Below are 72,089 nucleotides of genomic sequence, written 5' to 3'. Positions count from 1 at the left end.
TGAATTTTTTGTTAATTGATTCGCAAGAGATCCGGCCTTTTGAACCCGGTCTTTCCATAACTGACGATTGATTGAGATAGCTGCTGGACTTATTGCCTGGTCCGTAATTTTCTGGGCCTTTTAAGACTGAACATATGCTCCTGCATAGCTTCGTCTAGTCTGTTCTTAAAGGCGTTCATACTCGGAGCGTCAACGATGCTATCAGGTAGGCTGTTCCACATGTCGGTGACTCGAAGCGAGTAAATACTGTAATAACTCATTAAATAACTCATTTGTGCCCTAGTAGCGTTATGGTGAACAGTTCATTTGTGCACTAGTAGCGTTATGGTGAATAGTTCATTTGTGCACTAGTAGCGTTATGGTGAATAGTTCATTTGTGCACTAGTAGCGTTATGGTGAACAGTTCATTTAATGTTTTTGACAGACTGAATCGTAAGGAATGTCATTCGGTGGTACGACTTAGATTTTCGTTATGAAATCCACTAAGACTAATAGGATTATTTAAATCACCCTAGTCATTATAGGATGGTGTAGGAACTCAATACTTTTTTTCCATTTTTCTTCTTAAATTTTTTGCAACCTAGAAAATACTAATAGTTTTTACATTCAAATTTTCTGTTGCATGCTTTTAGATCCGTTAATGTGCAATATATTCACTCGGCTTTGTAATCAAAAAACGGACACTCGTTAATTAACTTTAATTATGCGCTGGACTTGTCTGGCGCTGAAATTTGGCTTAAATTTGTTACTTTTCACCACATTAAAATAAATTGAATCTCTATTAACAATAATTTTGATCCCTATCTTGTAGATGTTGAATAAAGATAGGCATTAACGCTTTACATTCGAAATTTTTTAGGCACATTCATTATAATTTCGAATGCCTGTAGTAGACTAAGTGAGCCCATTAATCAAGCATGCGCTCGTCGTGATAGCAAACCGCTCACCATTCTCACTGCCACTAGCACAGTCTAATTTAATCAAGTATTGCTCTCTTTCCGTCCGTAAGGCGGAAAGTAAAGCCAGTATCTCACAGCGTGTGCATTGGACATGATCAATGATCACATAACTCGCTCAGGGTCTCGCTGCAGCTTCCAGCTATTTGTATTATTTAACTATTTTCAATGCATGTCTTAGATTTCAATGAATAAGAGAACTTAATGCCGCAGTGTTAAACGATGTTATTTTTACCATCTTCGCCATACGTGTATAACATCAGAATTTCCTGCCCTCGAACACAAAGGTTTAGCCGCAGTACAAGGTTGATGTAGCAGAGTTGAAATGTGGGAGCACATCTTCGCCGGCAGTTTAATATTTCGCGTGCATTAGGGTAGACCATTTATCATGACTGGGTGCTCACTGCAAGCGCTTCTGTTCACTGGCATCGCTGATATTAATGACTGGGTCGCTTCTGCTCCGATGATTCCATCGAGCCGCTGAGTTACGAGCCGCCGAGTCCCGGCTCTGGTCCAGAATTCTTCAGAAAATATCGTAGTTTCTTGCTCGTCTTCTTGCTCTCTCCGATGATTCCATCGAGCCGCTGAGTTACGAGCCGCCGAGTCCCGGCTCTGGTCCAGAATTCTTCAGAAAGTACCGCAGTTTCTTCTTCGTTTTCTTGCTATCAGAATTACTGGCGATGGAGGCAGGTTCTGTGATGAACTCTTCTCTTGGGAATGACATAAAATTCTTTATGTCATCTTGCCCTTGGTATTTGTAGAGAAGTTTCGCTACGAGTTTAAGGTTAGGTAATTAAAGAAAGAATAATTTAATTAGTCATGAGTCAAGTAACTCCTCGGCTTTCTGGTATCACTGTCACTATTGGCAGGGCCATGGTTTGTTATGAACTATACTGTAGAATATAATATACACCTCCTCATTTTCTTGTAACTAATATCACTTTATCTATTTTTCTTGGCGACCAATGAGTAAACTTAGAAGTCAATGTATTTATCGCCTTTATACTTGCCTTTTGTATCACCGAAGCATTGACTGAGGTCCTAGTAACTAATTATAGGTGCAGCAATATCATGAAATTATTGTACTGAGCTTCAGAGGAAGAATATAGTGGAAGAATAGTGGAAGAATAGTGGAAGAATAGTGGAAGAATAGTGGAAGAATAGTGGAAGAATAGTGGAAGAATAGTGGAAGAATAGTGGAAGGATAGTGGAAGAATATCCAATGAATATCATGAAATTATTGTACTGAGCTTCAGAGGACATAACGCTATTGGCACATTCATTTAGTTGACTTTGTTTTCTGAAACTTACCTGATGTCTCAACCGAGGGCTCTAAAATCTCGAGTGGAAAATTGTTGTTATGTAACGTAAAGAACTTATTGGTTTTTATTCTAGGTAGGATACGTGTAATATTTCATTTAGTGTTTTCAATTACTTATGACGTGACCTCGTGGAGACATGTTATTTACTTATACATTGTTCATATATCTAACAGAGGTACGTGTTGAGTATTCGGTCTTTTTATTTCATATCTCCTTAGTGGATTGGTGAGGTTTTTGTATATAATCATGAATATTTTTATTATATAAGTCTTTTATTTATTTGTAAAGTTTTGCGTAGTAAACTGCTTATTTAGGGTTAGGTTTATAAAAGTTCTTGATTCGTGTTTATTCATGTATTTCTGAAAGGCTCAAATGCTTGATTCAGAAGTTAGGACATGAGCTTACGAAACACGGTTTATAGGCTTCTGTATTATTCGGATCTGAATTTTGATCATTATTATAGTCATTCATTAACCATTTTATTCATCCTTCATATGCCACTATACTCACGACAGCGTAATTCCAAATTACGAGGCTTGGACCTATTTCGTTATAAGGACGATAGTGATGAGATAGTGCACGAATTAAGGAGAGTCGAAGATATACACATGAGAGCAAATGGGAACGTTAGTGAAGAGAGTGAGGCATGAGAGAGAGGAAGAAGAATGGGAACTTTAGTGAAGAGAGTGAGGCATGAGAGAGAGGAAGAAGAATGGGAACTTTAGTGAAGAGAATGAGGCATGAGAGAGAGGAAGAAGAATAGGAACGTTAGTGAAGAGAAAGTGAGGCATGAGAGAGAGGAAGAAGAATGGGAACTTTAGTGAAGAGAGTGAGGCATGAGAGAGAGGAAGAAGAATGGGAACTTTAGTGAAGAGAATGAGGCATGAGAGAGAGGAAGAAGAATAGGAACGTTAGTGAAGAGAATGAGGCATGAGAGAGAGGAAGAAGAGGGGGAACGTTATGAGAATGAGGCATGAAAGAGAGGAAGAAGAATAGGAACGTTGATGAAGAGAATGAGGCATGAGAGAGAGGAAGAAGAGTGGCTGGCACTGAGGCGTGATTGAGCGTTGTCATGGCGACATGAGAGCGGTGAGTGCTGCGAGCACGGCCTGCTACCTCCGCTGGTGATTCATCTAAAGCATTATAATATTCAATAATATTAAAGTCTTTAATATTAAATAATATTAAAGTAAATAATATTAATATTAAATAACATATGCTGTAACAACAGTCAATAAAAAATGTCATGTTAGCGTCGCGTGTTTTAAAAAAAGGGCTAAAATTTTCATGTCAATAATTACAGTATTGGAAAGGTTGTAGAAAACAGCTGTCAAACAAAATAGCTCGGTGGTCACTAAATCTTCAATTTTTCAGCCAGCGTTTGTTCAAAATAAATGAATGGAATAACTACCTCGATACCATATGCCTTGCGTTATACTCGTATACCCCCTCCATAAACTCACTCGCTGACGTATTTGTATTGACAAATATTATGTATCTGTATTGACAAATATTACGTATATCTGTTTTGACTAATGTTACGTATCTGTATTACAAATATTACATATTACGTATCTGTATTACAGCAAATGGATGCAAACGTCAACAATGACCAGTTATATTATTGGGAACTAGACATTGAGCAAGCAGGCATATTTGCTTCCTTAAACAATAAGTGCAATAGCATTGCCATAATTCAATATTTCTGGTGAAAAATAACCACAACGTGTAAAACCACACTGTTAGAAAAAACGGTGAAAAAACGGTCCCACCGGCATTCTAGTGGCCGGTCGCCCCGTGAAAATAAACTGTTTCGCCTTTTTTATCAGATGTTTTACGGATTTCTAGTGTTAAATTAGAATAAAAACGGCGACACGGTGTTTCTTTTCACGTGCCGACCGGCCACTGAAACGCCGGTAATAGCGTTAACGGTAGTTTTTCTACCAGTGCATAACAACTAAAACAAAATTGGTACAATATACGTATATCAACATAGAACATAGTGCGTCCGGAAAATCGTCAGCATGTGCAGAATTTGATATATTCATGGCCCACGGTGCCGCCCCTCTCGGGCTCAGTTCGCGCGAAAATGAAACAAGCTCTTTAATTTGCGAGGTTTTTTAATGCCGACGCTCTTTGATGTCTCACTTGAGAACGCGGCTCGCGAGGCTCCACAATAAATTCTACCGCTTTATTGCATGTATAAAACTCATAGCGTCGTGCGACGTGCACAGTCCTGCCTTTGTGTCCTTAATTCTGTCACAGACACAGACAAATGATATATGACTTGAGGTTCTTATTTTTTTGCTGGAGACTTTTATCATCTTTATTTTGTTTCTGTAACGGACAAATGACGCGAGCTTTTTGCATTTTTACTGTGTCTTGTGAAATAATGTATTATATGAAATTAGGACTTCATTATTTTATGGAAAAGAAATGAGACATTTTTTGTCCTTTATGAGCGGGTTCGTTTCATATCAGTAATGCTTGAGTATGCATGTGCTTTGCATCTGCCCATTTATGAGCGAAATTTTTCACGGAAAAAATTCACATTTTGGTTTAATGAATAGTTCAAGTTGAATCATTAAAATGGACTTTAAAATGGTCGTTAAGACGATACCACTGGAAGAAAATAGAATTTGACACGTGTGCTAAAAAAATACAATATTTTTACCGTATACCGGACTATATCCCGTATACTCTTACAAAAATTTAATATTTTATGGTGCTAAAGTGGGAGCACAAGATGAAATAAGCTTTGATTTTGTCTCAATCAAAGTGGAAGGCATATAACATGGAGTTCACCAAGAAATTTACCAAGTTACCTTCAGTTATTAATTATCCTTAAATTTAGTATAACGTTCGCGTTATCTATAACGTTGATGATAACGTTCTCGTTATCTATTACGTTGATGATAACGTTCGCGTTTGAAGTGCGAAACTGTGAGTATCTCTGTGAAACTGTGAAGTGTGAAACTGTGAGAACTTATCTCTGACAAAATGTAATAATTCTGCACTTTTGATTGGCTACAATTTGTCTGTTCTTGTTATCTTTATTGATATTCTCTGTATATTTTCTGGAGCAGAACGGATCGGAAGCAGCTAAAAGCTTTCCATTGCTGCACATTCTGGACCGTTCAGACAGATGAAGCTCCTAATGGACTACCATCTGCGTAACGTATATGCCGAGGTCTCCCTTTTCCCTATCCTCATTGACAGCAATTTTGACTGCTCATACTTTCAATAGAAAATTTTCAAATCTTATATGACTTTGTTATTTAACTACCGAATTCATTCATTTTATTGCTACCCATGCATACTACTGAATTTCTTATTCCAGTCGAATGGGTGTTGGAAGTCTATACATCTCATTTGCTCCGAATGATATTTTAAATCAACGAGTAGTTATAAGCGAGGTGTAATCACTATTAAAAATTAATCTAGCTCTTATAAAAAGGTTTAATAAATTATTTTCGAATTTGCATTAACAAATTTACCGAAAAATAATTTTTCTCTGTAGACCAAGTGTAGTTTAGGAATTGTGATCATTCTTTCATCTGAGCACAACCCTTTCTTTCAATAATAAATTCTGACATCAGTACATTCGACATTATCGTATGACGACAGATTGTGTATTGAAAATCGTTGGAAACATTCATTTGAATTTGACTTCCAGATTTTCTAGTCCGTAGACAGATGGAACCAGAAATGAATAAAGTAAAAATTCTACTGACTATTCTCATATTTCGGTGAGGAGGTTTACGACCTTTAAAGCTTTGTTAAGTTCATCGTATGAATAAATTTTATCCTGTTTGATCCTTAGTTTGCCGTCTAAATTCCAGGAGAAAGAAGTTCAGTTCACCAGTTTTTTCATTCAATTCTCTATGTTCACTTGAGACGCAAATTTTGTTGAGTGAAATTCCCATCAAACACGCTTCATCAATTTCACTGACTTTTCTTGTTTGCGTTCATAGCTCTCATAAATTCCCAGAACAAAATTTCCTCAACATTAAAGTTTCAGAGCGCCGAAATATTTCTGCTAGGCTGGGCTGCTGCGCTATCGAGTTCTATTGGATTTTTCCGGACGAGTTGAGTTTTTTACGAAGCGGAATTGTGAGATATTCTCGTGGGCCTACGTGGGAACATGAGTTGTACAGAGACACTTAAGATTATGCTCACATAGTTACATGCAAGTGTTCCCTTGAATTTACGTTATTGGTACTGTGCAATTTTTACCCGAACAATAATGTTTACTTTACCCAGAAAAATAATGTTATTAATTGCCTATACGCAAGTTATACCTTCTTTTCTGGCCAACATGCACGATATTTATTTGCTCTCTGATCCTTACAAGGCTTAAAACTTGATACTTCCTCGTGCTTGACGAACATAGTCATCGATTTTTATTCATTAACTGCATCGTTTTTTAATGCTAAAATTATGAATGATTTATTAGAATTTAACTTTACATTACATGCTGTTTAGTATCTTTCATACTCCAGATTTCATTCACCGCTTTATATAATTTTCCATTGCTTCAGATTAAACATATCTTCTAATTTCAATCAGAGTTTCGTTTGAATGTCCTGTTTCATCCACCTGATGTGTAGTTTTGCCGATCCTTTCAGTGAGCGTTCGCCAGCGGCCTGTGAATTCATATGAACTCGCTAGCGACGACGGCATTAAAGCTCTCTCGTCCGACCATTCGTTTGAATGGCTCAACGAATGCGTTAGCTGGCCAAATAAAAATATGCTATGGAGGATGCAAGAGGGGAAGTTGCTTTATAGCCTTGCAAAATTCACCGAATCTCTTCAATGTAGACGAGGGTGACCAAAGTCCGGCTATTCTCAGTGTGGAATATGGACTTTGTAGAACTGCATTGCCCATGTTAGTCTCATGCTTTCAACGAGCTTTTTGAACTGCAACGAGGAATGTCCAGTAAATTGCAGGAATGTGCACCTTCGAAGGTTATTTATTTATAGAAGAAAAGTGGTTACCCCGATGACTCGTTAAAAAGCTCCACATTGAATTAAAAAAATTATATATACGATCATACATGCATATTCATACATATACAATATACATACACACACACATACATTGGCACATACAGTATATGAGATAAAGGCACATATATGAGATAAGGACTGATGATCATTGGATATTTTATTTTGCTTAAGTTTCGTCAATGGGTTTGTTTTGTTTGATCGATTTCTTCAATGTTCAAACTTTTAATTGAATTATGTAAGCTCATTGTAGATTGAAGCAACCAAGCTCTTAATGTAAATATATAGAACATTGATTCTGTTTATTAGCACTGATATGCGTGATTATATGAATTTTCGAAATGATCAATGATTTCAAAAAATTATCGAACGGAATAACGTGCTTTTTAGACTGAAAATTCCTCCTTTGAGACAAATTTAACAATGTCGTTGTGATGCGTAAGAAAATGCTGGTTCAATATAGAGAATTAATGGAAGATATACTCAAACACAAGACGAGAGAGTTTTTTTATGAGAACTCAGAGTGCATGTGTAATAGGTGGAAGATTAACAAAAATATATGAATATACCAGTGAGAGATACAAGACATAAAGCCTGTTTAGTTGGAGCAACTGAGAGTGTACCCGTGATAGGTGCTAAATACAAAGGCTGTTTAGTGGGAGCAAGTGACAGTGTACATGATATCGGTGGACGATACCAAGATTAAATCTGCTAAAAACAGTAGTGAGTGTGTGTGAAAGAGGTTGAAGAGTTGATGACCCTGCCAAGTATGAGAAATTGAGAGTTGACGCATTAGAGGCGTAATATAAAACGAGACAGTCGAGTATATGGGAGGAACTGAGGACGGACGTGGGGAACATAGACGATCTGACCATGGCGTTTATTCCGAACAATAAAGATGAAATGAGAGAGATGAAAGTTTAGATTAGACGTCTGCTGATAATAGTAGAAAGTAGATAGGAATACACGAGAAGAGGAAGTAAAGAAAAGGCGTTCTAGTGAGAAGCAAAAAACGGTCGGAGAGCTTGTTGAACCCATGCCGGAAATTCGGATATGAGCGAACGAGAGAGAAAGGATGACGATTCCAGAACCAAAATGTTCTAAAGAGAATGGCTGGCAATGGGGAAGGGAAAGATAACAAGAGGCGTTGGGGCTTGGGAGAGAGCGGAAAATAGACCGGGAGGGGCAGGGAGAGGGATTGAACTTCAGAGTCGGGGATTGCGAGCGACCCAAAGCCTAATGAAAGCAATCAGTTAAGATTGTGAGGGGATTGAGATGAAGGGGAGATAAACAGGCAGAGGGAGGAGTCTTCACCGCTCGATGCTCAACAAAGCTTATCTTGTTTTGGTAGAGCGCTTTGTCTTCATGCGCTGCGTTGCTGTCTGCTGCTGAAAAGCCTATGACCCTCGCTTGTCTTCATTCTGGGGATCTGTGCTTGGGACCCTGTTAGAGTGTCCATGATTATCATCAGAATTTATCGTTAAGTGTTGGTGTGAATGACCTCATTTTAGATTAGTCTATTCAGGCTGTCTCTTTAGTATTACCGTATCATTGGTTATTTTCATGGAACTCGATGCTGATTTTGGTTTGTAGTCGTGTTTTTACAGTGAATAATGTATAATGCAGGACTCGGAATATAATTTTGTACATGATTTTTTCATTTGAAAATTTGATCAAACCTTTATCAAATATGAACCTTGTTGTTGTTTGTTAATCTTCAACCCTATTTTTATGTTTGAAACCACATTTATGGCCTTCAGCTGTTATCTCCATTGATCCCCTCATTCCACCTGCATCAACCCTGTTCAGTTTTTTCAACAAAGAGTAATTAATTTTGCAAAAAGTTTTCCACCTAAAACTGTGCTCTATACCAGCATGTGCTATCATGTAATTTTATTATGTTTCAGAGGATACTTTATTTTTGGCACCTTAGTCACGTAAAAATGTATTTTTTGCAGAAACATTTGACTGAAATTTTTGCAAAATGTCGGAATTTTCTTACGACGCCTTGCGCTCAAGCAGAGAAGTCGTCTCAGGTCGCGATGTACGTAGCGCAAATATCGCAACACGTTTGCATGATTCCTAACAGTTTAAAACAAACAAACTAGCTAGAGGATTCGAATAAGATTTATCCGAGAAAGTTCGCGTATTTCTGAAGCGCAATAGCCATTTCTCGGTGCCGTCTCCTAGCTGTCTCATCGATCATGTTGGGGCTTCAAAGTCCGGCCGTTTTATCCTCTCGTCGGCTGAGCTGCAGAGTTACAACCTCGGTAGGACGACGCTCCTTCGCCAAGATTACAGCTTCTCTGTCGAGCTGTTCAAGCTGCTGCCTCGATCATTCGACGCTCGTATATTCCACGATTTATTGAAAATTTCGATTGTCCAAGCTTCCTACGTCAATCTATCAAGCTTCAGCCATTGCAACTTCAATCGGTCGAGGCTCGTATACTACGATTGCCGCGAGTTTGACGAGCTGGAGAGTTTGCAACTTCGACGAGTCACCGTTCGGACACAGCGATTGCGGCGTCTGAACTTGCGGGATTTGTTGCCCGCTCGACACAACTTTTGCACATCGCTCGGCCATCATTGCTTAGGCTATGCGGTAACTTCTGCTGATGCTCTCTCTGTCCAAGGGATCATGGGCGCAAGCTAGAGAGCTCGCAAGATGTGGGCCGATCTAGCAACGTATCGACACGATGTCTCGGGTACGAAATAGCATATCTGTTTAAACAGCGTTATCTGAGACGGAGCACCGTTGAACAAAAGTGGCAGATGGTTGGTCGCCGAGTATCATGTTTGATTGTAATATGATATTCCATATTCATATGTTACCTTGCTAGCAGGGTTACAACGCGATAAAGTTTCCGTGATAGTATCTCTTTCAGTTGGGGAAAAGCTGTTCTGATCGATACAGCTGCGTTTTCATTACGTAAATGCAAACATTCTACGTCTCAATTTTTTTTTATGTACACCAAACATCATGTTTGATGTACATAAAAAAGGTCTCTCATTTTCTATATAGAAACGAAGGTGTGCGTTTGTTATAAAGAATAAACTCCTAAAAATACGAACTAATTTGGACTTAACATCCTTATCCGTTATGCGTTATATTCTCATGCACCTGCAGCAGCTCCCCTCATCCACCGCTGCTTGCCAAACATAGTAAATGTTAGCGCAGCAGAAACGAGCGCTTGACCAGCAGCCAGGCGAACGCAGAATGGTCGGTATATAGCAATACGAATACAGGCAATAAATTAGATTTATTCGCGTTCACGCGTCCCGAGTTTTATAGGCTTTTTGTTTGGCTTGCATCCAGCGGCGAGCGACTCCCGTGGAGTTAAATGGAAACAGGGATACTGCATCCGGTGAACTGTAGTCACAATTATTCCTATGCATGAATAACAAAATTCGCTTCTGCGGCCTCTAGCAGCTGCAATTTGATGAAGTTGAATTAAATTGTGCAATGGAATTTATTGCTTTGTCAATGAGTGAGATAAAAAAGTTATTTCTTGAATAATATATGTTGTTTGAATCGCTTCTTCTATTCCCGGTTGCTGCTAGAAAGTCTGCGGTTGATTTTTCTGGTTGTTATTTTAGCTTTTTTATATTAACTTGATCGAGATTGGGTTAAAGTATATCAATATTCAAGTGATTAATTTATAACATTACTATATGACGTTGACATAAAATCTCCGAATATGCTTCCAATGTGTAAATAAATGATCAAAAAATAATATTAGGAGCGCCTTCGATCCGCGGCGCATATCTCTGCAAGCTTGATGAAGCATTTGGTTTTCTGGCAGACGATATTCACGAACACAATCGTTATTTCTCCCCCTCCAATAGGCTCCAATTTGTATGTTTTATTTGTGTGTATACCGCATGAAAAATATACGTGTATACATACTGTGCGTGGGTGTATCTACGTTAAATAAATTCCACCTAAAAATTTATGTGCGTGGAGTTTTTACGTCAGTGTGTAAAGTTAATCTCCACATTCCGTTTTCTATATTGAGAGGATAATTTTCTACGTATTATCGTGGGTAGCTGCGATAAAAACTTTAGTTCTCGCGACTGACGTTAACTCTCAGTTTTGAATAGGCTATAAACAAATATTAAACAGACGCAAAAAACAACTTGACCATGTACAATAAATTAACTAATCTTTATTAGAATTTGGCCTTCAACGAGGAAATTATTTTGTTTTTAATCTTCATTTCCTCGTGGTATGTACGTAGCCAAGCGCCAGGCCGCTAGCCGGCATTCACTTAATAATAAAAAATAATAAAAGCGGTTTCAGCATTTGTTAGGCCTTAGGCTTGTTGCCGATTCTTAACATCGCAGAACATTCACAGCTTGTTGGGTCTCGAACTCGCAACTCACTGCTCCCATTCCACATGTCACAGAAATCTCTGAAATCTTTCCGAAACTACATTTTCTCTCCATGTTTTGTCCTGATTAATCTTTCTGCTCCCTTTTCTGTTTCATGAGAAGATTTTACTTTTGCGTCTAGCTATTAGTAAACAATGCTGTAGAAACCGCGAAGGCAATAATAATAAATTCTCCAGTATCATAGTAAAACCGGCGTATATTATTTTTTATTAACATGTTAGCGAATAATTTATGATTGAGATTTCTTAATGGAGCACTATAACTTTCCGAAAAAAATGCCGTGTTAAATTCTGACCAAATGACGTCAAACTTCCTTAACCAATTGGCCGACTTTTATAAAGAAAACAGATATAAATATAATGTATATATCCGTTGCGAAACTTAAAACTGAGAATATCTCCGGAGATTCTCATCGCCTCCGTACTTTAGGTATTGGCCGGATAAGCAATTTTTCGATGGTCTTGCCAGCAGCTCATTTATCTTGGGGACATTACCGCGACCTCGTGCCTTGTGCACCAGAGGCGACGCTATTGGATCACACTTTCCAAGGTGAATTTCATGCTAAATAATCAGAAGCATTTTTTAGGGAGCGGTGTTCTTCGAGATTATTATCTATCAATTCAATCATTCCATCTGTTCCTATCATTCCTTCTATCCTATTATTCCTTATGTCCTGTCACAATATCTGTCCTATGATTACTATCACAGTATCTGTCCTATCAGTACATCTATCCTACCACAAAATCTGTCCTATCACAACATCTGTCCTATCATTACATCTGTCTTATCATTACATCTGTCTTAACAGTCCCCTGCGTCGTTCATCAGTCCACGCGATAGTCCATCAGTCCACGCGATGGTCCATCAGTCCACGCGATGGTCCATCAGTCCACGCGATGGTCCATCAGTCCACGCGATGGTCCATCGGTCCACGCGATGGTCCATCAGTCCACGCGATGGTCCATAGTCCCCCACCGAGCGTCCTTCAGTGCCCGCCGAGCATCCATCAGTCCTCGCAGTCCCCATTGCTCGTCCATCAGTCCATGCGATGGTCAACGCGGCGCGGACACACAAAACACAGCAGCGCCAGCGCCGTAAATCTCCGCCGCAGCGGCGCCTGATCTGCGCCGGCGATTCCCGGATTTACGGCCGCCGCTCCCCGCACTGCTCGTCTCTTCCTCTCTCCTTGCCTCTAGACTTTGTCTTATTAAGTGTATGGCATTTTTAGCGCATTTTCTCATTTATGGAAAAAAGGCGCAATTGTGCTCGCCATGTATGTATGTCTGTCTGTCTGTCTGTCCGTCTGTCCGTCCGTGACTTAACTTTTTCGTCGACGAGAAAATGCGCTCTCTTTCACTCACTGCAGTGATTACTGAGTTATATTTTTTACATTACTGTGCATTTCAGCCCCAAGAATGTTCGGCTTTACCTCCCAACTCATTTCTAACTTTGGGCATTTTGAACTCTAATGAACTAGGTTTACTGACACCATAGTCATGGTGCTTTTTACATAATCAATTCTATTGAATTCAGCTTTCTTACAAGTTAAGGAATCATTGTTCTGCGTTGAGACTTACTGCACATTTTCTAGTTATTTTCAACGGGAGCTGCCATTGCCTCTAGCGTAATCGCTATCACCATTTGATACTTATTATCAGAGATTGTGCTACAATTTTAATGACTTCACTGAATTGCAAATTGAGTTTTTTTCTTCATCCACGTTTTAACTACTGTTCTAGATTACTTTACTACGTAAATTTTACTAGAACTACGTAAAAAGATTTACTAGTGAATGAAAATTAACTAGTACGTAAATTTTTATTTTTCCATTAACATGTATTAACAACTTGAGTTTCTTCTTGACGCACAGAATGTTGTCAGGGAATTAATTTTTCCGTTAGCTGCGTTTGATTTAATTTAGCCTCGTGGAAATTCGTTGCAACTGCAGTAAAATTAAAAGCTCATTTAATATAATCACACTACGTAGAGCGGTTACGGAAGATCCAGTCTTTTTTTAATATTAGATGGAGTTCTGGTCATATATTAAGTAAGTGTTCCATCAAATTCAGTTTTCTCTCTTGGGGAGCGAATACTGTGTGTTTATTACTCCACTTTGCTGCCAAATGTTCCATTAAGCTTATACTTTATTCCGCAAAGTAACTTCCCGTGTGTGACCCTGTCTTAACTATGCACTGAAGATGTCCCGTTAAGTTGCGCTATTCGTTACCATTAATCTACGGCAACATTACGCTAGATTTAGTTGCCCACTAGGAGCATCGTTAGGTTGGCTTCGCTTCTTATGACCGTCGTGGTCTCAGTGATGGGCAAGACGACGCTCGGGGGTCTTCACTTTACTGCTGGATATGAGGGATGAATGCGTCGTAAGGAATCTCATTTGGTGGCTGTAATTATTTTGCAGTATTTGGGATCACGAGCCACTTCCATTTGCATGAAAGTAGCGAGATCATGTGCCAACTCATCTAGAATGAAGACAGACGCCGAAAAATTTGGATGGTTTGTGCAGAATTTGGGATCACGAGCCACTTCCATTTGCATGAAAGTAGCGAGATCATGTGACAAGTCATCTAGAATGAAGACAGACAAATTTGGATGGTTAGTTTAATTATAGTTAGTCAAGAGCGCAGCTCCGGTAGATAATGTCACAACAGAGATTTCATCAGTAAGTTCACGACCCGCCTGCTGCTTCGAGACCTTCTTAATGGCCTCGTAAAGCTTGCGACAAGAGCTCAGCTTTTGTGCCTGATTGAAGCACTTCGTCCGGTCAGAAATTGCTTAGCTTGCCCGATTTCTGCCTACTTACTTTCATGGCGCTGCGATATTGGTCTATTTTCCCCCCTGGGACCTGCCGTTATTCTTGCGCAACTTCTAACTCGGCAACGCAGCTGCTGCAGAATTGAGATTTCGGCATAGCAAAATTCAACTATTATTAAAGTTGAGAAATTATTTCAACTATTCAAAAATTATTTATTATTGTTATTTAAACTATTATAAAAGTTGTCTAATTTTGTTGTTGAGATTCACGTCATGCAGTAATAAATGCTTTGAGGGTTTATTGATCATGCAAGTGCAGTGTTGTATTCATGCAAGCCTACTATAGTTATGATTACGAACAGCAAGGGCGTGATTATTTTTTATAATAAATTGTAATAAATGGTCATGCCTCTAACAATATTTTCCTCATATATGCATTTTTGCTATCTGAAATTTTTGGGTTCGCTATTCGTTGAATTATTGATATCGCCGCGATATAAATTTATTTGATCTGTTTAATGAAAGTTGAATTACTATTGTTCTCGTATTATTTTTCTGCACAAACCGAGAATTAAAGAAGGCCTTACGTGTCATGGGCATTTTTTCCAGCAAATCTTTCGTCGTGTTATTAAAAACTTTGACTGCAGCTTTTATTTGCTACTCCTCTATTCCAAAGAGGCTGTAAAAGAAATTTAGTGGTATAGGGAATCTTCCTACTATTTTATATAGTTTTGAAATATCTGTTATCAGTCTCGTCTCTTATCAGGAATCGTATCCAATCACATAACGAGCTATGATTGACAACGACGTCGATCTCCGGCACCATTCAAGTTACAGTTTTAGTTTATATTTTTTAATGGGCTCACTTAAACTAGAATTAAATTCTAAGACACGATCGTAACTTCTATTCGAGACGTGAAGTTTTATTTTCCGTGCCGTCGCGTCGCGTGCAGTCCTCCATAAACGCACAGGATGTCAGGCAGCAAATTACCAGCGAGGATCGCAGCCCGAGCGCCCCACGTCGCACCGCCGGGCTGCTGCTATATACGAGGGTCGGGACGAAGAGCCCCCGGACGCTGTTTGCTCAGCGACGCGGCAAACAAGCCGACCAGCTCCTGCAGAAAATAAAACCTGCCTTCTGGACCTGCCACTCTTCTTCCTCACCGTATTGAGCTGCTGTTTGTGTTGTTTTAGTTCTCGTTTAATGCTGCTTTTGTTTGTTCTGATGTATCTGTTCGTTATTTTCAGCTGCTTTTAATGTTTGTTATACTATCCTGCTATTTCGATCGTTCCCTCTGTTGCTGTTTCTTTTCGCTTGGCTGCGGCTCCTGTTTGTTCTGTTCCTGTTCGTTCGCTTTGCTACAGTTTTTTCCATTAAACTCGGCTGTTGTTTCTGTTCGTTTTGCCCAGCTGCTGTTACTGTTTGTTATTTACTGGCGTTTCTCACTCATAGAAAAAGAAAATGGAATATTTCTCCACGAATTTCAATCAGTTGCAGCCCTTCTTGCAGTTAGACTTTGCATGATCCTAACAATAGGGATAGTTACCACTAAACATTTGTTTTTAAGACTGTTTCAGCTGTTGCTGTATTTGCTCTGATGTTCCTAATAAAGTAATTAGGTGTCTCATTGAAAATTTTTTCACGTTCGAAATCTGGTGGTAGGAATCATGGTCGAAATAACCTACTGGCTAACGAGTCCATTTTTCTAAGAGGTCACCCACACCATGGCTCAAAATAGCGATACAAAATTGCAACTCACAGAACCAGTTGACTCCCTTTATTTCTTTGAAACAATCTGCTGTATGTTTTGCTGGCAACATCGGTTTGTTTTCTTACCAAAGTTCTTGATAGGAATTAAAATCAGTCATTGATCGAATATCGATCTGCATCATTGATCGAATGTCGATGCAGAAATCTATCATTTTCAATCGAATTTCTAAACGATTGCGGATCACTAACATTTCTCAACATTTGCTACTATAAAAGCAAATAAGCAAGTATTTGAATTTTTTTTAAAGGTTTCTTACTCTAAAATCACAGTTGACAGCTCATCTGAACTCGTTCTTCACGAGCTACAAAGAAAAAATCCACCATATTTGCTTAAAATTGCAACTAGAAACTTTTCATTTTACTTGTGTAACCGCATATTTGTATAGACAATTCAAAAGTTCACTGTCGATGGAGCGAGCTGTTGTACCACAAAAAAAAATCCAAGAAGGGCTGAGGAATCTCTTGAAATTATCACATGCTTGGAATTTTCCATTAATTTTAGCATTTAATATAAAATTAGGATCTCGTTAACTGAAAATTGGAGGTCTTAATCTTTAATGGTCAGGGCACCATAAGGGTTTTTCTTGTCCGGATAGATAATCTCTATTATTCGTGCAAATTTGCGTTCTTTGCCCGAAATAATTTGTAATATGTTATTTAATTGATGGTGCTGAGGTTCATTCAATAAATAAAATTACAAAATTTTCCGTCTATCCACATATTAATACGCTGATCGCAAGGATGAATGAAATTTTTGAATATTACTACGATAATTAACGAACTATAAATACAAAATATAAATGAACTGTGCGTTTCCTTAGCTCATGTCTTAACTTCGGACTCAAGATTAATTGGAGCCTTAAAGGAAAATGCATAAACGAACTAATTGCGGTTTTTATTTAACTAACAGAAGAGGATACGACACAGAGCATAACAAAAATATACAATACACGAATAAAAATAAAATTCACAGCCTTATATAACAAAAAAGCACCAATGAATGGACACATAATTACTAAAAAATAATCTGACTAAATACTATCGCGTCTCTCCGTGGTGCATCAAAAAACTCATGGAAATGCATGTCTCCACGAGGTCACGTCAGAGGTGAGTTAATTAAAACCAAAATCTTAAATACTTAACATATAATAAACTATTTTGCATTGCGTTCTCTAACTATTTCATGCCCGCGCACACCAAACCGTATAAATTTTCATTGGATAAGTTAAAAATATGTGTGACACGACTCAAGACAGATCATTCAAAAAGACAGCACGGTGACTTGCGATGGAGTAGAGCGTCTGTATACCCGGCAGACCGCTTGTGCAACAGACAGTGCTAAATGTAGCGGTAGTAGTAGATGGTCTATACGCCCGGCAGACCTCCTGTGCAACAGACAGTATTAAATGTTTAGGTAGGAGTAAAGCGTCTATACGCCTGGCAGACCGTCTGTGCAACAGACAGTGCTAAATGTTGCGGTAGGAGAAGAGCGTCTGTATTATGCCCGGCAGACCGCCTGTGCAACAGACAGTGCTAAATGTAGCGGTAGGAGTAGATCGTCTATAGGCCCGGCAGACCGCCTGTGCAATAGACAGTGCTAAATGTTGCAGTAGGAGAAGAGCGTCTGTATTATGCCCGGCAGACCGCCTGTGTAACTCACAGTGCCAAGGGCCGGTGCAGCGTATCTGTGGCAAAACTGCCTGGCTGCCCCAAGGCTGTCTGGCGCCGCTCACCAGACAAGTTCTGGCGCCGTGGCTGCTGGCGGCGGCGGTGGTGGCATCCGTGGCATGGCAGTTATGTATATGGCATGGCAGGTAGGCAGGTATAGGCTGGAGGATCGTGCTTCTCCCCGCCTTACCGGCATCAGCGATGGTTTTTTTTTTTCAAGCCACCAAAGCACCTCGGTCTTTATGGAGCGTTGGACTTTATGACTACTACGATCTAGAGAACTAGGAACTGCTAGATCAAACAATTATATTTATTACTGAGATGAAAGATTCGTTGTGTATTTCGTAGATAAACTGAGTGATGTCAAAATGAAAGAGGTTAACAATTGCTGTTACATTTTTGTTGCGCGGTGCATAAAGATGCAACAAACGTCGATCCCTTACGTGTCTGATCCTTCAGAGAAACATTTAATAGTTATAGCCAACCAAGTTTTAGAGTGAAGAAGAAATTATGCAAATCGCCTTGTTCGAATACCTGCTCTACATTTCTTTTAATAAAACATTTAAATACAACATTCCTGTTTTAGAGATTTAAATATGATAATGTACGTCATCAAAGGTGAGAAAGTATGCCATGTATACTTTCTCTTGCTAGTCCTTGAAATAAGCATTTCACTGTGAGGCATGCGAAACCGTAGCCATGTTCTCAGCTGCCTCACTTACCTGCTCTCTGGGCCAGCGTCTGCCAGTGCTCGCTCAGAAGTGACCAAGCCAAGTAGAAATGTTGTGTTCACTGCCACTGTACTCACTGTACTCACTGCCGGCTGCTACAAACAGACGCGCGTACACTCACTATTCCGGGTGCTACCTAGTGACACTCTAAAATAAAAGTTAATGTTTTATCAATTGTGAAACAGAACAAGAAAAGTACGTACAAGAATCGGCAACAGGTCATGGGTCTATTTCTTCAGAGCCGACACTTCTATTCTATTCTATTCTATTCTATTCTATTCTATTCTATTCTATTCTATTCTATTCTATTCTATTCTATTCTATTCTATTCTATTCTATTCTATTCTACTCTATTCTATTCTACTCTATTCTATTCTACTCTAGATGTTTACACTCACTATTCCGGCCGCTACCAAGTGACAAACTAACATGGAATGTTTACACTCACTATATACCGGTCGCAACCTAGTGACATATTAAGTCACAAACATGATCTCCCTTGGGGTGGCGCTCTACTGCGTGAGCTAACTTTTGGATCTTTATCACTTGGTTCTTTATAGGAATTGAAAATTATTTACTCTGGTTGATACGCATAAAATGATACGATATGGCGAAATAGAAACGCAGGGAAGTGGATGTTGTGACCTAAGATACTTTGAGGAAAACCTCGCGTCATCGTGGGGTTCTCCCGAAGACATCGCTTACCCGCGTCATCGTTGTTAATGTCTGAAATTATGTAACATTTATAACTATAATCAAAATATTGTTTGCTGTGAAAATATAACTCTCTGATATCATGAAGTGTGGTGCATTAGTAATTCGTTGGCGTAGTTCATATGGGGAGCTATGATTCGAAGATTTCCAGCTCCTATTTTTAGTTATTTTTTGAAATAATTATAAATATTGGGATGACATGAAAATTGTCAGCTATTACAGTTAACTAGAAGAGAAAAGCGAAGCAATCAAAAGTAAAAAAATGATGATGTTGCAATTTTTGCAGTGTTTTGTGATCCGATTATAGGAATCTTATTGATGAATGACTCTAATGCCATGTTTATGTCATGATTACAAGGGAAAATTTTACACGTTTGTTTTCGAATTGTTTCAATTTATTTGGATTGTCTCGTGTTGTGCCCTAATGCGCGATGGATGACAAACTTCAGCAAGAAGTCATCATTGAACGGAAAGGTGCCATCAGTCTATCTCTTTCACCGTACTGGCTTCCAGAATAGAATGGAATTAAATATTGATGCATAAAATTAAAATATTTATCATTTAATTTTACATTTCATAGTGAATTTCATTTGAAACCATGCGAATTATACACGTGGTATTTGTTTTTCTCGGGCAGTAAAGGTTAAGTTGGATTACTCGATCTCAATCTGGCCTCAATGTTTTAATCGGATCTCGTATACATGCAATGTATTTGCGTAGGGTTTGGGCAGCCATTCGAATGACAATATAGCTGTAGCATTAAATTGATGCCGCCTTGCAGTAGCTCTGACAGTGCGTAGATTGCGACCATGTTTGCTCAAGTGTGTCGCGCACACCGCCTCAAACGAACTGAGATTTGGCGCCTATTGCGTCTCGACTGAGCGAGTTTTTTTACTATATCGCAGTAGCTCGTTCACTCACTTCACTGCGACACACTATATATGCGCTGTGGTATCTGAATCAGACCAAACTTGACTATACCAGGTCACCGCCCGGTCCGGTAACTTGCTACGACATAGGTACAGTAGTTGACTTGCTTGTGAGTTGTGACGCACCGGGTGTATGTTGACGACGACATTCCAGTTTGAACAACGACCTTTCAGTTTGGTGGGATTTTGAAAATCATTGACACTGATCATTGACACTGATGAAAAATCACTATCTCGATCATTTATCATTGTTTGGTTAAAGCTAAGGATTAAAATAGGGCATTTTCAACTGAACATATATATACGAGGTTGGCTTAGTTTAAATTTTTGTATCTGTTCGAATATATGCGTTTGAATGTAGTTTATAAAGCTAACTTGCCGCAATGAAAGATACTTAACATTACGTACGATAAATGAATCGGCTAAACTCCATATATATATTTTTATTTACTATATATGGTTCTTTTATTAATTTGCCATTCACTCAGGTGAATCTTGAGTTATTTTTGTGATAAAGTTTTTGGAGTGGCTATGAATCACATGAAAAGTGTCTCTACACAAAGAATGGACACATTTTTTTGGCATATTATCGGAGAACACCAGCAACGGAGCGATATTAAATGGTGTGTATGAAACATTTTTCAATAACGACCAACTATTGCGTGATTCACCTGTCAAAAAATTCTATTCCTGGACATTGCATCTTTGCGAAGGAACAATGACAGTTGATGTCATTATCAAGAGGTAGCGCAGGCCGTCACAGAGCAATGGCTGGAAGAATGCGTTTCTATAGTAATTTGAGCTCCGACAAAAGACGCAGTGAAGCCTTTGAGGCTAACGGAAGAGCGCGATCGCTTTGCTGCTGCTCGGGGACTTGTTGCAATGGTCGCTTCTTTCTTCGCCTAACCCTGTGTCACCTGATCAAAGAGAAGCTATTTAGCGCGTCTTTCAGCCTTGACATTATAAAGAAAACCCGATATTTCTTTTGTGAAGAACGGCAGCAGCAAAGTTGCTTTGATGCTGCGGGAGTTGACAGCGAACGTCATGAAGAGTTGAGGCAAGACGAAGTGCTAGGGCTTCAACTGTAGCCTGCAAATGAGCTCTCTTCTTACTGAGTTGTAAATCTTACTTTTGAGAGTAAATGAACGCCGATGAATGTCCACCGTTAACGGACCATATGATATACTAATGGGGAACGAGATGGAATTAATAAACTATAATATTTGTTAGTAGGTGACTTTGAAATTGTGAAGTAACATTCTAAAGTTTGGCTAAGAAACTGAAGGGTACCATCGAATAGACTTTCTTGTGCTGCAACGTAAAAAATACGTAGACGTTATTGGGGGCAAAAGATGGCAACGTGTGCCCAATCGTCTCAAGACGGTACAATTGGTGTTTTCGTTGTCTTTCATATCGTACGTCTAAATTTAACGTAATGTACGCGTATATACGAACATTTAAATCAACGCACTTTTTTACAGAGTATTTTTCGCCACTCAAAAATTGTGACGGCAGTCGAATGCAGTTTCGGTGCCCAATTTAAGCTGACTTTTTTGTATGAAAACGTGAATAAATAGAGGAAAAGTGGTGTTCTTGATGTTCTTGCACTTCCTTACCCATGAAATTTAACTGCGCACACATGCACTCTGTTGTTGAAGGTTGAACATCTTTTAATTGAGAAAACATTCACGTGAACACGCTAGAATCTGAAACAATATATAAACAACCTACATTTTTTTCCTGACGATGGAAACTTGCAGCGGCCTTGACGGCAGCATAGCTTCATGCCAGACATGACTTGTGGCGGGCAAAGGTGCTGACACAAATGACACGGCATGTTTTGCCTGACCATTAAAGGAACGTCAGGGACATGACACCATTAAACGCTAACATTTCCCATTCATATGCGACCTCTGACTTTCATTTTAAAAGAGGGGTATATATACCTTGATAATTTGTGGTGTTCATTGAGTTTTCCAAGATATTTCCAACAGAGGAGCAAGTAAATTAAAAATATTCGCTCACAAAACTTCACTTTGTTGGCGAACAGATTATTAAAATTATAGATAATTTTAATTAAATATTAGTTTTGGACTCTTGCTTGCGTAATTCACTGATTTGACGAGTTCAAAGTCCTAATAATTTCTGCCCAAGAACCCCGAATGTGAATCCAATGCCTAACTGACGACTTTTTTTTTACAGAGAATAATTTAAAGAATTTCAGGAAGCTCTAGTAAATTCTCATATGATTTGCTTCAATGTTTTCCATATAATAGATATCTACTCTTAAAGAGCCTCTTGCTCTGTTTATTAACTGAGACTATGCTTTGTCCATATATTGTCGACGGTCAAACCCTCAAAGAACAACACGTATCTGCGCTTCAGACTCAAGCGCTGCTTGCATTTCATGCCAAACATCCTCGTGCCCGGGACCACTCTCTCTCCCTTCATCGGAACAATTTACTGGTCGCCCTCCATCATAACTTCAAACGAATGATCTGCTTTGCTCGCACGCGTATTCCCGAGTACAGAAAACGAGCACTACGAGTAGAACCCACTGAAAAAAACCAGTCCGAGTTTTCCACTTTTGACAGACAGTTGCCCACCCAAAATATGCCTCCTTTTTCAGCCAATAACAAACAATTCTCCCCAATCAGTAAGTCCTCGTTACCCGCCAACAACAAACCATCTCCCCTAAAGTCCCCTTCTTCTATCGACAACACCCGACTGTCACGGGGCAGTAAGTCTCACACCCCGCGGTCTGACAGCCCCATCAGGGTCCTCAGTCCCCTAAGGTCTCCTCGGAGTCCCGCTCTGCGCTCGTCCAATTCAGCGACCTCTTCAGATGCTTATAAGAATGAGGCACTCCGGTGAGATATTTTAATAATTTATATATGTCTACTTTTATTATTCGTAGTATTGATTTTATTAAGCCATGCTGAAAAATTTCATGTTTAAAATTTTAATTAAAAACAATTTAGAATTTATGTTATTATTTCCTCAAGCGAAAATCCCATGCTTAATAATTAAAATATTATTCAAAGTATACTTTTTAGCCGCGGTCATTTTTTAATGGCATCGCGTTGTTGATTACCTATGGGCTAGCAGATCTCCATAGAGGTCAACGGGAACGCCAATAGGATGCTCTCCCATCCCCGCCTATTTTGTAGCTTATTATGTATTCGATAATCGTGGACATAATTAACATAATTTTCATTTTATCCTAATTTTTTTAATGCCTGACATATTTTTTCCATCATCGTACCCCCAACATGCTATTTTTTTTTGTTTTCCTCTTGGGTACTTGAAAATTAAAAGCAATCGCTCGCATGCATTTGCGTTCCAAAAGCGAACTTTAAGGCTTTTCGTTAGCTCAAAATCAATTTTAGAATTATTTATGTATAATGTATATAAATCATTTATGTATAATGTGTATAAATTTATTAATGCATAAAAAATTATTTATGTAGATGTATAATTACCTAGAGTAATTGTACTTATACTTGAGATATCAAGAGGTGAGACTCCTCAAGCTATTTTGAACGCCTCGCCCAGGCATGTCGAGTAGCACAGACTTCTTTCGAGAAGACCATTTCTCATGCGAACTTTACTGGGTTAAGACTTCTTCAAGGAGTTGCTTCAGTCTCTGTCTTGTTTAGAGGCTACATTGAGTTTTTTGCTGCACAGCTTCCACAGACGCGAGGCTTGGCGCCAGAAAAGCTCTCTCTTTCGGAGCTTGTCCGTTCTCCCGGACACAATAATATAGCACCGCGGCTATTGCGTCTTACATGTGATTATAATGAGAGAAAAATTAATTACTATTTATACAGAGCTAATTAATCATGGGAGAAAAGGCTAATTACTCTTTAATATTGAAATAGCAATTAATCGTATTAGGCATAATCTATCATGGCGTATAACAGAAGAATTAAGGAAAGAACCATCAGAACGTGTACTGTCCCTGACGAACGAGTTGACGTGTAAAGGTCGACGAAAATTCTGTGCAAGAATTTTCTTGTAGGTTTTTCGTCCCAAAATGTTCAATTGTTTTATTTTTCAAATTAATTTCAGTTATCAAGCGGTGCAATAAGAAATTTTCTTTTAGAAATTAGGATTGGCTTTACACTGAGATGAATTTAAATCTGTGGAATGTATCAATTGAATAAAAAATGAATCTGTTGGATGAAAAATCAAATATTCATTTACGATTATGAATTGAAAATTTTACCGGTACGAACTATTGTAAACCTGAATTAATTACCCATCCAAATTATCCAAATTGTTCTCGCGTCGTTTTGTCTTGTGTTCCTGTATACTCGTTCTTTCTTATTTACGATAAAATCACGATAGTGTTTTATAAGAACAATATTCAAGATACACATCGAAAGATACGAGTAATGTTTTAGGCATCGGCCTCTTTACTTTTACTGTATATTGCAGCATACATCTACCAGTTATTACTTTAAACTTCCAATTCGCAATTTTACGAACAATAATTAATCGATCTAAATTAAAAAAATCAGGTTTAAGAGTTATACCTCATGGCGAGCGTTGTGGGTAGCGCACGTCTACGCAGTGAACTGACCTCGACCTGATTGCTGGTATAGCCTCCTGCACACAACTGCGTATAGCCTCCTGCACACAACTGCGTATAGCCTCCTGCACACAACTGCGTATAGCCTCCTGCACACAATATAGGCCTGTACTCAAATTCAACGATTGTAGCGTGAAGAAATTTAGCCCGCAGATTTTTTACTGTACATCTAACTTTTAGCACATCCTGATTGAAAGAATATACACTTTTATTTGTATATTAATGATATCGGATATATATTCTTTATACGATCAATAATTGTAGTCTTAAAAAGAAAATAATTCTAAGTTTGTGCTCATAATTTTACATGTACCGCAAAAAAACAAATGAATATTCAAAATTTATTCAATACACCAAGCAAAAGCCTCGCCTGCAGGCGACATGTAAGGCATGGTCTGCAGGCAAAATGTGGGGCATCGTCTGCAGGCGGCTTGTAAGGTATCGTCTGCAGGCAAAATGCCGAGGCATCGCCTGCAGGCGGCTTGTAAGGCATTGTCTACAGGCGACTTGCAAGTTGCAAGACATCGCCTGCAGACGACAGACAAAGCATATCGCCTGAGCAGCGCTGTTGCAGCGTCACAGTCGTCGCACAAATCCCGAGGTTTGGCTTCAGAAGCGCGGGCCTCGAGGCGCTTTGCTCACAATGCCGAGGGATTTGCTTTAATTTCCTGGATTCGCTGCGTTTAGAAAACCAAACAAAGACGCTCTGTTATTGCTGCTCTCCTGACGACGCCTTCTGTCGCCTCCGACTTTACTGTTTCTATCGCCTCCGACTTTACTGTTCCCATGGAACTTATTGCGAAGATGTCGGCTGGACAATGGTTACCCGCCATTAATTAGTCTTCGCTTAATTTTAAAAATATAATGGTTGTTACCACGTAACTTATTGCGATGTCGGCTGGTTATACCCACCATTGGTCCACCTTTAATTTTATGAATATAATGGTAATTATTAGCAGCTTTATGAGACGAAAAATCCGTTAATATACCACCGTCTGTCTGGAGTTGCTTCTGACTTAAATAAATTAATTTGAACAAGCAGCTGACCACGTAACTTATATTGTGAAGATGTCGGCTGGACAATGGTTATACCTGCCATTAGTCTTCCCTTAATTTTAAAAATATAGTAGTAATTATTAGCAACTTCATGAGACGAAACATCCGTTTAAGTACCACCGTCTGGAGTTGCTTCTGACTTAGATACTTTAATTTGAACAAGCAGCTGAACTGTGATGATTTACACTTTAACAGTAAATGAGTCATGCGTGATGTGCCGAAATTAATATGTATATATCATAGTGTATTTAAATGCACCTGAGGCCATAATTCGTCTAAATTGGTTCCAACACGAACAATAATGCTGCCATAGAAGCACGAGCCATTGGAGGAAAAATTAAGCCAAAATTTTGCAAAATTTTTCATATCTCTTCGTAGGCTCAACGCCTAATTTTACATCAGCTGCATATCTCAGTTTTCTGCTTAAAATTCCTCGTATTCACGTCATTTTAGTAAACTTTTCTAATAATACCCACCTAGAGCGCGATATTTTTTGAAGGAACATCTATTTTTATACCTTTTGTAAGGCAAATTTTTTAATCCCCTTAAATTGTTGCAATTTTTTGATACTCGCAGTCTTGTTACTTAAACAGCTTGACAATAAGTCAGATAACACGGATGATAAATATAGTGTGTCAGAAGCGTTCTGGCATTTTTTTAGAATTTTCATGTGACATTTTTACTGGCATTTAATGGCTGATTTATAGAATAATGCTCTCATTGCTGTACTTTAAAATAAAAATAAAATACATTATAGTTGAAAGAAAGTAAAGTTCCTGCTTGTTGTGCTACTGGAATTCCTTCTTAATAGAAAATTTCTTTTTGCGTTAATTAGGATTAGCTGAGAATGAAAATATGGCTTTAAAGATGATTTAATTCATTGAGTAAACTTTAAAATCAAAATATATAGAAGCGACAATGAACACATGAATAAATTGAGTGATAATTGAGCAGCAAACGATCAGAGTCTGGAGGCTGCTTAGCTTAATTACTCCCTGCGGCTCCTGGAGGCTGCTTAGTTACTCCCTGCGGCTTCTGGAGGCTGCTTAGTTACTCCCTGCGGCTCCTGGAGGCTGCTTAGTTACTCCTTATGGCTCCTGGAGGCTGCTTAGTTACTCCCTAGTCCCTATGGCTCCTGGAGTCTGCTTAGTTACTTTCTGCGGCTCAAGGAGGCTGCTTAGTTGCTCCCTGCGACTCCTGGAGGCTGCTTAGTTACTTCCTGTGGCTCCTGGAGGCTGCTTAGTTACTTCCTGCGGCTCCTGGAGGCTGCTTAGTTACTCCCTGCGGCTCCTGGAGGCTGCTTAGTTACTTCCTGTGGCTCCTGGAGGCTGCTTAGTTACTTCCTGTGGCTCCTGGAGGCTGCTTAGTTACTTCCTGCGGCTCCTGGAGGCTGCTTAGTTACTTCCTGCGGCTCCTGGAGGCTGCTTAGTTACTCCCTGCGGCTTTTGGAGGCTGCTTAGTTACTCCCTGCGGCTCCTGGAGGCTGCTTAGTTACTCCCTGCGGCTCCTGGAGGCTGCTTAGTTACTCCCTATATGGCTCCTGGAGGCTGCTTAGTTACTCCCTATGGCTCCTGCAGGCTGCTTAGTTACTCCCTACGGCTCCTGGAGGCTGCTTAGTTACTCCCTATGGCTCCTGGAGGCTGCTTAGTTACACCTCATGGCTCCTAACATCCCGCTTTATGACGACGCGCGGTTACATCTCACACGCCGACGCCACTGCCTTTTATTACTCAAATTAACGCTTCATGGCTGACCCTAATCCTTTAATGCTCATGCGAATGAATTTGTCTTCATATTCACGAGGTTTTTCTTGCCTTAGTTGCGCGTTCACCTTTTATCGCCCCTGCAGTGCATCATGGTCTCCCGATTGACAATGCTCATTTTGCCTTAGAATAGAATAGAATAGAAGTGTCGACACTGAAGAAATAGGCCCATAGCCTGTTGTCGATTCTTGAACTTTTCGTGACTTGATTGATTCACAAGGGATCCGGTCTTTGGAACCCGATCTTTCCATAACTGACGATTGATTGAGATAGCTGCTGGACTTATTACCTGGTCCGTAATTTGCTAGGCATTTTAAGACTGAACATATGCTCCTGCATGCATAGCTTCGTCTAGTCTGTTCTTGAAGGCGTTCATACTCGGAGCGTCAACGATGCTAGCAGGGAGGGTATTAAGTAGCCTATTTCAGTCCAGCCGAACAAGTTTGTTCCCATAGTGATAGTTATTTTGATGTACATTTTTCACTTCAAGTAACTTGAACGCTTACCAACCGCCTAATGTCCAGGCAATATTACTTCGGTTTCTTATAGTCAATTTAAATGGTACAGAAAGGGATGTTTATTGACCAAATCGTTGGAGTTTAGCGCTGCGACGGCCAATTGATGCATATGTGCGATCAATTGACATTCATAGCATATCAGTGAAGAGTACGGTAAAAACATATATTATGAGTGATAGAAGTGTTCGGATATGGGTTAGGGCTTTTACATTAATTCAACAAACATTCATGATGAGCAACGTAGCGGGAGATCTTCAGTCTTTCAGTCATTAAGAATGATCTAATTTTAAAAATGGACTATAAATTGAAAGATAACAGATGATTCACGATTCGTCTTTAGCTAAAAAGTTTCTTACTTCTTTAACGATGGCATACAAAAGCTGGTCCCAAGATACGATAAACGCTTCAATATTAATGGAAATTATGTAGAAAAGTAAAATGTGGCCTTTCGAGAAAATAAACTATTTTTGGATATCTTTTGGAACACACGGCTCGTAATCTAACAAGAAAGTAACATTATCTCGATGGCAGATATTACAGTGTTGTCGCGTTCTTTCCATAATTGTGAAATTTGTCAAAAAAAATCGTTCAGTAGCCTACTGCAGTCAAGCATTCACGATTTCCTCACGCAATTAATCGACATAAAAAATACCATTTATGTGCTTCAATAATGACCTTATAATCCTGTCGTTCATCGGAAGTATCATTCCAAGCCAAACGTACGAATTTGCGATGATTAATAAAACATCGTTACCCTGTTGAGAGTTTGGGGCTGTGTTCTAGAACCATGTGGTGGAACCTCGCAATGATAATTGTTTATTTCGACTAATGTGGAGCAGAGCTGTGAATACAAGCTGGGGACCGGGAGTATTCCTGCTGTGAATGATGGCTGTGATGGAGACAAATTAATAGTTGCTGATGTGAGAGAGGGTGTTATTAGCCACGGCAGTGAGGGAGGAGGGCCGTTAGCCACAGCTGCAAGGGAGGAGGGCTGTTAGCCACAGCAGTGAGGGAGGGGGGCCGTTAGCCACACCTGTAAGGGTGGGGGGCCGTTAGCCACAGATATAAGGGAGGAGGGCTGTTAGCCACAGCTGTAAGAGAGGGTAGCTGTTAGCCACAGCTGTAATATTAGAGAGGTGGGCTGTTAGCCACAGCTGTAAGGGAGGGGGCTGTTAAATATTAGAGAGGTGGGCTGTTAGCCACAGCTGTAAGGGAGGAGGGCTGTTAGCCATAGCAGTGAGGGAGGGGGGCCGTTAGCCACAGCTGTAAGGGAGGAGGGCTGTTAGCCACAGCAGTGAGGGAGGTCCCAAGTCCCCGTCGCTGGATCGATGAGGCCATAGCCCGTCAAACGAGAGCAATGCACGCCCTAGGACCCCTTCTCCTCTCCCTCGCTCTCCCTTCCATCTTTCTTCTCTCTTGTGCTAACTTTCGAGATGCTCCACCTCCCCTTCCCGTTCTCCATATGACTCTCCCTCGCCCTCGCGCTTCTCTCATGTTACCCTCACTCTCACGCTCGTGTTTGAAGTCCCCGCTTCATAGCGCTCCCCTCGGTGATCCTTCGGCCCCTCTCGCCGCCTCCAGTCTACCCTCCCTCGAAGGTCCCAGCTCTCCGGGGCTTCAACCGTTTTTTCTCGAGTGCTCCCGTGTCGGAAGTTTGCTCACGCATCTCGCCTCCAATTTTGTGACGCTGAAACCTCCCTTCTCTTCAGAAGCCTTTCAACACTCTGCTATGAGCGAATTCTTGAGTAGCAGAGTTGAATTATATTTTGAAAAGTTCAATTAGTAATGCCTACGTAACCGGAAGCATCTCTGCAAAATATAAATAGTCAATGTAGCGTGCCGACTTCGCATATATTTCACGTATCGACTTTGAATACAATGGCTAAAAAGGGACACTTTGGTCAGGCACTATGATGACTAGTACCTTGCGTCGAATAAGGAGGAATAGGAAATGAACACGGCGTGAACTTTCTTCGTAGAATAGGGATGATTTTCAAGTAGTATACAGGAGTTTTCATTCAAGGTAACACAAATTCTTCGATTGAGGTAGATACTTATTTCCTTTGTCGATAGTCGAAAGCTCTAGGAGACTGAATAATAACATCGTCTACGCATCCGAACAAGACGCAAGATAGCGAGCGACGAGGGTACGAGGCATGCTGAAACACGGAGAATTAATGTCGAGTGCGAGAGGCACTATCACCAATATATACGTCGTGAGACGTGCGAGTGGATCGGACACGAGCCGCACAGAAACCCCGCCAGAAGCTGGGTTTCGGTGTGGCTTGTGGCTTTCGGTGTGGCTTGTGGCTTTTACGTTTCGGTGTGGCTCGGTTCTAACTCTTCTACTCAAATATAACCTCTGTCTTATAAAAACAACAAGCCACACCGAAACCACAGATCGGACACAAGCCACACAGAAACCACCAGAAACTGGAGCCAGATAAGAGCCACCATCTGCTCCGGTTGAGGATCCCGTACTTAGGTCCGGTTTAACTAAGCACGATGTAGGTTAGTTAGGCTTGGAATATCCCATCTACGGCAGTCGATCTTTTATTAGCCTAGATTTGGCTTTCTGAATTCGACTCTGAACTTTTTCAGTCCACATCACCACGATTGTACTCATAGAGAAAATATGCCCGCCTTTGAGAGGTAACTCAACGATTACTATTATCACAGGTATAACATTTTATTTTTTCTAACAATCACGAGTTTAATTCAATAAATCATATAAAAAGTTATAACGATGACCGGTTCTAACACGCCTATAACTCAGCAACCGGCGTATCTCATCCGGATCAATCACAGTTTGACCTTACAAGACGCATAGCCACGTCAAATGATATTTGTTAGCTAAATCAGCAAAATAATGTAACTGCGCAATCCTCCCGGTGACTGTTTTTTCTCTTGAAATTTGGCAGCATGTTATGCTTCTATCTGACGCAGTAACCTTCTTGTTTCTAAATTTCTAATGCTAATTGAAAGCCTCGGAAGAATGTTAGATGTAACTGGCATGTTCATACAACGACAGTAAATAAGGTCAAGATATTCGCTTATTGACAAACAAGCTTCACGATAAAGCATTATAATTTTATCATCCTCTTTACTTTCATAATTATCCCCTGATTCTACTCTAACTCCCATAACATTGGTTAACAGACGAGTTAATCAAAGATTACGTTCACTACACAGTTCTCTCATAGGCCTATATGCATTAAGGTCCATACGTTATGCCTTTAAGGTCGTACAATTAAGTAAAGCATCCTGGAATAGAAGGTTAATAATTTATGCCACTACAGTCGTACAAGTAGGATTTCCTGACAATAGAAGAAGGTTTATACGTTATGCCGTCAAGGTCGTACTAGTGAAATGTCCTCTAAATATTCTGTATGGTTTGCTGCGTGAAGCCTCGCATAGGGACTGTAGAGAAGCCATAAGTGCGCTCTGCCACACTAATGGAATGAAGCCCGCTGACGTTGTGTTCTTTATTATCAGCAAATATAACTGCAAATAACATACAATAGGAACAATATTACAATGGGGATTGGAATCACATTGATAACATGACGCGTTGTCGTGTTGTGAGAGTCCATCCATTAGGAAATGGTAACAATTTGATTGATGAGAAGGATCTGGTGAATGTGTCATAACGTAAATCAGTAAATTAATTTTATTTATTTCTAATGAATTTTAATTGAAGAAAAGACAGCAAATGAATCTATATGCTGTGTAAATTTTATCGGCTAATTGATGTTATTTAGACGCTGATAAATTCTGGGACTTTTGGACCTAGAATAAGGCTTGAATTTAAGCAAATGTTGATCATCAAAATTTGTTCTGAATATTTTCTCCTAATTAATTTCATTTAACCTCAATACTCATGCAAGTCTTAATTGGACCAACCGCTCGTACAGCCTCAGTCTGGAAGATCAGCGACGCCATTGAGATAATTAACGGCCTAACGAGAGCGCTTCATATCAAGTGTTTGCTTCAAGTCACCGGAGATTGCAGGCCATCTCCATGCATAATCTGGGCCATGCCAAACCATCATTACTGATGTTTGTTGAACTCGTTAGTAGACTAAAATTCGTGGGTACATCGTTACAAGCAAACAACCCTTGACGCATCAGTGACAATTTTTTATGGACATTTTGCCGTGTTGCAGCAATCGATGTGTCGTCTATGTAAACATGACACCTCCACGATATTTTTTTAACTAAAATTTAAAATCATTCATGTTCTGAAACTTTTGAGCTGTGTGTTTTGATTGAATAATTCATATTTTACATAGATTGGCACAAAGACGAGCTGAGAAATACTTTTAAAATTACTGCGTAACATCGCCGCGCTCAAGAATTTGTCGTCATTTTTGTGTCGAAAATGAAATCGATATAAAGATGAATACGCCGTGGAAACAAGATATAACTCCTGTAATGCTCTCATGTTCGGGCTGTGCTGAATAATATGCCAATGTTATCGTATAGTGCGTCCGAATTGGTTTCTGAATGCTTATCAACTATCAGAACTACGGTGCTAACTTCACTTAAACAGTTGCTTAGCTACATTGGTCGATTAAAATATCTTTTATAGCCTACAGATATTAACTCTTTCTGAGTAAAACTAACTCAAGATTGTGCGGTTTCTGTGTTAATACCGTTTTTTGTCCATGCAATATTGGGAGAAGATAAGAGGTTATACTGCAAACATTTCAAGGCATATCTTGCGATGGCTCAGACGGTTTGCTATGGTCAAACATTCCGATTGAAAATTTTCAAAAAGGGGGTGAAAGATGGGGAGTTTTGTCCGTATTTTCTAATTATTTTATTTTTTTATCATTTCATTTGGGGGCAAGTAGACTTTTTGCATTATTGAAAGCCTGTCATAGAAACGTGCGGTCAGCGTTTTATGCAATCTGCAATCCACAATTAGTCTGTCGGCTGCGTCGGAAACAATCTTCCTCTTTGCTTTCAACGGAATAATATTTCTGTTGCGTCATCGCGTGCAGCGGGAGAGTCCGTCCTTTGCGTCTATTCGTATAGCAGGAAATTACGTAAATTGCGTAGCCGCGCTTAGCTACCATTGCGCCGGCCTTTGACGACGCGAGTGACGAATTGTGGCGGGATATTCCGTCGAATTTCTTTAGGCCTGTCGAGTGAAATTTCGTCGTGGCCGCTTGTCGGAAATAGCGCCTCTGATATCAGCTGCCATCGCCCCAACTCGCCTGGACAAATTAGGGTTGGAATATTCCTAGACCTTTGGCGGCGCACGGAGTACCTTGCAAGTCAAATAATTCCCTCTGGTATTGTACCTCGAGACAAATGCGCGATTTGTTTACTTCTGATGCGCTTAATAACTTACATTACATCTCCTCATGACTGATAATTCCAAACAAATTTATACTTACTAATAGAAATAAATAATCTTGTCATTGATTATTTGTTCACAATTTAACTAAGTGCCGGGATTCACTACTTGCGAAAAAAAATTGTAAGTATTGAACTTTCAGAAAAATAATATCAACTTCAAATATGTGCTACATACTCTACTATATAGATAAGATATCCCCTTCTCCATGCCGTAACCTGAGGCCAATTAAGATTAAGGTACGCAGATGAGCATAAATCAAGTTTATTGGTTCTTTTGTACTCATTACCAAGGACTCATCACATTAAGGGACGGTAATTCCTGTGGGTATGCAAAGTAAGTCAGGCTTGTCGTGACTCACTCCATTAGCGGCCATAGGCTGTCCGCGACTGACGAGCTCGGCTTACTCCTAATTCTTCCCTCAGTGAGGGTAGGGTTAGAAATGAGGGACCACGCCCATGCAAATAACCTACATAAACCTATACGTGCCTCATGGCCTGTAACTTCCTATTTTCTTAAGGTCCTCTCACTTTATTTACTGAGCTTGTTGCTTCGTTTTGCCTACGTTGCCCAGTTTCTAATGTTGCTCCGTCTTTCATTGTTTAGGTTATCACAAATAAGAACAAGATTGAGTGTATTAATTACCATGGAGCTTACGCTTGCTTCAGGACATCGGGTTGCTTATTGATCTGAAACTATGAAACAGCAGTTATATCTCGCGTTACAGGCTGCCTGCCTTGCTGCCGTATCTACAACACATAACAACATTAATGTCTCGCATTACAGGCTGCCTGCCTTGGTGTGTCCACAACACATAACATTAATGTCTCGTGTTACAGGCTGCCTGCCTTGGTGTGTCCACAACACATAACATTAATGTCTCGTGTTACAGGCTGCCTGCTGTGGTGCCGTATCTACAACACATAACGACATTATTGTCTCACGTTGCAGGCTGCCTGCCTTGATGTCGTATCTACAACAGATAACAACATTGATGTCTCGCGTTACAGGCTGCCTGCCTTAGTGTCGTGTCCACAACACATAACACCATTAATGTCTCGCGTTATATGCAATAAGTTCAGATCTCAATCAATCGTCAGTTATGGAAAGATTGGGTTCCAAAGAAAGATCGGTTCGTATGGAAAGATCGGGTTCTTCAGTAATGGAAAGATCGGGTTCCAAATTTTCGTTCAAAGATCCGGTACCCATGTGAATCAAGTCACAAAAAGTTCAAGAATCGGCAACAGGCCATGGGCCTATTTCTTCAGTTCCGACACTTCTATTCTATTCTGTTCTATTCTATTCTATTCTGTTCTATTCTATTCTATTCTATTCTATTCTATTCTATTCTATTCTATTCTATTCTACAGGCTGCCTGCCGTGGTGGTGTACGACAGCGCTGCTGTGAGCAGCGAGATGCACGACCCTGCCACGGCCGTGCTCTACTACAGGCCCCGACTCTCTGCTGCTGCGTCGCCTGCTGCAGGTAACAATACGCGGTGTTGTGTCTAGTGTGTAACGTGTTTATATAGTTTATTACTTGCATAAGGAATTTATGTATATTGAGTATGTATAATGTGAGTAAACAATGTATACATACTCAAACAATGTATATATGTGCTGTGTAAACAATGATGTGTGTAGAATGAGTATCTATATTTTCTTATCGACTAGGTACTGACGTGTTGGTCTACTGATTGTTCCTGCCCGTGAATGTATGCAATTTTGGGCTTATATATGATTGCTGCATGTGTGGGTGCCCGTACGTAAAATATTCGTCGCAAGCGTTTTCGTTTTTTTTTCTTTTTGGCTGTGTAAGTTTGTGTGCAGTGTGTGTAAATCTGTGTATTTCGTTTGTGAGATAAATGTGTCTAAACCATGTGACGAGGTTGTATGTTTGTGCATGAATATGTTTCAACTGCATGCATGGTGTTTTGTTTGGCGCATAAGTGTCTGGTGTGGACCTGCGCCGTCGAATGTACAGTGCGGTGTCAACCGTTTGTTGCGTGAACATTAATATGCATGTTATTAATGTCAGTTACGTGTGGTCCTTCAGTGGCTTTCTCTGTTTGCCTCTGTGCAATCTTGGTCATTTCGAAGGCGTAGAACTCGAGTTCACCTCATTGAGGTGAAATGCTTGCTTTAGGCGTTTTACTGAGATGTATTACTTGTGTGATGAGGTGTGTGATATGAGAGACGTTAAGAGAGACGTATTACTAGTGTGATGAGGTGTACGATATGAGAGACGTATTACTAGTGTGATGAGGTGTGTGATATGAGAGACGTATTACTAGTGCGATGAGGTGTGTGATATGAGAGACGTATTACTAGTGTGATGAGGTGTACGATATGAGAGACGTATTACTAGTGTGATGAGGTGTACGATATGAGAGACGTATTACTAGTGTGATGAGGTATGCGATAAGAGAGATGTATTACTAGTGTGATGAGGTGTGTGATATGAGAGACGTATTATTAGTGCGATGAGGTGTGTGATATGAGAGACGTATTACTAGTGCGATGAGGTGTGTGATATGAGAGACGTATTACTAGGGTGATGAGGTGTGTGATATGAGAGACGTATTACTTGTGTGATGAAGTGTGTGATATGAGACGAGGTGTTCGATCGTGCCACGTGGCTGTATCAACGTACGCCTTCGTTTATTTTTGCCACGTCCGTTCAAGGTTTTGTCTCAAGGTCCCTCACTATCTTGTCACGTTATGTGGCAAGTCAAGGATCTGAATTGCAGTTGACCGCCACTATTGCGATCTTTGTAAGCAGTGCTTCAATGATGACTTACTTTTTGCTCTTGCCTTTTGCGACATGAATGTCATTATAATTTACACCATTGAATTTCTACTTCATTGTTTTTATATCCTCATTTCGGTGGTAACCTAAATGTGGGGTAACATTAAATTGCCGTCGAACAAACCTTATCAACCGTTGTCGTGTGTAAACCACTTTTTATTGTAGGTAATGATAAATATTAGGCAACAAATGAGCCTTGATAAATTCTCAGCAGTTCTTCATTAGCTATTTGTAATTTATATTTGGAGGAATTTGTAAAACTTTGAAACGTTAAAAATTATACAAAAAAAAAATTATTATACCCTGTATACAAGTATCATCTTAGCTGTTAATGATAAGATCCTTAAGGCCTTACAGGGAGCAAGCATGTCTTTCGTACCTTAGCTTAGGCGCGACGTTTTGTTTCGTATTCCCTATGCGCAGAGGTGGGCAGTAGCGCGCTATGTAGCGGCCGCTACATTTTCAGTAGCGGTAGCGGTAGCGGCGCTACATTTAAGCAACTGTAGCGGTAGCGGTAGCGCCCGCTACGTTTAGAGCATGTAGCGGTAGCGGTGGCGGCAGCTACATTTCAAAGTAGCGCTGCCCAGCTCTGCCTATGCGTTACTCTGTAGTCTGTACTGACGACCTCGTGCCTTGACATGAGTGCTGCTGTGACGCCATGCATTGGCACGTACTATTCATTGATACGCGGAAGTTGACTTCTGCACCACTATTGATGAATACGTTTGGTTAACTGTAATGTATGACATCAATTCGTATTGTTAGGCGCTTGACAAAATTAATCGATTACAGAATATTATGAAACCTAAATCATTTGTACGCATTAATTAACCTGAAAGCTTACACAACATTGTTTAAATATAAAAATAAAAACACATCGGTACATGTAAAAAAAATTCAACAAAGTTTCAAATTTTCAATCCAGATTTAGCTTGAATTCCGTGCTTGTCGGAACTCGGATTTTGCCGCTCGTGATGAATCATGGGATATTCACGAGCTAAAGGGGAGCTATGCTAACGATGGCAGACATCGTTATCGCTGTTTATTGTGGTGAGGGGAGAGCTCGTATATTGTTGCTGCACCAACAATAAAAAAATATGACTCAGTACTCACTGCAGTGAGTGACAGAGAGCGCATTTTCTCGTCTACGAAAACTTGAGGTCACGGACAGACGGACAGACAGACAGACACACAGGCAGGCAGACAGACAGACAGACAGACGGACATGGCGAGCACAAAAGTGTATTTTTTCCATAAATGAGAAAATGCGCTAAAAATTTATATTGCAACCTCGACGCATTTCATGCATTCGTTACTGCAGTATGCATTTTTTGACGATTTTTATGGGGGTTCGTAGCCTCAAAATTAGAACGGAGAATTCGTGATTACTTTAACCGATTACATCTCGTAATTTGGCCACGCATTTATAGTGCGCTTGACACTGAAATATCTTGTGTTTGACTATGCGTATAGCAAGGAGAGGCAAGTGGAGCAATAAATGTAAGCAAAAGTGCACCTTATACAGCACTGAGTTGATAGTCAACGTCCGACGAGGAGAAAAATATGCCTTCTAACTCGTCCGGCTACTATCATAAAAAATGTCTCATTTATGTCAACAAGGTTATCATTAGGTATGTTAACATCGACACCGCACAGAATATCGGGAAGCAAAATATAGTACTTTAAACTCCTGCATCTGATAGCCTATTGCATGTTTTTAGTTCAATTCGCGTGTTCGGGATTTTTCATTTTCTGAAGTAAATGATGTCGTGGGTAGAGTTAAAGTTTATTCTGAATCCTTTAATGTATGTTCCGCTGAGAAAATTTTAAGAGAACTTTCCGGAGGAATTGCCTTTTACGCTCACGTAAACTTATAAAACATTCATAAAAGTCCTCCATATCCATGCACAAGCTACTTCCTGACGAGCTTCACTCGAATTTCCCCCATAAAGGACTGTACCTATGTTTCGGACCTGATAACCTCGCATGTCCTCGGCGTTGAGTTCTTATTATTTGTACCTTATAGCCTCGTATGTCCCCTCCCCGTTCATTCCTGTATGTTTCGGACCTGATAGCCTCGTATGTCCCCTCCCGTTCAGTTCTGAATGTTTCGGACCAGATAGCCTCGTGTGTCCCCTCCTCGTTCATTCTTGTATGTTTCGGACCAGATAGCCTCGCATGTCCCCTCCCGTTCAGTTCTGAATGTTTCGGACCAGATAGCTTCGCATGTCCCCTCCCGTTCAGTTCTGAATGTTTTGGACCTGATAGCCTCGCGCGTCCCCTCCGTTCAAGTCTGAATGTCTCGGACCAGATAACCTAGCGTGTTGCCCAGAGCTAGATGCTTTACCCTGTGTCCAGCTTACCTTATATGTCATGGACCACGTCGGTTCGACTGCATCGCTTACCATTGTGCTACTATGCGCAAGCCTCTGCAGGGAATCAACCCACATACCTCGTGTCGTGTCCCCCACAGGTCGTGCAGTGAATCAACCCACTTACCTCGTGTCGTGTCCCCCGCAGGTCGTGCAGTGAATCAACCCACTTACCTCGTGTCGTGTCCCCTGTGTCGTGTCCCCGCAGGTCGTGCAGTGAATCAACCCACTTACCTCGCGTCGTGTCCCCCGCAGGTCGGGATGCCGTTGACCCCGTAAGTGTACGCACGGCGTTGGCAGGGCAGCTCGTCGGCGCCCTTACGTTCGCCTCCTCCTGCTTCGGCGCCGTCAGGAGGCTGCGGCTCAGACGTTCCTGCGTTGCAGTCAACACTCAGGGGCGCTTCGTGCTGGTGAGTAACTAACGTTAAGAATTGGTACTATTATCTGATTTTTATTACGCATAATTCGTTTTGAGTGTTAAGGGATTGTGGTATCTGCTGCCTCCGTTGTTTAGAAATCCTGCTGTTTTGATAGGATTGGACTGTTATTGTGAATATTCTTTTGATTTGATTGATTGCGGGTTTTTTCATGATTATAACTTAAACTATGACAAATGGCTGCCAGTCTCACTGTTTCGATTGCTTAATTGTGATGATTCGCTGTTTCGTCTCTACGGGATTCTTTATGCTTTCACTGATTTTAATTCCTTTTCTTATCAACTCAAGCACTCCACTTGTAAAACCTAGCCCTCTTCTGATTGCTATTGATTTTCACTGTCTTTATTGTTTTCCACTCGTATTGTTCCGAGTTTTGTGCTTCATTCGATCTTAGTAGTCTATGGTTCGTTTCAATTGAAGCTAACAATGAGATGGAGATGGTGCTAACAATGAGACGGAGATTGTGCTAACAATGAGGCGGAGATGGTGCTAACTATGACACGGAGATGGGGCTAACTATGACACGGAGATGGGGCTAACAATGAGACGGAGATGGCGCTAATAATGAAACCTGTGTGCAGATGGTGTGTGGCCACAGTGCCACGTGGGCTGAGGCTCGTCTCGCCAGCCTCACCAGCCTCGTCAACGCTGCCACAGGAGGCTTGCTGCAGCTGTGGCAAGACTGTGGCAGAGACCGCGATGTCTTCGCTCTCAGGTCCCTTACTAGGACTTGCGAGGCCCTTACTAAGACTTGCGAGGCCCTTACTAAGACTTGCGAGGCTCTTACTAAGACTTGCAAGGCTCTTACTGAGACTTGCGAGGCTCTTACTAAGACTTGCAAGGCTCTTACTGAGACTTGCGAGGCTCTTACTAAGACTTGCGAGGCTCTTACTACAACTTGTGTGAATTAATTTTATATCAAAACATGATGTGGTTGAGATAAGACTTGAGACACAACGCACTGCAATCTCGATCGACTGTATACATGTAGAATTATAAGATAATACGTATTCCAATGGAATGTATTGACAAAAGGGAAATTTTCAGCTAAGCTTAAAGTTGCACCGTTTTTTCAAACCCTTGAATGGTTACCTAAAAATACTTTTATTTGAACATGTTATGCGAAAGAAATACATGAATCCTTTTTCTTTTCGAGGATATTCTTCCTAAAAACTACTTCTTGTATTGAATTAATAATGAACAATTGAATTCTTAAGTTAAAAATTGTCCACATAACGGACCACCGCGTCCGTTATGTTGACATGTTCTTGTTCATTATGTTCTTGTTCATTATGTTCTTGTTAAATCTTATTTATTATAATATTTATAGACTGGAGGGCATGCTGGACGCCATGGTCGACAGCGTCTTCCCTGACGTCAACTTTAACGATGCCCTGCCGACGTCAGCAAGCGGCGACTCGTCGTCAGCTACACCCACGGTGCTGTCCCCCTTCAGCGAGTTCAGCAACGCGTCGTCAGCAAACCTGTCGCCGAGAGGAGGCCATGTCAGCAATCAGATGTCAGCTGACAAGAAGAATAATTATTCGACTGAAGGCCACCATGTCAGCAATCAAATGTCAGCTGACAAGAAAAATAATTATTCGACTGAGTCGTCAGCAAACCTCTCGCCGAGAGGAGTCCGCGTCAGCAATCAGATGTCAGCTGACAAGAGAAATAATTATTCAAATTATTCGACTGATGGTCAGCCTCCACACTGTCAGCTGAGTGCAGAAGAGAGGCTACACGCGCTGCTGGAGGTCGCTCCCTCCCTGCAGATGGCTAAGGTCTGAAGTCGCTCAATGCTATACAATTTACTAATTTATTACTGATTAATTGTCGCTAATTATTACTGATTAATCGTCGCTAATTATTACTACTACTGACTACTGATTACTGATTAATCGTCGTTAATTTATTACTGATTAATTGTCGCTAATTATTACTACTACTGATTACTGATTAATCGTCGCTAATTATTACTACTACTGACTACTGATTACTGATTAATCGTCGTTAATTTATTACTGATTAATCGTCGCTAATTATTACTACTACTGATTACTGATTAATCGTTGTTAATTTGTTAATGATTAATTGTCGCTAATTAGTACTTATTACTACTGATTGCTGATTAATCGTCGCTAATTTTTTATTGATAAATCTAGTTCAGTACGACTCTATGTAATTTTTTCAAATTTTATTTTCGTGATTTGATTAAAGCGAAACATTATTTGAAAATTCATTTGTTCATAGTTAAGATAAGTAATTAAAATAGTGCAATCATTTTGAGAATGCATTTTGTCCCTTATGTTCAAGGTAAATACTCTCATTCTTCTCCTAATTCTGTCTTACTGTTACTTCTATTTTCCTTATACTGTTTTCACACCATATTTCTCTCTTCTAATATAACGATAATATTCTAATCAAAGCTATAACATGTATCATTCATGATTAGTCTTTAATACGATCGATTATGAAACTGGTCCAAATCTCTATCCCAAAATTTTCCTGTAGCCACGAAATTTTTATAGAATTTTTTCAGTAACGAATAAAGTGCTGGTAAATGGGTATTTTAAAATCTGTGTTGTCACAAATCACAGTTATTTGCGCATGGAATAATTGCAGTTAAATAAATCATTTATCATTACAATGATAAATTCTATTGAGAATAATTTTTTGGCACAATATGGGCAATAAAGGTTGCATACCGATCTGCTTGCCTTCAGTCGTACGTCAGACTAATTTGCCTGCCGATGTGGCTTATGATTTTGGCCTTCTACGTTTGTAACTGGCCTTCCAACGATGTCTATGTGCGAGTTTACTATGTAATCAAGCAAATAATGTTACCGTATAGTACTAATTCGACTGGGAATATGTGTATAAAAATACAATTGTTATATACAAAATTCCAGTTTTCGATTCCTGTAAGAAATGCCAAGTTTAAACAATCATATGAGCTGTATTACTGTCTAGAGTAGAAGAGTAGAATGTGAATACAGTTTACGATGATACGTCTAATGTATATCATGTTAATTGCTTGTTTTCTCTTTTAATTAAACAAATCCCTACAAAAAAACTGTGTATATAATATATAAAATATAAAATATTTATGCGCCACAGAGCGGCTTGTGCGGCGTATACCTGGAGAGCCTGCGCTGCATAGAAGCCTGCGTGCAGCACCGGGGCGTCCTAGCCGGCCTGTCCCTGCACCGTCACAGGTAAGCAGCTCCCAGCACCGGGGCGTCCTAGCCGGCCTGTCCCTGCACCGGCACAGGTAAGCAGCTCCCAGCACCGGGGCGTCCTAGCCGGCCTGTCCCTGCACCGGCACAGGTAAGCAGCTCCCAGCACCGAGGCGTCCTAGCCGGCCTGTCCCTGCACCGGCACAGGTAAGCAGCTCCCAGCACCGGGGCGTCCTAGCCGGCCTGTCCCTGCACCATCACAGGTAAGCAGCTCCCAGCACCGGGGCGTCCTAGCCGGCCTGTCCCTGCACCGTCACAGGTAAGCAGCTCCCAGCACCGAGGCGTCCTAGCCGGCCTGTCCCTGCACCATCACAGGTAAGCAGCTCCCAGCACAGGGGCGTCCTAGCCGGCCTGTATAATTAATATTTAATTAATTAATGTCTGAGTAGAATTGATGGAAAAACTGTAATGTATTTTCGATCGATTTTCTATATTGTCGTGAAATACAACCAAGTGTTATGAATCGAATGCTTCATTTATCCATTCAATTCACTGCATTAAATTTGAAAAATGAAGCCAATTAGTACTGAATACTATCTAAATAACGTAGATCATCTACATTTGGGGGGATTTGTTGTCAGAAAAAGAATGCATTTTTTAAATAATTTTTAATAATTCTTAACATCTTCATTGTTGTCAGAAAAAGAATGATTTTTTTAAATAATGTGTAATTATTTTTAATCTTTCCAATTTTTTCTTTATATTGTAATTTGTAATAATTTTTAATATCTTTAATTTCTTTATATTGTGAACTGAGGCCAACAAATTACTGATAATTACTGTCCCGCCTACAGGGTTGTGAGTAGCTTGTTGGAGGGAGACATGTCACGCCTCATCACCAGCCTCGTCACCAGCCTCAGCCTCACCAACGCCACCAACAGTGGGTGAGTGCACCAGCCTCAGCCTCACCAACGCCACCAACAGTGGGTGAGTGCACCAGCCTCAGCCTCACCAGCACCACCAACAGTGGGTGAGTGCACCAGCCTCAGCCTCACCAGCACCACCAACAGTGGGTGAGTGCACCAGCCTCAGCCTCACTAGCGTCACCAACAGTGGGTGAGTGCACCAGCCTCAGCCTCACCAGCGCCGCCAACAGTGGGTGAGTGCACCAGCCTCAGCCTCACCAACGTCACCAACAGTGGGTGAGTGCACCAGCCTCAGCCTCACCAGCGTCACCAACATTAGGGTTGGTGCATTATTATCACCCAAGTGCAGAGTTTTGAATAAAGGCTCTTGTATTGGCCCAATGCATTTAAAATTTTCATTCAAAATTCTAGAGTTCTATTGAAAAAAAAAATAATGAAACGTTTTCTTTTCATAGAAGTCATTTATACATGATGGTGCCACAGATATCAAATTCTAAAGGATGGAACAGTAAAAAAGACCGTAAAGAAATGAAAAATTAAATTTTTAAATTTTTCTTAAGATTTCAATGTAAATGCACTTCATGTTTCTATAAAATCATTATCCACATTAGTGTTGCAGTCATGAACTACATGCACCAGTGGCGTCAACTGCAATATGCATGACGGATGTATCGTGAATGCGATGACTAAGCATTCTTCTCACTGCATAACTTATTGGCATGACGGATGTAGTGGAAGTGATGACTAAGCATTCTTCTCATAGCATAACGCGTTATTCATATGACGAATGTAGTAGAAGAGATGACTAAGCATTCTTCTCACTGCATAACTTATTGGCATGACGGATGTCGTGGATGTGATGACTAAGCATTCTTCTCACTGCATAACTTATTGGCATGACGTGCATGTCAGTTAAGACCACGAGGAGCCTGACGAAGCACTCACTGCCGACGGTGTTGCAGATGCCAGTCCCCTGAGGCGGACAGTTTGGAGGCTCCTGTTCGACCAAGTCCCCCCGCTGGGGGTCTGAAGCCCCTGGATGAGGACTACCCGCTGCCCCATGGAGTAACTCTGCACGCTCTGTACGTGCAGCAGCACCAGTACCGCTCCATGGTTCAGCAGCAGCAGAAGGTAGTTGAAGCTTTGGTAGTTCTTAATTTCTTTTGCTGTATTGGTGCTGCAGTTCATTTGCATTAGCTTTGATTTGTCTCGTGGAAGAAATTGAACTGAACTCGGCTATATCCTGTCTTATTTGCAAAATTAATGGAAAGGATCATCTTTTCATCGTGAATTTTGACTTTTTTAGCGCATTCTCTCATTTATGGAAAAAATGCACTATTGTGCTCGTCATGTCTGTCCGTCTGTCCGTCCGTCCGTGACCTCAAGTTTTCGTCGACGAGAAAATGCGCATTCTGTCACTCATGAGTACTGAGTTATATTTTTTCTTTAATATTGTCGTTGTCAATACATTTATTTACGGCCCAGTATGTTTCACTAGCGCTTCTCTCGTGACAGTACGTGGACTCGCGATACCGTGAGCGGGCCCGCGGCAGTCTGCACAACACCAACTCTTCCATGGACCTCACGACGCTGCGCAAAGTATTGCTCGAACATCAATCTCTTCACAACTACCCTGCCTCTCTACCAGGCCTCCAACCTTCCGACGATCCATACGATCACTACAGCATATCTCAGTCCTCTAATTTCCACAGCATGAACAACAACGACGCTTCTTTATCGTCTCTAGTCCCACCAACCTTAGATCCATTGCAGTTGTGCGCCAAAATCAGCAAAAATCAGGGCTTGCTGAACAGTGATGGACGTCCTTCTCAGTCGTTGCCTGGAACTCCACGTAAAATTAGGGTGGCTACGATGCTGCCGGATGTCGGCAATAACTCCCCCGATCTAAGGTAAGATACCTCTGATTTGGAATTATTTAATCACTAATGAATTCTGAACGTAATGCTGATATTTCGCGGACTCGAAAATTTACGGAAATCTAAAGATGAATCTGCTCCCACGAAAAATTGATTGGTGCTAATTAAAACTAATTCGAAGGTGGAATTTGTTCATCAAGTCATCATAATATGGTCTCTGTGTTGTTATGGAACCGTAAAATTATCAACTACGTTGATAGCTCGTAAGTAGTGTATAGTACTATTCCGTTTAGTTTATACGGAAAGTAAAGTTATTGCTTGACGGGTGGAGACACGTTTTCACAATGCAAATCATTTGAGGATTTATGGAACTTACTTTTCTTTTAATACAAGATATTTTATAATACCCTCGAATTATCGAGTGTCGACGTGTATAAACCGCATGATCGGAGTAAATATATCATCGCACATCGGTAAATATTTCATTGACTTATACATCACCTCAGACCAATAGCCCTACTTAATCAAATTATTAACTTACATGGCTGAAATACTGCAAAATGAAAACGCCTCCTGTTATATAATGATTAACTTTTTTTGCAGGTACAAAGTTCTGAATGCTAAGCGAAACATTAAAGCGGGAGGCGTCTCGTCCTCGAACACACCTCGTCACAGCAATAACAACCGAGGGCTACCAAGGAAGCCATACGCTATACCCGGGGCACAGTATCCTCCGTATTCCAGTCCATTCTGTGACCCATACGAAAATGCCGATGACTACCCAACGTCAACCCCAATCAGTGGAGTGACCACCTTACCGCGCAAGACTTCAAAGCTGTCGCCTCCTTCTCTATCCCTGTCTTATGATAGTGAGAAAGACAACAAATACAGTAGAAGTTATAACAGTAGCCAAGACTGCTCGGGCTTGGATTTTGGTCAACATACATTTAGCCATAAAAATGGTTCAAAGTCGAGGTTTTCTGTCAAAAGTGGGGATTCTGGCTTTGAAGAAATGGCCAAGGGAGAGGTTGAAATGAATCTTAAAAATACCAAGAATAAGCTTAACCTGCAGTTCGCTCCTGACAAAATTCATCGCCCTGATCCCATCGATGATGGCAGTTCCGATGTCTCTTCCGGGACGTCTGAAATCAAAATCGCAAAAGAAATTAACGGCAATATTAGAAAGAAGAGACCAACAGTAAAAATATCCAGTGAATCTAAGTCCGAGCTACTAAACCACCTCGACAAAGTTGATGATGAAGACGATTCTTCTAGAAGCGATTCTGAAATTAGCGTCCTGGAGCTTAGCGCGTTCATTGATCCCAAGGAGAATGACAAAGAACTCGAGTTTTTCATCGGCGACAGAAAAACCGACGATGAAATAACCGATGGGCAATCTAACCGGGACGAGAACGGTGTGTGAAAGATCAGTTATTAAACTATTTTGGACTTATAATTTTAGTCTCCTGACGACATACTTAAAATTCATGCAATTACTCCCTAATTAATTCTGTTAAGCTCTAGATTTCTATTTCTCACAGAATGCAAATTTACTGTGTGCCCGGAATCAGTAAAATATTTTATGTGTAATATTTATACTTTTTGGTAAAGGGGGGATTTCCCTTTAATCATCTAACCATTATTCACTTGTGTTACAGATATAGGAGGAAGTCAGCCTGTAGTAATAGTGTCAGACACAACAGCTGACTGTGGTGGTGCCAGTGAAAGTGACACAAGTCCTGACGTCAGTCCTGATGCTCCTTCGTCAAAGTACCGACGCGCCAGCCTGTACACGCAGTCTCTCGACGACTGCCACCTCTGCCTCCTGCTCGACGAAGACGCAGCTAAGGACGCTGGGCTCGTTTATGCGCTGGTGAGAGCGTTTTGTTATTAACGTATTAACGTATTATTAGCGTATTAACGTATTAACGTGCTTTATTAACGTACTTTTGTTGGTGCTTTATTAACGTACTTTGAAGTGTTTGATCATTCATTGCAAAAATATTTAAAATCAAGCCGAAATAATTTCTGGGTTTCGGTTGCATTGATATTGGAGATCACGCTAATGCATCCGCTTAGTCAGACCGTTTCGTTGCCTCCAAATTGGGCACTTGGCCTACATGTTTAATATTAATGATAAAAAATACAGTTGGTTGACAGCTTTTACTTGTGCAACGACGGTGTTTTACTTACAAGTACCAAAAAGCACTGTTGCAAGTTTATCAACTAAAAATACAACTCTAGCAGATAGAGGCTCTGGATGATGTCTTCCATTTAAAGTTTCGTTTGCAGATCTTGAAATTGGTTAGAATGTCTTTACAATGTAATAGGTTACTTTTGCAAATTGGTAGAAAGACTTGCAGTGTCAGGAACACCTCCCAAACTGATCTCTGTCAGAGTTGAAAGAAAAATCTGATTGTAAGTACAATTTTTCACTCGTGATGGCGAGGTTTTTGGGGGCTTTCGATTTACCTGAGGAAGCTCCAACACATGGTATTTATCGAATTTTCAATATTACGAACGGAATCGTATTTCTCAACATGTCGAACGGAACTTTTCTGGGCGTTCAAGGCCACAGCCGTATTTTATGTTTTATCTTAACAAATTTCTTCACATTGCGTTTTTTCATGAGCGAAACCAACTAACAATATACAATATGACTAAGTTCAAACACCAGCCGTTCTTCCTCTTTGCTGTTTCTCCATTTTAAACTATCGTCTTATGAAAAGCTATTCTCTCACATCTTAACTGAATAGTAACCGAAAAATTCGCGGGCAGTGGCCGTTCTACTTCCTCGTTGTTTCTCCATTTAAACCATTTTTTATAAAAAGCTAATCTTTCACATCTGAACTGAATATTAACCGAAAAATTCGCGGGCAGTGGCCGTTCTACCTCCTCGCTGTTTCTCCATTTTAAACCATTTTTTATAAAAATCTATTCTCTCACATCTGAACTGGATAGTAACCGGAAAATTCGCGGGCAGTGGCCGTTCTAGCTCCTCGTTGTTTCTCAATTTTAAACCATTTATTATAAAAATCTATTCTCTCACATCTGAACTGAATATTAACGTAAAATTTCACCCCTATCCTGGGCAGTGGGGAGTGGGTCAGTCCACCCTGCCGTCGCTGGCGACCCACATAGAGAGGGCCCTGGAGGTGAGCGCAAGCAGTCAGCAGAACGTGGTGGGCGGAGATGCTTTTGCCCGGCGCTTTGGCCCGACGCTGACGGTGGCCGAGGGCGAGGCGCTGCACCTCGACGTCGTCAGCAGCGTCCTGAAGCACGTCGAGCGACGTCGTGAGGTCCTGGAACTCACTCTCAGGTGAGAGGTCCTGGAACTCACTCTCAGGTGAGGTCCTGGAACTCACTCTCAGGTGAGGTACATTCTGTACGCCCAATTGTTTCTTTCTAATCCTCATTGTTTTCTTCTGCGGTGATTTCCTCGAAATAATTTGTGCATTTACCCGCAAGTTCTGTTTAAATCGCCCCTGATTTATAAATGTTTTTCCAACATCTGAGCTAATAAATCTATTGAGTCAAAATTTGTTACTATCTACAATTAATATTTATGGATTTATCTAATGGAGAACAGAATGTTATTCATTTTTAAATATTTTAATCTAATGAGGAACAGAATCTTATTTATTTTAAATTTAACAAAACAGAATGCCATTCATTTTAAATTTTTACTCAAATGGAGAACATAATGCTGAGGTGCCTATTAATTTTTTAATATTCTCTAATTGTTTAATGTTATTAACTAGTGCATATTAATTTTAAATATTTTACTATAATGCAGAAATATTATTCATTTATAAGAATACCGAGATAAAGTTGCTAAGTAATAACACCCACGTGCAGGCAGCGCGAGTGCACGCTATGGTGCCACCGCCTGGGCTCTTCCCTCACCCTCTACCAACACTCTGGTCCCAGCAGAGCTGGCCCGCCCATACCTAGCGACCCTATGGCCAAACTACCACACCGCGCCCGACGAAGGCTTGAGCGCGACCACGCTATAACTCTACTTTAAAATATTACAATTATCTCATACTTTGCTATTAATGTTTCAAGTTTTACTCACAACTCATGATTGCATTTGACATTAGACTTTCGAACATGGAACGAACAGAGTTTAGATAAGTTATCTTTTTTGTTTGCTAGCTCTGCGGAACAACTCGATCTCTCATACATTTCTAATATTGATCATATTTAAAGTGATTATGGACAAATATTGCATATTACATATTCTCGAACATTTTCTAATAACAATACAATTTTTGTGAGATGTTGAGCACTTATGAAAATACGAAGTTTATCTTCGTACGCTCATAATAATTGTTCATAACTAAACTCAACGCCATCCTGACGAGTATACCGAAGATCATCATACGTCCTGTAGAATTAATGTCTCTACTCGCTTACTGTAACAAACTTACCCTCAACAAACTAAGCAGGCCTCAGATAACTTGGATACCAAGTTGTTGTTACTTACTTTTGTGAGCACTTCTGTTTAAAATCCATCAGTAAACTGCAATCAAACGTTTCTTTTAATTATTCTATTTAGATTTTTACGTAGTATCAAAACCATATATCTTCTATGCTGAACATTTCCTATTGTTGCAGTGGCTTAGGCAGCTGCTGAAAGCTTGCTTATTTGTGTGCTTTCCATCACTGTGCTTTGCTCACTGTGTTTTGTTATTAGTAAAAAATAATTTATCTGCACTGTTGTTATAGTTCTATATTCGCTGGTTTAACATAATTATGCTAAATTGAACCAGTTTCTGACTGATTTGTTTTGTTCTCTTTGAATGCAATGTAGATCGTTTGTCATAAACTCGTCACCGAAGTAACAACAATATAAATTCTTATGACGTCCCCACCCTTAAAAACTTCATCGTCTTTTAGTATTTGTTTGAATTGAGTGTGAGATAACGCCTATTTCATGCTGCAAGTTCAACTACTATTCTTCTGACCAATTCAAAATGGTTAGAACGCTCATGATTTACTCCATATAAAATCTAAAATCCTTCTTTGCCTCCACTTCAGCGTCTATTGAGTTTGAGATAACGCCTATTTCATGTTATTACTTCAACTACCTACTATTCTTCTGACCTATTCAAAATGGTTAGAACGCCCATGATTTATTCCATATAAAATCTAAACCCTTTATTTGCCTCCACTTCAGCGTGTATATTGAGTTTGAGATAACGCCTATTTCATGTTATTACTTCAACTACCTACTATTCTTCCGACCTATTCAAAATGGTTAGAACGCTCATGATTTATTCCCTATAAAATCTGAACCCTTTATTTGCCTCCACTTCAGCGTGTATATTGAGTTTGAGATAACGCCTATTTCATGTTATTACTTCAACTACCTACTATTCTTCCGACCTATTCAAAATGGTTAGAACGCTCATGATTTATTCCATATAAAATCTAAAATCCTTCTTTGCCTCCACTTCAGCGTCTCTGGAATCACCTCCTCTTGACGGTGATTTTCTTATGACCCACCGACTGACCAAATGCATTAATATTAAAATATTTATACTGGATATAATTAATACATAAATACGATGTTGGTCCTTTGATTCTGTATTTTTTTGAAAATGTATTAAGTGTATTGTGGAGGTCAGTTATAAAGTAGGATTTATATTAAGTCTCTGTAAGCTAGTTTCTGGTTCTTAGCTAAATCTGTGCTTAGAATAATTTAATACGTTTAGTAAAATTTTGATTAGAATGCCATCAATGTGATATGTATGAGGCGTGAATGTTTTAAATTAGTTCATCTTTGGGCGATTATGCCCGTGTTAAAAAAAATCCTTAAAAATTTTGTCCTGCTTTGTAGCAGTTTTAGTCGATATATAGATTTTTGCCCACCGAGATAAATCAATACGAAACTTTGATACTAAATTTGATATTGAAGTTTTTCGGCTGATCGTCTGTGGATCGTTTTTGTAAAGAACTATTCCTGGTAACAACAAAGGGGAAGCTATAACCTAAGATCAAAATAGAACTCGCTAAATCAAGCATATTTCTTCGAATAAGTCCTAAGTTAAACGGTGTCAAATGTTGTGTTAATTTCAAAGTTGTTATATTACCGTTGCTTCACTGCTCGCGTATGCATTCACTTCAGTTGAGCATCAGTCGTAGGATTAGTACAGTGATTGTACAATATATTGTGTTCCGAGTGTCGTTATTCTACTTGATATGTAGATAGTTTTCTCGTGTAGTCTATATTTCATGATACAATATATTTAATATTTACTCATATTAGTCTTTAGAAGAAATTAATTTTCTTAGAACTCCACTACCCAATGGCTGATTACTAATTTTATAATTGTCAAACTTTTTTCATTATTCCATATTTCGTAGACCATCCTTTTTAGAATATAGCTCTCTTGTAGGCCACGTATAGATAGTCTCTATAATTCTTGATAGCAATGTTAGTCGTACTTAAATAGTTGAGTAATGTGTTCAGAGTCGCAGGAGTCGTCATTATATACGTCCTAGTGTATCCTCAGTACTGAGTCCCTCCAAGTGAGCTTAGAAAAGTTTTCTGATATGATGTCACTGATGCAGTCTAAGTGATGTGTCTGCATAAAGTCGCTTCTTTGGATATGCTGTTAAAGGTGCAGCCTCAAAGGCCCTTGAATATAATGATAATGTATTGATGTTTGGGGTATATTTTATCGTATTTATTCTAAAATTACAATCTTGGACCAATTAATTATCCCACGGAGAGCTTTTTGTAGGCGTGCGTCGGGAGTCTTCATTTGATATGTAATGTTTCTTGCGTCAATGATGTATTTGGGATGATCGATTCTTTTCAATTAAAATGCTAGACAAATTTCTAGTCGTGGACTAGCTAGTTGACGGAATAGAGACTAAACGCTCAGACTACATAAAAATTAGTGAATTTTCGTTCACGTTACTATTTCAAATGCCCGTATTAGAATGATGCAGAGAATTAGGTTCCCTACCCTGTCTCGTCTACAGCTCGATTATTAATGACAACTAAATTAAGGTTCATGTTTAAATTCATTATCAGGTGCAGTCAAGACATTTAATATCTTTAATATCATATCTCTGCAGTCAAGATATTTAATGTGTACAGATGAAAAATTTGGGTAGCCATTACAAAAAAGAACGAGCATCATTGAAGCGATGCAGGTTCGTCATACTTATGAATAGTTTTCTTTGTGCTTCTAACTGCCAGCTTAGCAGTTGTTGTAAGCTATAATGTACTAGACTCTCCCGCGCGTCCAAGGCCCAACCTGGTGTATCAACGATGCCAATTGTTGTTGCAGACACAATCCTGTGCCAGCGATTGCCAGAAATATTGCAGCAATCGTTGCCACGGAAGGCGTTGCCAGAAATATTGCAGCAATCGTAGTTACGCAAGGCGTTGCCAGAAATATTGCAGCAGTTGCCGTGCCAGCTGTTGCCAGAAACATTGCAGCAGTTGCTACGCCAGGCGTTGCCAGAAATATTGCAGCAATCGTAGTTACGCAAGGCGTTGCCAGAAACATTACAGCAGTTGCCACGCCAGGTGTTGCTAGCAATATTGCAGCAGTTGCCACGCCATGTGTTGCCAGAAATATTGCAGCAGATGTAGTTACGCAAGGTATTGCAAGGAAATATTGCAGCAGTTGCCACGCCAGGTGTTGCCAGGAACATTGCAGCAGTTGCCACGCCAGGTGTTGCCAGAAACATTGCAGCAGTTGCCACGCCAGGTGTTGCCAGAAACATTGCAGCAGTTGCCACGCCATGTGTTGCCTCGTCTTCCTAGACCTGCTCTTCAGGCCGCGATGGTGCTAGCGCCCTACGGCCGGTCGAGCTCCACCCTTTTCAGGCGCCTTCCGTCCCTTACGGAAATTCTCCGCTTCTGCCACGAAGCAAATTTATCTCTATGATGAACATGCCCCTTGAAAACGTACATTCCATTGCTCTAAAACCTTTATCTCTATGATGAACATGCCCCCTTGAAAACGTACATTCCATTGCTCTAAAACCTAAGCTTATCTTCGGTTCTGAATCTTTGTGACCAATGAGACCAATTTTTTACGTGATTAGATTTCTGTTAGCACAGGTTTTCTGCGTAAGGCGAATGATTCGCCGAAGAAATAAATTTTTAGGGTTATAGCTCATCAAGCTTCGGCACAGTGTTCAGCTTGAATATTGTTTTAATTCGCATAATAGAACACTATTTTTCCAACTCAGTTCCTTAATTCCTTGATAATATTGTCACTTGAGCTTTTCCCGCACCATTTATTAAAAATTGCGATATCTTAAGCAGCCCATCAGCTATCAGCTTCGTAGAGAACTTGAAAAAATTATCTACGAAGCGAACCTTCTATACGTCATTAAGAACAGTTTTTCGACGAGTGCATCAGTAAGAAAATTTCCCGACCAGTTACTTATCTGTAGAAAATGTAATATATTTTGATTCAGGTACCTTAGGTACATAGTTTTTATGCTATAACAGTGAAGTAATAATCTAGTTTATCATTATTATCTTAAATCTTATTTATTGTGCTTTCAAAGTTTATCAGACTCAATAGCAAGAATTAGTTGAATTTAGTTTTGTCGCTTCCTAACTCAACTCAAACCGCTGGGGCTATTAAGGCATAAATGAGAAGTTGCTCGATTAAATGTCCATGTTGACAGGAATATCGTTAGAATTAGTAGTTGGTATTAAGTAGTTACATTTTTGTTTATATACGGTTTGTAAATATATCATAGTTTCATGTTGAATGCGCATAAATCGTGTGATCTTCTGAAGAATAAATAGTACGTGCTGGCGGTTTTTTACTTACCCTCTGGACATCGTTTTGGCCTGGGGCCATACTTTAAAAACTCGCTAAGTGAACGTAAGTACTTACGCTCTATTTTCTTGTCTATGATTGGTGGATTTTGCTTGAAAGGCCGTCAATGAATGGCTGATGAACTTACGATCTCTTAACTTTTTTGAAAGTATGGCCCTGTAGCGGCCCTCTTCCGATGTCTGTTATCCATGTTACGTCGCCTGTGATGACACGGCTCGAAAAAATTAGCAATAATTTGTTCCCCTTATTAATGCATCGTTCCAGAAAAATCAATGTACTGGCCAAACGTTTAATTTTGTGCTCTTTGATCAGCATTGCTTAGAAACAACCCGAACACAACTTCTGATAATTCGAACTATAATTTTCCACTCATGAAGTTACTCTGTCAAGCTTTATGACATGAATCACATTAGCTTATTAATTCCATTAAAACTCATTTAATAATTTTCAGGTAATTAAAGAATGAGCCTCGAAGTTTTTGCCGTACCTCATATTATGGACGCTACTGAATTTTAAATAGGAAAGGAATAAAATATCAAGCAAGTTGTTCTTTTTCCAGTGTATTGGTCACTCACTAATTGATTATATAATTAATGAAAATACATTAAACGTGAAATGAATTAATATTAGAAATTGATGATGGGAATAGACTGAGAGTACGATTATAATTCATGTAATAATAAAGTGTACGAACAAATTAAAGGTCGAATACGATAAGTTAACAACTATTGGGCATACTAGAACAATTTATGTTTCAGCCTAAAGCGAAATGAAGAGATCACTAAGCGCAATATTGAACATTTTATCAGCCTGAGATCATACAAATAAATGAAATAATAAACTGAATACTGGTTGGTTTTCAAAACATACTTGCACTACTTGCTTTGATTACCCAATGCACTCCGATGGATCACGGAATAAAGAGAACACACTACAAATGAATTAAAATAATGAACAATGAGTCATAAATATTATACATCGTAAGCTTATACTTGAATGGGACAAGAAATAGAGTGTCAAGAACGAGTAAATGATGAGTACAAGGCACATCTATGAAATAACGAATCGTCGGCTCCTAGGAAACAGGTGTTATAGCATAATGAAACATATTGCAAATGCTTGAACTTGTTTCAAAATATTAATTTGAATTAGTTTCAGACTAAAGATTCTGATACGTCAAGTCAATCCTAAAAGTTCTTGACCATCATAAACACATTTATTTTTTTTCGTGACTTTAACACTTGTCGGAAGGTATAGGTACAACTGTGCCAACTTTTGTTACGATCCGAACGTAGTAAAATTATGCTATGAGACAATGGTCAAGGGACTCTCAGTAATAGACGCAGGACAACAGGGCCTATACTTTCAAAAAAAGTTAAGACATCGTAAGTCATCAGCCAATCATTGACGGCCATTCAAGCCTAATCCACCAATCACAGACAAGAAAATAGAGCGTAAGTATTTACGTTCACTTAGCGAGTTTTGAAAGTATGGCCCCAGATCTATCCCAACGTCTGTTATATTCGAGTTATACTCCGCGTCTGACCGTCCTGCGAGTCAATTTTGTACAAATTTATTTAACCGCTTGTTAACACGCGAGATATTGATGGCCGACTTTTCACTACATTTTACAGTAAACATGCACAGTTAATATCCGACCTGAAGTGATCAGAATTAATTGAAGTGGAAACCAAAAGAGTTAATGGACTTTGTTTTCACTCGTGTTAATTGGTGCTCTCGTGACAATCGATAAATACAGAAACGCCATAAAACTTCACAGGGGCGTCACTAGGTTTTGAGGATAAGAGAACACTTCTTTCGGTATTTACGATGTTATTTAAAGCTATTTAGGTGAACTTCAGACTATTTTAGGGGGCTGAAGCCCCTCTGAATTATACCTAGTGACGTTCCTTACACTCTGTAACTCATGTTAAGAGCTGCTACGATTGAGCTGGACACCTGCAAAAACAGTGATGTCCGCTCAGAAAATAATGCTAACATGGACCGAGACAGAATAGAAAGAACTAAATACGATTCTAGTATTTGTCGCCATTAAACACGGTTCGCTTAACTCGATGCACCAACGTGGACGATGTGCAAACATCCAAAAATCTTTACGTAACTTAGCGAGCAGTAAATCGATCCTTTCAAACAGTGTATTATTTAAAAGATTACAAATGGACATGGGTATAACTAGAAATAATACTGGAAAATAAATTAAAGTTTATTTCGACGTTTAAGCTCGCGGCGTGAGCTGGACACCGTAGAATGATTACATCTTCAACAAGCTGATGGACTCGAACTTCCGTCGTCATAGTAACGTTAATGTAAGTAACAATTGCATCAAACACCTTCAAACTTCTGTGAAGCCAAACACACTGAGTAACACATGGTGATTACCAAAAATCTAAAGGGATTAAAACACTACCAAGACATGATCCGGCTGGATGACAACCACGTTCAAAGCAAGTGCATACGTCGGAAACAGGATTAGTCATAACTCGAGGTTAGAGCAAATTATTTTGCAGTGCATTAAAGAACTATTACTAATAACAGTGAACAATTATTCAAGTTTCAAGCAAATAACTTCCCGTATTCAATTGGAGTTTTCAAGAGATAAGTCTGGTTCTTTGCCCCCCCCCCCCCTCGTCATTTTGTCAACTATCTATAGATTGCACCCCAGACCGTTTTACGCAGCAAGACCCTACCCAGTCAAATTTTGGAGTCAGCTTTCGGACGTTTAATAAAACGGTTGTAACTCTAGCCTTAGATGTGAATTAGGCTTGAAACGGCCATTTTCCTGTATTCGACTGTTATTTAGGAGCCATTTGTGGAAATTGATTGCCCGATGAGCCGAATCTGCGTAATATAACCGAAAAAAAAGCTGGTCAAGCTGATTCATGATAGCCTGGTCAGCCTCTGGTATAAGGGCGAACCATGACCATCTCCCGCTCATGGAATAGCGTGCCCACATGCGTTTGTTAACTCATACGATGGATCAAGATGATGATTGACTTTATAACCCATTTTTAGAGCTTACGTGGTATGTAGTTAGTCCTTTCATTCCGTATACGACAAAAATATATTTTCGATGGAAAGATGCTTCTGTGATTATGTGTATTTTTCCATTGTAACATCAGGTTTGTTACCGGAGTGAAATCGAAGTGTCGTTAGGAATTGTGAAATTTTCTAAAAATTAAAAATTAGAAAATAAATTTATGAAATGGCCATCGAGCATGGCAATGCTGGAAAAGCAACATATTCCAACTGCAATTTCGACGATAGTAATATTTCTATTCCTACCGTAGTTAATAGACAGGTTTGTATAGATCCGTGCAAAACAGTTCGCTGAACGGAACTTACTAGTGACGTATCGTGAAATGACAAGTCGATATAAAATTATACCGGTATACTGGCTGTTATGCCCGCATGCGTGCGGAAATGGAATGTGAATGTTTGATGTTTGAAACCCGGTGAATGGAGGTGAATGTTTGATACCCGGAATGTAGATGAATGGGTAGAATAGGGCAATGCAAAAAGCAATGTATATAGCGAAATGCCTCCTTCCTTCCAACCAAAATTTTAGGGGGAAGAGAAGCGGGCATTTTTTACCGCACTTTTCAGATTCGGCCGTGTCCGTCCCGAAGGTATCAGGTACCAAATACTATACGAGCTCCCCGCACTCGCCCCACGGTAGTCAGGGAACAGACCAAATTCTAATCAGGCACTTGTTTTGCTTGTATGCCCAATCAGAGCGTGAAGCGGACATGAAACCGCTAATTTACGCTCAAATCGAGCTTGAGGCGTCCATAATTCAGAAGCTGACCAGCCCCTAATTCATGGGTAATAGCATGAATACTGTCGAACAGAAAATTGATCTCATCAAGGCTCCTGAGACTCGATTGTTTCGATTTAGTGGCATCTTATACGTTCCATAATTATGAAACTCTACAAAACATAACGAAATGCAATCAAACAAAAGACGATCCAGGATATTTCAGCCAACACCACACAACCCAGACCATTTCAATTCATGAGAGCCAATAATTGTCATTTCATGAAGGCCCTAAAGAACTCAATGCTACGAATGCAACAAATAATAAAGGGGTGAAATTTCATCAATAAAGGGGAGAAATTTCATCATTTTACGCTCACAGCACTTGAATTCTTCACTGAACAAAGCGTGCTCACACAGAGCACACGTGGCCGTCAAAACTCAGTCATACACCGGACAGTTGGTCTACCTTCCTTCTGTGTTCACTCGCCATTACAGAAGGTGCTAATACAAGGGCATTAAATGACCTCACAGCCTAAATAGGGACCTCATTTAGGTCCATAGGTCTGAGCATCATAGCCTAGGGACACCACAATGGTAGCAAATGCTCAAGATAGCAAAACGACAACTAATAAAGTAACTTTTAAGATGGCGCAGTGTGCCTTTTCCGTCCGTCTTCATCAATAATCACGGAGAAACAAACTTTTTTGAACACTAACAAACAACCACAGTAGCCAGGTCATGCAATTACCTACATCCACGCAACGAATTAAATTACCAAGAGTTACATGTATAACGAAGTAGTCATTTTTACCACCATGATGCCAAAGACCTCACCACGTCTTAACTGTCACCACAATTCTTCGAGCAGCTATCCTACAGATTGCACTGCTGTCGGGCGGTCTACCGAGTATTGAGGCATGCCCAGTACCACTGCTCGTATCCCGTATACCCTCTCGACGTCATGCTTAGAAGGAAAAAAATATAACTCCGTACTCACTGCAGTGAGTGACAGAGAGCGCATTTTCTCGTCGACGAAAACGTGAAGTCACGGACAGACAGACGGACGGACGGACGGACAGACAGACAGACGGACATGGCGAGCACAATAGTGCATTTTTTCCATAAATGAGAAAATGCGCTGAAAAGGATGTCCGTTATCCTCCTTACAACACATTTGCATTGATGATGATCGCCAGAGATACAGGATTGTACTGGAGAATTATATTTAATGTTTAACGAGCATTATTTTTAATTTTGCTGGCGGTTATTTAACGACTACGTGATAACTGGCTAGACTTAACTCGCTCGATCAACTTGTTAACCAATTTAAAATGAGGCTAAAATCATGTTATAACTTTCGCAATTGATGATCCGAATTGATGATTCGCAATTGATGATCCGAATTCGAATTGATGATTTTTTCGTTGATTTTTTCATTCATTGACTGATTTTTTCTGTCACTTCTATATGAGCCTCCAAAGTTTGAAAAATTTTCTTATGCAGGTTATTTAGCCCCTGTTGCGCCTAATAATTCATTGCTGTCAAACTCAATCAGTCCACGTCAATTAATCCACAGATCAAGTCCAATAAGTATTGATACTTTTCAATATCAAGGTGAGTAAACTTCCAGCTCACTGATCTCCAGAAAGCGATGATAGTCCGAATAGAGGACGTACTTGTAGACAGCGACGTAGCGGGCACAGCACGGCTGTGGCAGTTCAAACTCCTGCCACTGCACCACAGACGTCAGCGGTCCGGCCATGGTCGCTGCCACGTTGAACTTGCTGAAGTCGCCTTCTGACGCTGGCATTGCGGTTCCCAGGAGGATCTTGAGATGGACAAGACTTTTAATGTACAAGAAAAAAAATTTTGCCCAACCAAGGGAAAACTATGCAATATCATAAAACTGAAAAGAACTCGTACTATATAAATAATTGAAAAAAATTGGATCAGTACTCACTGCAGTGAGTGACAGATAGCGCATTTTCTCGGCCGTCCGTCCGTGAAGTCACGGACAGACCGACGGGCGGGCATAACGAGCACAATAGCGCCTTTTTTCCATAAAGGAGAAAATGCGCTAAAAATGAAAATAATAATCCAAGAGTAGCCAAGCATGCAATCAAATAAATAAACATACTCAGGCTCAAAAACATTCATACTAACTCGACTCAAATCCAACTCACTGCCATCATTCCTGAAGCCCAAATCTCCAGCTTCCCTATAGGCAGCAGAGGTTCGGTTCTATTCCTTCAAATCTTAAAAGGCAAGTTCTGACACTGACATTGCTTTCACGAACAGAGAATCGGGCAACGTCTTTAATTTCTTACCACCCACTACCAGAACCATGTATATAGGAGACAACACCGACTGTAGTCTCAGGACCCGATAGTAGGTGACCATCTTATATTTTATAGCCGAGCTTCATTAGCTCATGACCAAACAATCGATGTGCGACGAAGACGACCCTACGGAGATTCCAGTCACCTACTAATAAACAAGGACTTATGACGATGACCAAAAAAAGAGAAGAGTAAAAATACGGGCCGAAATTTACTAACAAATAAAATTTCATTCGCAATAACTAAAAAGCAATCGGTTTAGAACATGAACACAACTCGAACACTATGCCTATATACTGGGATTAGACATGTTAGGCTCTTACCGACCACACATCAACACAATCCCCCACGACATGTTTTAAGCCATGAGCCCCAACCCACAATCGCAACATCCACTCACAAGAAAACAGAATCCTTTATCTTAAAGCATCTTCCTCCAACATGACTCTTTAATGTAAATTCAACATGACTCCATTAAAATCCTTAACAGAATAGAATGTGAAATCCTGAACTGGATACAAATTCACGGCATTCAAAATCTACTACAAAATGTATGCTTATATCGTCCTATTAACTTACCACTTTCTCATTGATACGACCGCTCTCAAAAACATCAACTACCTCCCATTCACTGGCAACAATGATACCACATATCCCACCAAGTACTGAAAAGGCATACTATCTAAAAACAATAAAAATTATCAATAATACTCATTCACTAATCTTCTATAAAAGTTATGAGTACTTGCCCACTACACACATTAAACTAGTCCTATTCATTAGGGTATTTACATATATAATAATGCATCATGCAATATGCAGCCATCCATGCACACAACTTACTTAAAATCAGGCTGCAATCTAGAAGTATTGAATATACATAGACCGCTCTTCCAGCTACAATACACGAAACACTTGTTTCACCCAGTGCCCTTAAACATAATATAGACCTGGCCCCAAACCTTCACAAAGTGTGAAACTCCGATCTCATATTTTAGAACCTTCAACTAAACCTCCAGCCCTCAGTCACACAAAAATTAATGGACTTCACATCAGACCATGCGATGCAGGCCGACTACGTATCATTCGCAGACGACACCGCACAGATCACAGTGGATATGTGCATAGGCTAATATTAAATGCAGCATACACAGTATGCCACCCAATAGATAAGCACAAATAATGAACATAGAGTAAAGAAAGACACCATCAGTTCAAAATGCAATTAAGATAATACCCATCAGACGGCTAAATACATCTAGCATCTTCATCAACTTACGAAAGTTTCCCAACACCAACAAAGGAGCAACCTTAGGTTTTCATTTACCAACACCCAGATTTGGGGCCCAAATCACTAGAAGACAAGGAATGGCTGGCAAAATATTCAAGAAATTCACCAATTTCTACTAGTCGCTCACCTGGCCTTTGATCGTCCGATTCTCACTCATCTACCGGACCATTCAGCGTAAACAACAGAAAAAGATACACCGAGAGAAAGAACAGCAGTAGCCTTACCGAAACAAAATCTTGACCAACAATAATAATCCTGAGTCTCGATCGACTTTCTATTTCCCTCTCTAGTGTTACCAACCCACGCCACATCATCTCTCGTCCGTCATCTCATTCATTCATTACAACATCTAGTTCCGCACATGTCTAGTGACTATCCCTATAAAATTAAAAAATGTATTAAAATATGATAAAAATTATACAATAATAACAGTCATTACAATAAAAAACGACGCCCAATTACTCATTGTAAATACGATAATGGTGCTAATAATGTGCAGGCATAGACGCACCAACCCTGGCTCATGACCTCCTAAGACCTGCAGTGTGGATCTTTCTTCGCACGCAAACACTTAAGTGGACACCTCAGTAAACTAAAAGTCATGCGCCTAATAAATTTTCGTCTTCAGCTGTTTTTCAAAGATTCCATCACCTGAGTATCCACGAATCGCAAATAGTGTTCGCTTTCGTAGGTGGGCAGGAAACGGATTTGGACGACCGGAGTACAAGTACCGAGGTCCAAGATGAACCAAGGTTGCATGTACGTATTGGAGGAGTGGTAATAAGAGGTCGTGTTGCCATCATTTGCATATTGAGGAATCCTGAAAATCAGGCCAAAGATTAACTGAACTATTTTTTCATAGACATTTGAATTTCCTGAAATTTAAGGAAATAGATCATATTAATTATTCTTTTGCTTACATTTAAAATATAAATATAAAGGCACTAATAATCCTGAATTTGACACCTGCTCGTTGGAATATGTTCACCTAGCTTTACGGATTCAGACGATAAAAAATAAGAACCCAGAATGAAACAAACGCAGAGTTTTCAGTGTTTGAAATAAAAGAGTGACTTTTTCCCAAATTCAGCTGCATGCCGAAGTGCGCTTTGATAGTTTTTCTGTAGCACCGTAATTGTTGCAGAAAGTAGCGCTTCTCTCAATAACTGACAAGCGCATATTAATCACTCAATCGATAGATATATGCAGTAGAGTAAAGGGAGGATTCTTTCATTTTAACTATCATGATCATTACATGAAATGCATCAAATATCACGAATTCTGCTATGGAAACTTTAAAAGTGAAAATCGTCTCAATCTCAAAGGTGCTCATATTCCCGCAAAAATTCCCTAACAATATTAAGAGTCGCCCCAGCTTCTGGTAATCCAAATCAGAAGCTGCCGCGTCTGTAAATTTTCACTGGGTATGGACCCTGACAAAATTTAGAGTCGCCCCAGCTTCTGGTAATCCAAATCAGAAGCTGCCGCGTCTGTAAAATTTCACTGGAAATTGTCTTACTGTGGCCCGTAATATGGCGCGGCGATGACAGTTTTGTTTCGTGCCACCTCGCGCAAAGTGCCACTGGGTTTGGGTCTGAAGGTAGCAGTGTTCCTGGACACAGCACCAGTTGCAACACTGCACGTTTCTGAATTCAAAGACAATATTATCAGAGAACCAAATGAAAACGCCATCATTTCAAGTTTATTGGTTGCTGGAATAAGCCAGAGCAACGTATAATATTTATAAAATTTACCACTTTTATTATATTTACCAAAAGGCTTCACATCATACCAAATTAATTTAACCAGGTAATTATTGATAATAAAAATGAAAAGAGCAATTTTTATATGAATACCATATAACTGAGACGTCGTAAAGCCGAATGATTTATATGCAATTTTATTTATATTTATATGGTCTGATTATATGCCACATTTATTTACTAATGCAATCACTGAAGATGATTTAAATTTAGTATTGAACATTTGAACGCCTGTTATATCCAATGGATTAAATGTTAAAAATTTGTAACGCCACTTGCATGGCAGTTGCACTTTAAATCTGAAATTTTAATCAGAGCCGATATGGTCGAAGTTACATGTCACTATCGGTACAATATAATTGAGTTACGGTTAGATTGTTGTCACAAGACGATCTCAAACGTCAACATTTTCACCTCTTATTATAAGCTACGTGCGAAGGTACCCGCAAAAACTATCCCTGCTAAAATTCATTTCCCTATTCTTGAGAATTTATATTTATGAGGAAATTAAATTCAACTAAGATAGTTTAAGCTTATGGATAAACATGTATGTGTGCACAAGGTAAAGAAATAATGAAACATTTGAACACCGATAGATTTCCTAAATTTGGGTATTGATCCAATAAACTTTCTCGTTTTTCTTTATTCTGCGGCTCTCACAGGTTCGATCATATATCTCTGAACGAAATTTGTTGAGAATATCCCGAAATAAAATTTAACGGAGATCAATGTCAGTTATTGCAAATGACATAACGAATCGATAGTTCTTGAATGAAAACTAATAGCAATGTATACGCTAAAATTGATCAGGGAAGCATTTTAAATTAGATTACCTTATACAAAATATGTTCATTAGTTGCTTTATGAAATTCAGCATAACAGCCAAAATATGTCCGATTTCGTCCGTCGATATGCGACCTTCAATTAGCATATTCTTGGTACATGAAATCCTGCTTATCCAAGGTAAAATTGATTCAAAGCGCAATCATTATCGAAGTTAGCAAGTTTTAAAGTGAAGGGATAAGCGAGGTAAAATAATTTAATTTCTTTTGGTTCATTTCATAAAAAAACTAATTCCATAAGCCCCTTCTATCAACTAGGTCTAACTGAAATATTGAGTTTGTTACTAAAAATAGTAATTTTTCACAAATTCGTATTTTAAGTGCATGTTTATACATAATTTGGTCATTATTCTTGTTTATATTGAATTTCTTGAAATTTGTTTTTATTTCTACAATCATAACTGACCATTTTCAAAGTTGAAGCGGTCACAGCCGTTCTTCGCACAGAAGATAGCGCACATGATGAGGCTAGGCAGAGGTACGGTGATGACGTTACAGCCGCAGCTCGAGGCACACTTGCTGGTGTCAGACGAGTTCTGGGCAACTCGGTCCCATATCATCGCTTGCGTTGTACCAAGAAGAGCCGCCAGAATTGTAGGCTTCATTTTCATATCAAACGCTAACTTTCTATCGAAAAAATTGCTTCACGAGACAAAAATTACGACTTTTTCCGGTGGTTTTTAACGTTAACAATTCAAGGATTAAAATCCCTAGCTGAATTATTCTTGTAAGGTGAAATCTGAATGAACTTAACAGCTTTTCCCCACTGCGACTATGAATTTTTAGAGCGGATTTATTAAGTTATATTAATATTAATTAAAGTGGAATATTACAAAAATAAACATATTTTTTTTGTGGTGGCAGACTGCGAGGTGAATTGACCAAAAGAATGTGTCACATAAATTGTAAAGATGCTCGCATTACATTGTAAGCAGCAAATTGCAAGACAATTGCATTTATTTTTAATTTGTAAATAACATCAGAAATCTATCAGGTATCTACAAGTATCTATGTATATAATACTTCCAACTCTCATATGAAAATTTAGTGTCGTAAAAATTATTTCCATAATAATATCAATCATTCATTTAATGTATTTATTTTCATTATTTTCTTAAAACTAAAACTTCGTTTATTTTATGTGCAAGAATTAGAGTTCTGATTGGTTGTTACTTATTTCACTGAACAGATACTTCTTTAATGAAATATTTATGTAAATAAATTTTGGGATAAATCCGACCAGGCAAAATTCCAACGGAATTTAGAAATGTTTATGGCAGATTTAACGTACTATTTATGTCCAAAATTAACAGAACAAATGCTACGAGTACTATAGGCGAATGTGACTGAGTACAACAGTTGTACTTTTATGAGGAGTCAAAAGTCGAGGTCTATAAAACACAGTCTACGAAAAATAAGTTAAATCCATGCTTTAGCGATGATAGGTCTTAGCAGCACATTAACAGGTAACCAGACGAAATGTAAATAAAAAATAAAATCACCGAATCCACAATATATCACTGACGCGTTGAAGTCGAAATTGTCCTACCATAAAAAGTGGGAGCCACTGTGGCTTTACTGACCGAGATCTGCAATTGGTCTGATTGGTTGCTAATTCTTGTTCGATGAAAATGAAAGACTATTTTGGTAGTGAACACAAAGATCGTTGCCTGACTACAGTGAACCTCATATTGACTGCGTGCTTTAAACATCTTCAATCACGCACATCTTTCCTCACGCTGACTAAAACGCACATGCTGAAAGAAATTAAATTTTGTATTATAATAAAACACTGTATTTTTCCAACTTATAAATTCTGGTCTCAATCATATTATAAATGATTAATTAAATGAGCACGTGCTCGTCGAGTGCTGAAATCACAAATTTTATCAACACAATATCGCACAATTTTTCCAATGACCTTCGCATTGAGATCAATCCACGATCAACTTGATTTTCCTAAACGAATTCCTACCATGCATCGTCATTGAGCTTTTGTTCAGGTATTGGTATAAAACTATAAATCTTTGATCGCAGAAACTCTAAGTATGAAGAAAATTCACTTGACTATTTCCGATGCAAATTCAAAGATACCTGCGCATATATATAGCCAGGAAAAGATTAGTTTTAAATCAACGCCCTGACTTTCAACTTCCCTTGATGATTTGATACTAACTCTAGCCGAGCACTTGGCTATCATCACAAAACTTCTTCAATGCAATGAATTTTTTAGCTCTTGGCTGATTGGTGCCTCTGAAACCAAGGGATATTTCAAGGCGTTGAGAATGAAGGCCATGGAGAATCTAACGAATAATGAATTGAAATTTAAATTATTTTTTATCTTACGATATGGCTAAACGCACACAATTTTGAATGTCTGTAATTTTAAGCAATGTTATAGTCTTCTAGATATTTACAATACCATCTGACAATTTATTTTGAATGCCTACATAGATAGAATTCGGCTTATTCCATTAGGCTTAGTAGATAATTATTCAGTTTCAGTGATGAAATTAGGCGTCAATAGGTTGCCTACGTGATGTTTTGTATTCTCAACACAAAAACGGGAAATTTAATGCCAATAATTTTCAATATTACGCGGTGGAGATGATCGAAATTCGTGCAATTTTATTCCGGAATAAAAATTCGTGCACTTTTAGAATCCTTTTATCCCGAGTTTCATTCAAAAGAATATAATCTTAAAATCAAGTAAAATTAGAGAAAGACATTTCAGCTCTCACATTCACATAGCATTCTCATTGGACTGCAATTGCCTAGAGCGGAAAAAAATCTTATTTTTCTTCCAAGATTATTTATGCATACCAATTTAATGATCAAATTTAAATTTTGGCCTGAATCCTTTTCTCCCAGTTATGCAATGGCTCACTAGTCTCCACCCTAGGAATAATCTAGAAACTAGTCTTTGTTGGAGAACAGTAAGTAATCTATAGGCAGTATCCAGGAAGTATATCCTGGATACTGCCTAGATATGAAATTTTTTGGTATTTGAGTGCTGGAACCATGGGTCCTCAAAAATCGGAGTTTGGGTTGTAAAATGTGAATTCAATTATACCCTAAATACATATGATCATTTGGAGCTCTGCATAATGACTATTTATAAGCTGTTTGAACAGATCTCTATATTACATATCCCCGCGAGGTTTATCTATGTTTAGTGGTTATGTAGTAACGCAATGCAAATAAATTTAATATTAAAAATTTGCATTCTCATTAAACTCATTAAAACAATTTATTATTGAGTGCTCAAAATGACATACCGGCACATTGAAAAAATTATACTTCTAATATAAATAAATTTTATATTAGCGCACGCTGCACATCGCTTATACGTTTTAGATACCTTGGATTCCATTGTAATAAGACTGCTTGTAACAATATTTAGTGCTATCTCTCCTCATACTATGCTATGGCTCAAACCACAGATACAAAGCCCTTTGTTTTTATTTAAAATAATCGCGTTTCGCTCACTGAAAATTATTTTGTTCAGTGACCATTTCAATGTTGCACGGGACACAACCGTGTGATCTTTCGCTGACAATTTTAAATATTTCCCCTATCATTTGAGGTTATCATACCAGTACATAAATACAAAACTTAAGTTTAATAGCAATGGCTATAGCGATCTAACAAATAACATGAAAATGGTCCATTTTCCAATCCCTCCATTTGGCTTATGCGAAGATAATCTACCTTCTATCAGAAGCAATGCGGAATGACAAGATGGACAATAATTAAGGAGGACTGAAACACAGAAATTTTAGAGATTTAATATTTCATGTTCCCGATATGTTGACTTTACTGCTGAACCTACTTTTTTATTCATGGTTTCTGTATATTCTGCACCTGTAGAATTTGATAAATATTCGTGCTGATATGGAATTTATTGAAATTCTTTTTTATTACTCCAACCTTGTACTCATAACTGACCATTTTCGAAAACGAAGCGGTCACAGCCGTTCTTCGCACAGAAGATAGCGCACATGATGAGGCTAGGCAGAGGTACGGTGATGACGTTACAGCCACAGCTCGAGGCACACTTGCTGATGTCAGACGAGTTCTGGGCCCATACTTTCAATAAAAGTTAAGAGATCGTAAGTTCATCAGCCAATCATTGACGGCCTTTCAAGCCACTCTTTTAAAAACAGTTAAGAGATCGTAAGTTCATCAGCCAATCATTGACGGCCTTTCAAGCAAAATCCACCAATCATAGAAAAGAAAATAGAGCGTAAGTTCTTACGTTCACTAAGCCAGTTTTGAAAGTATGGCCCCTGGGCAACTCGGTCCCACATCACCGCTTGCGTTGTACCAACAAGAGCCGCCAGAATTGTAGGCTTCATTTTCATATCAAACGCTAACTTTCTATCGAAAATATTTAATTCACGAGACCATAATCACGTCTTTACCTATAGCGGCTTTTAAGATTAACAATTCAAGAATAGAGATCCGTAGCTGAATAATATTTTAAATGTGAAATCTGAATAAACTATACCTACAGCTTTTCCCCAGTGACAAGTTGTATGGTAAAATAAAGTTAAGCTGGCAAGTAAATTATTGGTATACCAATCATATATTCATTTACATTTATTTTAAATGATGAAACTTCTTTCTGCGCGGTAGACTGCGAGATGTCCTGAACAGTAAAAGGTGTCACATAAAACGTGATGTTGCTTGCCTAATAATATCAGCAGCCAATTGCACGGCGATTTTGAAATTTTCCAATAATGTCAAAAAAGTACCTTTAGGATCTGCATTATTTTTCCTGCTCTCAAATTTTCCTCTCAAATTCTGTTTTATAAATTTCCTGAAAATTGATAAAACAATCAACGTTGAGGCATCAAAGTCAAAATTGTAGTAGTATAAAAGAGTGAGAGCCACGGCGGCTTTATAGAACGATATCTGTTCTTGTTCTGATTGCTTGCTAATCTTATTCGACGCAAATGAACGACGATATTGATAGTGAACACAACTAACGTTGCCAGCCTCCAGTGAACCTCTGATAGTGTGCTCAATATCTTCAGTCACGCATGGAAGCGCCGAGTTTAATCAACGAATAAACCAAGTGTCTGCACGAGCAGAGATATGATAAAAACAATCGTAGAATTTAATTCAAATTTTCATCAAAATTATACACCCTGAGTGTTTTCAACGAATAAATCCATATTTTAATCCTATAGCATACTTGATTAGTTAAATCAAAGCGCGCGTGTAGAGTCCATTCAATGAGTGCCTCGTATTTATAGTTTTAAAATTAATCAAAAGACCTGCGACTAGATGAACGACTTCATACATCCTGAATTTTATTTAAAACAATTTCGCACAGTCTTTCCAGGAAAGGCCTTCACATTAACTGAAGTATTAAATGCCGAGTTAAATCGGCACGCGCGCCTTAAGATCAATCAGCTATCAATTTGACTTTTTTTTAAATTAAATGGATTCCTTCCCTGGCTCGTATTGAGACCTTGTTCAGGTATTGGAATAACTCAAACCTACAATCGCAATGAAGCAAAACTCCATGAAAGAAAATAGCCCTCATAATTACAATCACAATCTTAAGGTTCCTGCGAAAATATAGACAGGAAAAGAATCGTTTTAAATCAACGGCATATAACGCACGGATTTCTATATTCCCTTGATGATTCGATACTAACTCCAGCCGGGCACTTGGCGACCATCACAAAACTTCTTCAATGCAATGAATTTTTTAGATCTTGGCTGATTGGTGCCTCTGAAACCAACGGATAGTTCAAGTCATTGAGCAGAAATGTAATGGACAATTGAACAAATATTTTTTGAATAGGCAATGGTAGCAAAATTTAAGCTGCTTTTCTTCTTCCGACGTGGCCTAGCATACGTTATTTTGGATTTCTATAATTTGTCACAATTTTCTAGTTTTCCAGATACTAATAATATCAAACGACAATAATTGAGAATGCCTACTTCGATAGAAATCGGTCCATCCCATTAGGCTTAGTAGATAATTATTCAGTTTCAGTGATGAAATTAAGCTTCAATAGGTTGCCTACGTGACGTTTTGTATCCTCACCTGCAATCAGAAGAACCGCGGGATGAAAAGATTTGTGAAAAGCCGTGATAACGAGTATAACGAGTATGTAACCACTTGGCAGGGTGGCCCAGTGGTTACAATTCAGAGTCCCAAGATTGGCGCAGAGAGGCGTGGGTTCGATCCCAGCGCTGTGCGCATGCAGTTTCTGGTCAGAATCGGCAATGAGGCCGGGCGGTTAAGCACAGCAGAATTGTAGCAGTGAGTTGTGTGTTCGAGACCGCAACATGCTGCGGATGTTCTGCGATGTTAAGAATCGGCAACAGCCCTATGGCCTAATATACGCTGAAACCGCTATTATTATTATATTATTATTGTTATAATAATAATAACGACTATTATGTTATCTTTTTGAGATGTCATGAAAAGGAATGCGCCCTTCCAGTGACAACATGAGTGGTAACGCTCCCTTCTTGTTATGGCACGAGTGGGAACGTGCCCTTCCAGTTGTTGACGATAATTCAACAAATAAATAAATCCTTCATTGAACTCAAACATCGAACCATGATCGATTCAAATATTTGATGATTTATTGAATTCAAATGATAAATTGAAACTATACTAATCAACAAACTTTAAAAACAAGAATACATACCATTTGTTTTCCCAGTCAATTTAATTATACTCTTGTCCAGTCTCACTTTCGGACTCGGACTTTGAAGCCCATGTCTGTGGGGGATCACAAAACATTGACAAGGTACAATTCGAGGCTAAATGACTTCACGGAAAACGTGACCCAGAAGCAAAATCAGGAATTTGCATAACCCAATTTGTAATAGAACAATATATTGCACCGCGTTACCATACACAATGAAAATATCAGTAAAAACTATTCAATCAAGAAGAAACAGAAGTGGGGAGACTCTTTGCCATGAGTACCAGCAAACACACGTGTCTTGGTTATTCATGCTTGTGCCCTCGTACAAGCAAGTTCTTTAATAGGTTATAAACTTCAGACCCCCCCGCGCGAGCTCAAGACGTCGAAACGATCTACTCGCAGGGCGAGGCGACAGGGCTACACCAGCGGTCCCCACACCAGCGGTCTACACGCCGCCTCCTACACCCCACGAACGTGAGCTTATATATATAATTGTCACAAGTAGAAATGTGGCGATATCTACCAAGCGTCATTACAGAAACGTATCACCGTTACCGTGCATGCAATTTTTGAAGGGGAACGAACAGTATTGAGTCCTAATTAATTCTGAGTTTTGTCATTTTTGTTGAAATAATATTTATTGGAGCTTTTGGAATATTGTTCAGCATTTTCTCTTACATGTGTGTGCGTCTGTGTGTGTGTACGTGCATGAGGCCATGAGTATGTGTGTATGTGCAGTGCAGAGGTGGTAGTATTTGGATGACCCTAACAACGGCGAGTGAAAGTAAAATGATTTTCTTTTTCATGAGCTCTATAAAGAAGCCTATGAAAACTGGGTGTTATAAACGATTGAATGAGATCCGCTAAATACGTGAGTTAATGTTCTTCTTCCGTGCATGTGATGCACGCTTCCTTCTATATAGGTGATTATAAATTATACTTTATTTTTTGTCTTGCACCACATTATTACCAAATTGCATATCACGCTTCCTCTGTCCCAGAAGTGGGTTCCCATTTGGTTCCCATCTCTGTCCCAGAAGGGGGTTCCCATATCTATCCCAGAAGTGGGTTCCTCTCTCTGTCCCAGAAGTGGGTTCCCATCTCTGTCCCAGAAGAAGGTTCTCATCTCTGTCCCAGAAGGGGGTTCCATCTCTGTCCCAGAAGTGGGTTCCCATTTCTGTCCCAGAAGGGGGTTCTCATCTCTGTCCCAGAAGGGGGTTCCATCTCTGTCCCAGAAGTGGGTTCCCATCTCTGTCCCAGAAGTAGGTTCCCATTTCTGTCCCAGAAGGGGGTTCCCATCTCTGTCCCAGAAGTGGGTTCCACCTCATGCACGCTTTGCTGGAGCCTGATCGATATTATACTCGGTATGATCCCTAAACGTACATTTAGTTAAAATTGATGACAACCTTACTTG

At 39.5% G+C, this 72,089-nt stretch overlaps 2 protein-coding genes across 2 annotated transcripts; one reads left to right on the top strand and one right to left on the bottom strand.

Moving 5' to 3' along the window:
• Nucleotides 1–22,496: 22,496 nt before the first annotated feature.
• Nucleotides 22,497–53,956, top strand: LOC108672942. The gene is made up of 14 exons (XM_018160712.2): nucleotides 22,497–23,132; nucleotides 34,928–35,043; nucleotides 38,994–39,148; nucleotides 39,757–39,890; nucleotides 40,506–40,959; nucleotides 42,296–42,393; nucleotides 42,593–42,673; nucleotides 43,209–43,298; nucleotides 44,243–44,411; nucleotides 44,796–45,190; nucleotides 45,761–46,572; nucleotides 46,816–47,030; nucleotides 48,253–48,476; nucleotides 49,016–53,956. The coding sequence occupies exons 1-14, from the start codon at nucleotides 22,585–22,587 to the stop codon at nucleotides 49,182–49,184; spliced, it is 3,660 nt and encodes a 1,219-aa protein (XP_018016201.2). The 5' UTR covers nucleotides 22,497–22,584; the 3' UTR covers nucleotides 49,185–53,956.
• Nucleotides 53,957–59,279: 5,323 nt separating this feature from the next.
• LOC125179369 lies at nucleotides 59,280–64,457 on the bottom strand. The gene is made up of 4 exons (XM_047885119.1): nucleotides 64,402–64,457; nucleotides 62,910–63,036; nucleotides 62,042–62,210; nucleotides 59,280–59,588 (listed from the first exon to the last, which is right to left on the bottom strand). The coding sequence occupies exons 1-4, from the start codon at nucleotides 64,454–64,456 to the stop codon at nucleotides 59,370–59,372; spliced, it is 570 nt and encodes a 189-aa protein (XP_047741075.1). The 5' UTR covers nucleotide 64,457; the 3' UTR covers nucleotides 59,280–59,369.
• Nucleotides 64,458–72,089: the final 7,632 nt, after the last annotated feature.

This window comes from Hyalella azteca, unplaced genomic scaffold, assembly GCF_000764305.2.
Source record: "Hyalella azteca isolate HAZT.00-mixed unplaced genomic scaffold, Hazt_2.0.2 contig16986, whole genome shotgun sequence".
Lineage (NCBI taxonomy): Eukaryota > Metazoa > Arthropoda > Malacostraca > Amphipoda > Hyalellidae > Hyalella > Hyalella azteca.
This window is presented reverse-complemented; position numbering and strand designations above follow the sequence as displayed.

Bases quoted from the DNA above. Each gene is read 5' to 3' on its own strand.
- LOC108672942 (XM_018160712.2), top strand. From the start codon at position 22,585: ATGCTTTGTCCATATATTGTCGACGGTCAAACCCTCAAAGAACAACAC. The intron at 23,133-34,927 runs GTGAGATATTTT...TCTATTCTACAG, and splicing joins TATAAGAATGAGGCACTCCG to GCTGCCTGCCGTGGTGGTGT. The intron at 44,412-44,795 runs GTAGTTGAAGCT...CTCTCGTGACAG, and splicing joins TGGTTCAGCAGCAGCAGAAG to TACGTGGACTCGCGATACCG.
- LOC125179369 (XM_047885119.1), bottom strand. From the start codon at position 64,456: ATGTGCGCTATCTTCTGTGCGAAGAACGGCTGTGACCGCTTCAACTTT. The intron at 62,211-62,909 runs GTAAGACAATTT...CCTGATTTTCAG, and splicing joins GCGCCATATTACGGGCCACA to GATTCCTCAATATGCAAATG. The intron at 59,589-62,041 runs GTGATGGAATCT...GTCCATCTCAAG, and splicing joins TGCGATTCGTGGATACTCAG to ATCCTCCTGGGAACCGCAAT.